Source organism: Vollenhovia emeryi, unplaced genomic scaffold (assembly GCF_000949405.1).
Source record: "Vollenhovia emeryi isolate VEMERY1.0 unplaced genomic scaffold, V.emery_V1.0 DF939159.1, whole genome shotgun sequence".
Taxonomy (NCBI): domain Eukaryota; kingdom Metazoa; phylum Arthropoda; class Insecta; order Hymenoptera; family Formicidae; genus Vollenhovia; species Vollenhovia emeryi.
The window spans coordinates 200,576-270,113 of NW_011967207.1; the positions used below are offsets into that span (position 1 = coordinate 200,576).

At 37.1% G+C, this 69,538-nt stretch overlaps 8 protein-coding genes across 28 annotated transcripts in view; all 8 read left to right on the top strand.

Annotated features, from left to right (window-relative positions):
* Positions 1–13,155, top strand: part of LOC105564785 (glutaminase kidney isoform, mitochondrial) — a 14,137-nt gene extending 982 nt beyond the window's left edge. Inside the window, exons 2-12 of one of the 5 annotated variants that reach the window (XM_012017443.1) lie at positions 2,681–2,772; positions 4,740–4,775; positions 5,461–5,560; positions 5,657–5,802; positions 6,357–6,730; positions 6,908–7,188; positions 7,524–7,700; positions 8,344–8,504; positions 9,472–9,597; positions 9,785–9,925; positions 10,335–13,155. In XM_012017443.1, coding sequence (XP_011872833.1) covers positions 2,681–2,772; positions 4,740–4,775; positions 5,461–5,560; positions 5,657–5,802; positions 6,357–6,730; positions 6,908–7,188; positions 7,524–7,700; positions 8,344–8,504; positions 9,472–9,597; positions 9,785–9,925; positions 10,335–10,512 — 1,812 coding nt within the window. In that variant the 3' untranslated portion in view covers positions 10,513–13,155. Of the gene's footprint in view, positions 1–2,680; positions 2,773–3,337; positions 3,423–4,086; positions 4,673–4,739; positions 4,776–5,460; positions 5,561–5,656; positions 5,803–6,356; positions 6,731–6,907; positions 7,189–7,523; positions 7,701–8,343; positions 8,505–9,471; positions 9,598–9,784; positions 9,926–10,334 lie in introns of those variants that run through there. The other 4 variants (XM_012017446.1, XM_012017447.1, XM_012017444.1 and 1 more) reach the window with 4 other exon arrangements.
* A 5,386-nt stretch (positions 13,156–18,541) lies between these two features.
* LOC105564786 (spidroin-2-like) lies at positions 18,542–27,322 on the top strand. 3 transcript variants are annotated; one of them, XM_012017449.1, is made up of 6 exons: positions 18,567–18,775; positions 19,123–19,419; positions 21,093–21,689; positions 22,429–22,743; positions 22,828–23,898; positions 25,277–27,322. In XM_012017449.1, the coding sequence occupies exons 1-6, from the start codon at positions 18,703–18,705 to the stop codon at positions 25,501–25,503; spliced, it is 2,580 nt and encodes an 859-aa protein (XP_011872839.1). In that variant the 5' UTR covers positions 18,567–18,702; the 3' UTR covers positions 25,504–27,322. The 3 variants fall into 3 exon arrangements, with proteins under 3 accessions (XP_011872840.1, XP_011872839.1, XP_011872838.1); XM_012017450.1 differs by lacking the exon at positions 25,277–27,322 and adding an exon at positions 25,185–25,270 and having other exon boundaries at positions 18,542–18,775; positions 22,429–23,898; XM_012017448.1 differs by having other exon boundaries at positions 18,568–18,775; positions 22,429–23,898.
* Positions 27,323–30,193: 2,871 nt separating this feature from the next.
* Positions 30,194–33,017, top strand: LOC105564787 (keratin, type I cytoskeletal 9-like). 2 transcript variants are annotated; one of them, XM_012017451.1, is made up of 5 exons: positions 30,194–30,388; positions 30,471–30,637; positions 31,127–31,316; positions 32,585–32,798; positions 32,917–33,017. In XM_012017451.1, exons 2-4 carry the CDS (start codon positions 30,505–30,507, stop codon positions 32,784–32,786), a joined length of 525 nt encoding a protein of 174 aa, XP_011872841.1. In that variant the 5' UTR covers positions 30,194–30,388; positions 30,471–30,504; the 3' UTR covers positions 32,787–32,798; positions 32,917–33,017. The 2 variants fall into 2 exon arrangements, 1 of the variants encoding a protein (XP_011872841.1); XR_001009152.1 differs by lacking the exons at positions 30,194–30,388; positions 30,471–30,637; positions 32,917–33,017 and having other exon boundaries at positions 31,234–31,310; positions 32,585–32,656.
* A 4,841-nt stretch (positions 33,018–37,858) lies between these two features.
* Positions 37,859–40,793, top strand: LOC105564788. Of its 8 annotated transcripts, none has more exons than XM_012017457.1 (4): positions 37,859–38,040; positions 39,403–39,533; positions 39,835–40,063; positions 40,613–40,793. In XM_012017457.1, the coding sequence occupies exons 2-4, from the start codon at positions 39,452–39,454 to the stop codon at positions 40,662–40,664; spliced, it is 363 nt and encodes a 120-aa protein (XP_011872847.1). In that variant the 5' UTR covers positions 37,859–38,040; positions 39,403–39,451; the 3' UTR covers positions 40,665–40,793. The 8 variants fall into 8 exon arrangements, with proteins under 8 accessions (XP_011872847.1, XP_011872843.1, XP_011872848.1 ...); XM_012017453.1 differs by having other exon boundaries at positions 37,860–38,031; XM_012017458.1 differs by lacking the exon at positions 37,859–38,040 and adding an exon at positions 38,047–38,111.
* A 13,454-nt stretch (positions 40,794–54,247) lies between these two features.
* Positions 54,248–56,352, top strand: LOC105564790 (SKI family transcriptional corepressor 2). Its single transcript, XM_012017460.1, has 4 exons — positions 54,248–54,332; positions 54,618–55,036; positions 55,672–56,084; positions 56,319–56,352. The coding sequence occupies exons 1-4, from the start codon at positions 54,248–54,250 to the stop codon at positions 56,350–56,352; spliced, it is 951 nt and encodes a 316-aa protein (XP_011872850.1).
* Positions 56,353–62,003: 5,651 nt separating this feature from the next.
* LOC105564791 (glycine-rich cell wall structural protein-like) lies at positions 62,004–64,173 on the top strand. Its single transcript, XM_012017461.1, has 3 exons — positions 62,004–62,165; positions 63,449–63,830; positions 64,032–64,173. The coding sequence occupies exons 1-3, from the start codon at positions 62,081–62,083 to the stop codon at positions 64,045–64,047; spliced, it is 483 nt and encodes a 160-aa protein (XP_011872851.1). The 5' UTR covers positions 62,004–62,080; the 3' UTR covers positions 64,048–64,173.
* Positions 64,174–64,910: 737 nt separating this feature from the next.
* On the top strand, positions 64,911–66,836 carry LOC105564792. 6 transcript variants are annotated; one of them, XM_012017464.1, is made up of 6 exons: positions 64,911–65,106; positions 65,449–65,591; positions 65,904–65,963; positions 66,015–66,132; positions 66,273–66,393; positions 66,470–66,836. In XM_012017464.1, exons 1-6 carry the CDS (start codon positions 64,926–64,928, stop codon positions 66,558–66,560), a joined length of 714 nt encoding a protein of 237 aa, XP_011872854.1. In that variant the 5' UTR covers positions 64,911–64,925; the 3' UTR covers positions 66,561–66,836. The 6 variants fall into 6 exon arrangements, with proteins under 6 accessions (XP_011872854.1, XP_011872855.1, XP_011872852.1 ...); XM_012017465.1 differs by having other exon boundaries at positions 65,449–65,576; XM_012017467.1 differs by adding an exon at positions 65,294–65,336 and having other exon boundaries at positions 64,976–65,106; positions 65,904–66,132.
* Positions 66,837–69,414: 2,578 nt separating this feature from the next.
* LOC105564794 (EF-hand calcium-binding domain-containing protein 1) overlaps positions 69,415–69,538 on the top strand; it is a 1,862-nt gene continuing 1,738 nt past the window's right edge. For both annotated transcript variants that reach the window (XM_012017470.1, XM_012017471.1), the window contains exon 1: positions 69,415–69,538. This exon is cut by the window's right edge and continues 403 nt beyond it. The gene's annotated coding sequence lies outside the window, so the exon portion shown is untranslated.

Genomic DNA, 69,538 nt, shown 5'->3' on the forward strand with positions numbered 1-69,538 from the left:
TGATACTCGTCGAGTGCAACCACGTGGGCGGCGGCAATGGCCTATATCGGAGACAAAAATACTTTGACACGTAGCTCGTACGCGTATATGTTATGTTATGCCAACGAGATGCTCAAATTAGACCATTACAGTTAATAGCCTGTGCTCGACAACTTGCCGATAATTAAGGAGAGAAAAATAATTGGTTCTATAATTATTAACTAACCGTTTTATCATATTTTTAATTATTAGCATATTACGGTTATACATGCCATATACTAGGATTCTTCATTCAAATTGTGTTTAAAAAAGTCAATTGAATTATGTTTTGAAAATTATGAAAATCCTATTTATTCATTTATTTGCTGGGATCGTCGAGGGGTATTTGAATTTCATTATTAACATTTTCATCATCACGAACAAGAGATGTGGAGCTTACGGTTGAGTATCGATTACATAACAAACGGCAAGATTAATATCTCAGAGAGGAATCCCGCTCTTTAATCTAGTCGGGCTTTCAGTTTACATTATCTCTATGTGCGTACGTGCAATCCGACTGATCCGAATTAAAGTACACGTGGCAGGCTTCCGCTTACTATGATGTTGATTCATCGAAGGATCAATACAGAGCTACCTAGCAACCAGCGCGATCCCTCTGCGCAACCATCTCGAAATGCTTAATGCCAAGAAACTCCAAATAAGCCAGTCTTTTTAATCACAAAGAAATTATTATAGTTTCTCAGAGAAATAAATACATTGTACTATACGAAGGTTTTATTTTAGGGTCCAGATTTGATAAAGAAAAATACACAGCTATTGAATAAAATGCACAACTTTCTTCATTGTAATTGTTTTATCAACGTATAAACACATTTAGAAGTGTTCAATTAATACTTTTAATTGCAAGAGCATCTTGTAGCAGTCGTTGATATTTATTATAAAAGGTTAATGTAATTCCTGGTTGCTTCATAAGTCATATTATTAAAATATAAGTAAAAAATGCTTTTTGACATTTTGGAATTTTTCGAAAACAAACGAAGAAAACTGGAAAAATTGTTTTCGCAAAAACGAAGCTTCCTCTATGAGTGAGCAAAATGCATGTGTTTTCTGTCAATATTAAAGTTTTTTTAGAGTTAATATATACAGTAATGATAGACAAAATCAAATACATTTGAGAATCGATTTTGGTACTCGAATACTTAAAAAAATCGCATAACTGTCTGAGAACAGAGAACCGAACCGAGAACTATACGTAGAATCGTATATAATATGAACGTTCATTCTCGTTCTTGATCGGAATGTCAAAGTTCCGAGCAGTTGCTACTATTGTAACTGCATAGTATTATATTCAAGTTATTTGTATGAAAAATAATTCAATATAGAATATAGAGAAAAGCCTTCTATTATGAGATAAGCTCGTGATATGAGATAGCAGGGTTTTTGCTATTAAATTAATAGGCATCATCTGTTGGTCCCATCGTTAATTTATTGCCCTTGGAGTGAAATCTGTTTAGTGGAAAATTCATTGTTAGATCGTGCAATCGGTGTGAATAAAGATTTGTGATTAAATTTTTATGTTGACAACCTGCCATCTCATATTAGAAGCCGATCTCACAAAAGAGGACTTTCCTCTATCGAATAATTATTAATAGAAAATTATTATATACAGATAAAGTGGCGAAAATAACAAACATATTTTAAAGTAAAGACCTAGCACTTCTAGTAGCGTTTTGTTGCTCTCGTTTTCGAAATTCGAATCGAGTGGATCTATTGATTCAAATCTTAAATCATTTCATTGAAAGTCTAACGATTAATTTTAACAGTGATAACAGGGATCTACAACGCTTGCTTTAAACAAAATAAAAATGTGGTCTGAAATGAAACAAAATTTAGAAAAAAATCTCAGTTCACCCAAGAACCGAGTCTGAGAAATACATCACTTGTTCTCGAGAATAACGAGAACACACGTTGAGAAATCGAATATTATCGATTCTTCGTACTCGAATACTTCACTCACTACTTATGTATGTATGTACATACACATACACTTATGTGCAAGATTTAAAACTTTCAAATCGAATTTTTACTTATCTCTCGAGTAACAAGTCTACGGCTACACGTCCCAGAGAAAAAGTTTGTTTGTTTGAAATCAAACAAATTTTCTTTGAATTTTGACCATACTAGACTTTTATTTAATTTCAAAGAAATGATTTCTTTACCTTACCCAAAATTTTATTTGATTGAGACTGGAATTTCTAAGAAAAGTCGTATCTATTTCTTCAAATCCAGCAAAGGGTTTTAATAAAATTAAATATAAATTCAATAGATACCAGGAAATATGTGATTTTTACGTATCTCATTTGTTTAACCTAACTACATCTTCTTTCTGGGTGCATAATGCAGAATGAATTAGCGGTTCGTTTAAAGACATTCGGAAAGGCTGTGCTATTATTAATATTGTAACGTTTTAAAATAAAATTTTATTGTACAAATACATTTTTATTTCTCAACAACGACAAAAATGTATTTTTATCTATTTTTTAATAATTACTAACTGTATGATTGTATGTTTCCACATTTTGCTGGACAATATCTCAATTGTGGATAGTGTTTGAGCAAATCGCTGTTTAATTTTATGCAAATAAAAGCAATTACGAGATTGTCTTTCCTAATTTTTAACGGAACATCCACAATTTTACAGAAACGTGCTGCTATACCTGCGTCCACGAGATTCGGAAAAGCAAAGTATGCCTCTACTGGAGCTGCAGTGAAATTAGAATATTCTCAAACACGGTAGGAAATACCCTTACGTTGTCAGCTTAATTTGTTCAGGTAGACCTGAACGAAAATACATGGAAAAGTCTCATCGAATCGACTATATAGTTTTACGAACTATTTTTGCAATAATAATATTCTCTTCATACGAATGTAACGCGAGTATTTCTTTTCGAGTTCCGTGCACCCCGCGCGGCCGCCAGTGGAAACATAAACGTAACGTAATACTGAAACGCGTAATTTGAACGCGGACGTTACGCGTAATCGTGCATAACTGGCAAACGATACCGATGTATATCAAGGAATTGTTTTCTGCAGGAGGCATAGTGATCGTCGTGCAATAAGTTTCTCGACGCGATATCACGCACCGCAATCTATTGGCCCGGCGCAATTGATTAGATCGAGCGTTATTGTCTACCATTTAAGCGCGTTCAGTAACACGCGATTTCTTAAATCGTGATTTATTCCGTCGCTAAACTGAAGCAGAGGGATCTCTCGAGACTGCGAGACATGTCGTGAATTGTGAAATGTTCTCAAAATGGGATACTAATTTGTGTTTGTTTTTCACTCGCCATTATTAAAGTCAGAACGATGGACGATTTCGAATTCAGCGGTCATTACATCGACACGATTGGTGATTTCAAAGACCTGCCATTAAGAGCGTTTCGGTAAGATCATTTTCAAGAGTCTCTAATTATTATCGTTGTCCGATATTTACCGGATTGTTAAACTGAAATTAGCAATTAAAAGGTTGAAGCTTTACTACATGAAACACCCTATTCAATATAAATTAAATTGAAAGTTATCTGGAAGAAATAGATTGGAGAGCGATAGAAGGTAATACAAAAAATGTATTACTCAAGTAATCCCAGGTTTTGTAGAAGAATATAAATTCCTGACTTCATAAAATCTGGCTACGAGTTAAATATTTCCAATAGATTTTTCTATCGATCTGTTCTTAATGTGATTTCATTATCATTTTTTAACATTGTACGTTGCTTAATTTTTTTTATTATACAGTTTCATTCAAGCCTGTGCACTCATAATGAATCCTAAACGTAAATGCTCTTTTCGTCGATCAGCTGATTCTTAGCACCACGATCCTTTCCTCACGCAGAGCTTTCTGCTCATGGTCTAATAAACTCTAATATACTAAGCAATTATTTGTTGCCGGTTTCTGTTTGTTACAATTGTTCATCATCGTATGCAAATTGCATGTAACTTCTCGCTCCCAAGATGTCACCTGCACCAATCTGACGCACATGACGATACTATTTTAAGGCTTATCTTTTCATCTTCGTGACGGGTAGACGAAGGTCAAAAACTAATTTTTTCTCTTCTCGGGTATTATAAGAACCTCGGTAGTATCTAAGACGGAGTAATCTCTTCGAGCCAGTGAGCGAAACGTTCAGATTTTGCACACGTAGACGATCACGTTTTGCCAACTCTTTTCAATCGTGTTATGTGAAGAAAAACGAAAGATCTAGTCGTGTTTTGTGGTGCACTGCAACTCGAAATAATTGGCGATATCTTATTAGATTAAATTTGACTTAACTAAAAGAACGTTTGTTTAAATCTGTTGAACATACAGGAGGAATAAATGAATGAAAACCTTGAATTAAATAATTGTAATTTAACGCTGCGCAAAAAATTGTAACTGATATATCTGCAAGACTTGAGAACATTGTGTTTGTTGGTTTTTAAAAATAAGGAAACAGTTTAAAAAGTTAAAATAATTTTGAAGTACGACAATCACTATGCCGTACATCGAGTCGATCGATTGCGATTCCAAAGCGAACTCTGATCTCCAGTTGGCTAAGCTTTCCGAAGATTACGCGATTAAATCGAAAATCGCGTGTTCGATCTGGGTCGAGAAGAAAAATGATCAATCCACCCGGACGTTGGCACGCTTTCTTAGGTAACAGTCGCATTAACAATTATTATTATTACTAATGCAGAATTGTTTGTCTTGCTTCTCGTTACAGCGAATACAGCTTCATTCATGACAGCCATTATATGTAGTGAGTACTATGCGCCAATAATGCATGATACGAAAATGACGTGATATGAATAGCTTTTTACTAGCACAGCATGTGATATTCTGTCCTTTTTCGCCGACAATAATAACTAAAGACGATAAACGAAACATGAAATGGTCTTATTTAATGTTAGACATAATTTCACACATGCCTAACTTTTTACTTATAATAGCACAGGATTTAATATTCTGTCCCATTTCGTCGACAATAATTTCACTAAAGACAAATATCACACATAAAACGGTCTTATTTAATGTTAGACATAATTTCACACATGCCTAACTTTTTACTTATAATAGCACAGGATTTAATATTCTGTCCCATTTCGTCGATAATAATTTCGCTAAAGACAAACGAAATACACAATTTTATCATTTTGCTTATAATTTCAATGCATGCTTTCATACTAATGTTTATGAATGTATAATGATTTAGTCAAATGGAGAATGTAGAATGCGTTTATTTTATAATTATTTTATAATTATTAAGCAATAGCTGTAGAATGATTTAAGTAATTAAAATGTGATAGTCATTCTATATGTATATGATTTTGTTATTTATAATTAAAAATATAGAAAAATAGTTGTGAAAAAATATCTGTGTTAGTACACCGTTTACAAATGCGTTATTCTCTATCATTTAATAATTATATTTCAATGTTTTCCAGCACTCGAGATCAAGATCAAGCAACGAACGCCGAAGATGCTTTATTTGATATGTTCAAGAAAGAAGAGACCGGTCTCGTATCAGTGGGGGAGTTTCTAGCTGTATGTAAGACAGAATAACACATTTTAACAGAGAGATAAATTCGTGAAATGTTGTAATTCAATGCGAGTTGATATCTGTGTGTTGATATATTTAAGGCTTTAAGAATAACCGGCTTACGAAAGAATGACCCACGACTTCAGGAGTTTACTGACAATCTGAAGAAAGAGCACGCCACGAATAACGGTCGCACTAAAGCTATATCGCACGAGGCGCAGAAGCTCGATAGGGAACAATTTAGACGGTGAGTCCTATGGTCTCAAGAAGTAGGGGAGCGTGAAGGAGCCACGTTTCGAAAGAGCTATTTCTTGTTACAACTGACCGAGTAAACAAATTTTTAATATTTTTCAACATCATGGCGTTGAAAGAGCAGAATTCCTTTTTTTTATAACTTTGATTGTCAACTGTTTAACGACTGAAATAAATTTGTTTGTCAAATCGGTCTCATAAAATAAATAAGTGGCTTTAACTTGCAATGTATTTTTGTTTTATTAACACTCTAGATTAAATATGTACTTTGATTTTCATGCTTAGGAAAATATTCTCTCATGCCCGCTCTCTCCTACGTGTATTTTACGTGAATGCGAAATATTATGTTAGTTTAATAGTTCTAGATATTCTTCATATAACGTAAACTTTTATACAAATTTTATAAGTACGAGTGTTTAAGTATTGGCAAATTTCAATGTCAAATATATTCTTCTCTGAATTATACTGTTTTAATGTTAAGAAAGAAGCTTAGTGTAAATATTTATTGTGCAATAGAAAGTGTCTTTTATGCGCTCTTTCCTCTTTCAGGATTGTCAATCCCAATATCGTATTGATCTCGCGAGCGTTTAAACATCAGTTCATAATTCCCGACTGGTTGGGCTTCACGAAGCACATCGAAGATTTTTATTGGAAATGCAAGACGAACACCGAAGGCAAAGTTGCCTCCTATATACCGCAGCTAGCCAGAATGAATCCGGAATATTGGGGCGTATCCGTGTGCACCATCGACGGTCAGCGATTCAGCATTGGCGATACCTCAATACCGTTCACCCTTCAGAGTTGCAGCAAACCTTTGACCTATGCGATAGCCCTGGACAGGCTGGGTCAGGAAATGGTGCATCAATATGTTGGTCAAGAGCCGTCCGGTAGAAATTTCAACGAGCTCGTACTCGATTACAATAGTAAGTGTTACTCGACCAATTAATGCAACCTGAATAATTGTAAACGATAATTAACGAATGTGGCAACTAAATTAATTTCGGCTCAATTTAAAATCAGAGGAGAAGTGAAGTAAAATGCTTATTTTTTTTTAATACTCTTATACGATTAATTTCTGACACAGACGTGCATCTTTACAGAAAAGCCGCACAATCCTATGATTAACGCCGGCGCGATATTGATCTGTTCACTTCTGAAAACGTTAGTCAAGCCGGACATGGGCTTGGCAGAGAAATTCGACTTCACGATGAATTGTTTCAAGAGATTGGCCGGCGGTGAGAATCTCGGATTTAACAACGCTGTCTTTCTATCGGAGCGAGAGGCGGCCGATCGAAATTATGCTTTAGGATTTTACATGAGGGAGCACAAATGTTATCCGGAAAAGACGAATTTGCAGGAAGTTATGGATTTCTATTTTCAGGTAAATATTGCCTGTTCGGGCGATTTAAATGAAACATTGCAAACTCTTTTTAAATTATTAGAAGCAACAGTTATGATTTCAAAAGTATTTATGAAGATTAAATATTGTTAAAAATTTTCTGAATACAAATACTGTTTTCGATACTTTGTACAGAATAAAACGAGTCTCTTTAAAAAATTTTAACGCAACATTGTAGTGTACCTTAATATAATTCGCGGTCATCTTTCAATTTGGTTAATTTACGATACTGAGGAATTAGAGCGATAGCCTTTATTTCTATTTCGGCGACAACTCATACGTATGTTCTGACGATAAATTTTATTTTCATTGGCAAGTGCTGCGCTATGGAAGCAAATTGCGAGACGATGGCGATAATGGCTGCCACCCTCGCGAACGGCGGCATTTGTCCAATTACCGAGGAGAAAGTCCTAAAACCGGATAGCGTCCGTGATGTCCTGAGTCTTATGCACAGCTGCGGGATGTACGACTATAGTGGACAATTCGCGTTTAAAGTGAGTCAAAGACGATAAGAAAGCGCCGTGTAATATCTCCGGAAATGTATAAGATAACAAATAGTTCAAAGGGCACTGAAATTGAAAAGTTTCACAGACTTTTCAGAAACGTCACTGGCACAATCTTAACTGAATGTTTATTATAATTTAGAATGATAAACTTGTCTACAGCGTTGTTTTACCGCATAAATATATTAGTTAACAATGATAAAAATTTATCCTGAAAATCATGGGACAACGTGGCATTTTGAAGAACTTTGAGAGTTTTTGAACTTTTACCATACATTCTACTAGCCGAAAGAACTATCCTAAAAGTTTTTTGAAATGCCACGCTGTCCCCTACGGGAAGAAAACACTCAAGTTTTGAATGTTAACACTCGATTGTCCGAATTTACTCTCAAACTCGGATGTAAATATTTAAATCTGGGTGTTTACGCCCAACTTTGAGAGTAAATTCGAACAATCGAGTGTTAATGCTCCAAACTTGAGTGTTTCTTCCGTAAGGGGTTCTACGATCACATAATTTTCAGAGTAAATATTGAAAGAAAATTCTCTCCACGTGGCTAATTTATTTATTGTACGTACGAAGTCAACGTTAAGCTTCGATGAAAAGTCGATGCTACATCGCTAAATTTTATTCTAGGTCGGCATACCGGCGAAATCCGGCGTGTCGGGGTGCCTTCTGGTGGTAATTCCAAATGTTATGGGAATTTGCACGTGGTCTCCGCCCTTGGATCCGCTCGGCAATTCCTGCCGCGGCGTGCAGTTCTGCGAGGAGCTCGTGCGCGAATTTAACTTCCACAGGTAACGACATAATTTATCGATAATCGAATCGTTTCTCCAGAAGAAAACTGACCGGCGATTATAAGCAATTATTTCATATCTTTAAACCGTTCTTTCTCTCTTAAGGTAGTTATTTCGTAAAATCATTTATGTGAGAATTGTTTCAAATTTTTACAGTTTATTCTTTATATTAATACGTGCAAAATAAGACTAACTCAATTAAAATTGACCGCCTCAAAGTTCTAAAAAAAAAAAGTTAAAGTTTGCCATGTTACACAACATATTACGTGTAAAACACGTTAAAAATATTATCACACGCAACAATACAATTCGTTGTAATATTATTACACGTGAAATATTTACACATATTATTACGTGTTAAAATATTAATATTTGCATTTGCAGATGCAAATGATGGCACATTTTTTTGAGCTTAACGTTGAGTGAGATTCGTATGAGAAACAAATATGTTATGAAGTAAAATACAATAGAACGAATAACTAGAAAACGATCAAAATTATTGGCCGTCCCGTTTCAACAATATAAGCAGTTAAAACTGAAAAATTGGAAGAATTATGTAGTAGACCCGAGTGTAGTGTAAAAGATGTGGCAACTGCGCCTCAAACTATAATCTTTCGAATCGATTTTATATTATGTATTAATCGTAAGTGTATTTTTTAGAACAATATTGCATCAAGATATATCATTGTAACAATTGAGTGCCGGTCCCTGCCTGGAATAAACTTTTGAGCATTACTGTCGCGAAATAACTACCTTAACTAAATATTCGACATAGCTTTAGTTTTAATATACTAGGCGATACAATTATTTGGCGTTTTTTTAATATTATGTAAATTCTCTATGCCCTGTAATCTACGTCATCGATCGTCATGGAGACTTAATGGAATCCAATCCTTTTTTTCTTCGTTTCGCCTTCCTCATGTCGTTATCAGGTCAACTCATTTTACTATGACTACTATGGTTACAGGTACGATAATCTGAAGCACGCGACGAACAAGAGGGATCCTAGACGGCATAAATATGAAACGAAAGGCCTCTCGATTGTCAATCTTCTGTTCAGCGCCGCTAGTGGTGATGTCACGGCGATGAGAAGGTGAGGTACTCTTTTAAGAAACTGTTTAATAAAGATGAATCTGTGTTGCGTTTTTTTTTTTTAAATCATCTCTGTATTTGGCCAAGTTCGTGCGAATCAGCGACGAAGTTTAAGCGGGGCGAGGCGCAGCGTTGGTAGATGACAGTCGTATTAGTTTCGATTATTATCAGACACTCGATAATTTCAGACACCGACTGAGTGGGATGGACATGACACTGTCGGATTACGACGGCAGAACCGCGTTGCACTTGGCCGCCAGCGAAGGTCACCTGGATTGTGTCGAGTTTCTGATCGAGCATTGCGGGGTCCCGCACGATCCCAAGGACAGGTACAACCTGAGTGGTTCTACAAGATTACGTTGCAATGGTTCTTTTAGCAATTTAGTCTTGCGACAACGAATTATTACACATAATTAATTTAATACATTTCAAAGAATCATACATACGTGCCCCTTTTTAATCTTTATTTATAAATTATTCAATAAGTTAATACATTCAAATAGACGTTTCCTTAAATGAAATTTAATTTCTTCCTTACAACTTTCGAAATAATGGATATTATTTTCGTTCGTGCTAGAATTAACCGTTTTCACGTACTTGTTTATTTCTATTTTTCATTTTAATTTGCATTTGACTTTTTTATTTTTAAATTATCGATCCAGTGTAAAAGTGACAATTGCACGTAATTGCTTTAACAAGCTCTCAACTTTTACAATTAAAAATATATCGTATTTTTAGGTGGGGTAAACGACCAATCGACGAAGCCGAGACTTTCGGACACATGCAGGTGGTGGAATATTTGAACAACTACGCTCTCGTCCACAAGACCGAATTAGAGAACAAACAGAACGAGAGTATCGATGACGACAACGATTCGTGTCGTAAACCGCCGGAAACGGCGGTGCACTCGCCGTGAGCAGTAAGCGATGACGGATTTACGCAAAACTGGTGTGAGTCGAGGGTGAGGGTGGGAACAAGGACTTATGTGAAAGCTGTTAGGAGGAAGAAGCGAGACATATCGATCGTAGCAGCGGAACGAGGTCGCGAAGAAATACGTTTCTATTCCATGTGACCAGAGTATTTTTTAATATTGTACTACTTGAATGATATATAATTATTCCATAATTATTCGTACAATAATTAGTCGTAATTAATATGTTTTGGAACATATTTTTCATTCATCAGTTTTAACGCGAGTGAATTTACATAAGCCTTAAACGGACAATAACGGGGAATAATTATTTCATCATTTTTCGAACTCGTGACCTCGTTCTGCTTACGCGCGATGGAGTTATCTCAGCATTGAGCGGTACACTCAGATTACGAATAGCTGTGATTAATATTACGTATACGTCTTTTTTCCATGATTTAGTTTAGCATTAGAAGCCCGTGAAAAGCTCGTTTCATAATTTCATTAATTTATACTTTACCTCTCTCTATCCCTCACTGTCGATCATACAGTCGCCCTTTGAGGATACACTCCGATATTTTTTCACGTTTTCGACGCGAAAGAAAATTCTAATTTACATATCAGATCACTAAAAGTACAAACCAAGTGCTGTCCGATTCTTAAGTTAGAGATATTTGGTCTTCACGTTTGCCAGAACGTTCTGTATTCTTTATTTAACGGAGATAACATATTTTACAGCGCAATTTTGAGTAAATTGAGCTATTATAAAAAAACGTTTTGATTGAATTATTTATTATATGCGACAAGGCATAAGCTCTCTTGTCTTTTGACACAAGAGTGTTTTAAAAACGGGGGAAAAAATGGCTATTTATTTATAAAGTTTCAGATTCCCTAGTGATGTACTTTGCGCGTTGCAACAGCGTAATGCGTTAACGTAAAAAAGGAAATTACGTATGTTTTGAAATTAGAATCAATTTAATACAGGAAAAAATTTTAATGACGTATGGACTAGTTGGTGCATGTAAATTCAGTTTGTGCAAAACATTCTTTTCAATATTTTTTAATCTCTTTTTCGCACACTTAAATTATTTAAATAATACGAAAACAATAATTTCTTTTATTAAAGATATCGACAATTTACAATATATCGTTTCGACACAGTGGCGCTTATTATTCCTCTATTTAATTGTGGAAATAGTAAGTTTTTTTTAACGATGGCCCATAAAAACATTCTTTTCAATATATTCTAATTTCTTTTTTTCACGTTTAAATTGTTTAAATAATACGAAAATAATAATTTCTTTTATTAAAGGTATCGACAAATTATACCTTTTCGACACAGTGGCGCTTATTATTCTTCCATTTAATTGTGGAAATGATAATTTATTTTTCTACGATGGCGCATAAATACGTGGATAACAAGTCAATCGGGAAATACAGATGTTATCTTTTCTTCATAACGAATCGCGCGTGAATTGTATGTTAAATTCATATCTTTCTGAATATGCTTTCCGCGATGTTTTAGAGATTCCTCGAAGATACGGAATGTATATCCGTTTGTTAGTAAGGAATATTTAATATTTCGCAAGCACGTCCACTGTGTAAGAGAAACTTTCGGAAAATATTACTTCATATAATGTATATCTTACAAGGGGAAGCTCAGGTAACTCACCCTGGGATTTCGATGCCAATTTTTTTTGGTTATTCTGGAGGTGAAAAAGTTTATGCATATGTTAAAAGTCGATTGTCCTTTGCGACTGGTTTTATCTATCGTCTGGAAAAGGGTCTGTGCAGATAATTTTATGTCGTCGACAATGAAATAATTAGACACTGACGTGAGAGACAGTTTGCTGCTATAATCTATCTCTTCCGTCTATAATATCATCTACTATGATACATAGAATAATATGTACGTTGTTTCCATAGATAAGTAGTTAAACAAATAACGCCAATTCCGAGTGCAATTACATAATTATTTCTCAGAGTGTGAGCGACTATTCAGTTTCGCCATACTGTTGTTATTACGCTATATAAATGTGCCGACAGATGCAAAAAGGCTGGAAAAGTCAATTTATTGAGAACTAACGCGTTATAACTAACGATTACGCTAACGTAGCGATCATGTGTATAGTCTATATGTACGTTAAACGACTATTTTCGAAGAAATTAGGTAGGATCGCTTTGCGTAGAGAACCTGATGTTATATATTTTCAAATGGGCAAAAGATGACAATAACATTATTATCGTGTGAGAAACGTAATTCTCGTGCGAGAGGTGGATTCCGTAATTTTCTGTCACTAAAATGACAGAGCTTATGTGGCATAAATTATTTATAATGCACTTTAAGAAACGCATAATTTTTTTACCTCGTCTATTCGCGAGAATTAGTTACAGTATTAGTAGACGTGCGATAAGTTTTGTGACGAAAAACCTTTACATATTTTTCTATGACTGCTCTAGCAACATTGCGATGTTTCCAATAGGACAGTTATTCAGAGACTCGACAATCTCAGAACTCCTATTTCTAGAAAAGATTTTAGTTATACTTGGTAAGCTGTTTGTGTAATTTTCCAGATCAAGTATTGCGTCCACCTCTGTACTTGTTCTGTCTATGAAATAAAGTAATATTAATAAAGTAATGAAAACATTTTCCTTATTTCATTTATTATAATCATAATTGTTGTTTACATTTATGTGTCTAATATTAATAATATTATTAAATTAATAATAATGACAACTGTTAAACTTAATTTATCAATGTTAAACATCTCGCTGTCTAATATAATTATTTATTGCGTAAATAATTTACAATACGTAGTGCATTAATTTAAAATTGACTGTAATTATATATTCAATTTTATTCAATTTACATTATTATAAGAACACTGAAAATATAGAATTTTGCGAATAATTGGATGCAATAAAAAGAATGTTAATTGCTCATTATTTATATTTAAGACGTTAAATTCTAATTTTAGAGGTGTTTATTAATTAATTACATACTTATTGATCAGACGATCGTGAAATACGCAGAAAGCATGTAAATTCGCGATAATAATGGAGAGATAACGGGTCGTCAAATAAACATTAAACAAGCTGCGTACTTTCGTGACGTAATATCGTCATGAAGAACATGAAACGAAGACTAAGAAGAAGCAATAAATAAGAGTATTGAAAAATGGAGATTGGCTTCGACCTCGACATTGTAATATCAGTAATTTGATGTGCTAACCAAACGCGCGCTAATCGGCGCGAAGCAAGCGCGAATAATTGATGCAATTTAGACAAGTCGTAACAAAACGTTATTATGTGATGGCTGACACGGTAAGACAAGCTGCGAAAGATCCATTCACTCGTGCGATAAATGTTCAACAGGACATACCACAGCTAGCGTTAATAATTGAAAAAACATGAAATTAATATTTCGATCGCCTATTGTTAAGTGCGATCATTATTCGAAAGTACGCACTTATTTCGTATGACTGAATGCATGTATTTACAATCCATATATTTATAATTGATTTAGAATTCGTGTATTCACAATTTGTGTAACAATTTCAGTAATTTTATACAATACTATAATTTTAATTAAATTGTATGTACAATATTTCTGTAAATGTGTATCGATGACATTAACAATTCTAAACAATGGATGATTAATAATCCACTGCCCACGGGAATACGAGAATTACGTCATTGTTTTCGACGTGTGTCCTCAAGTACGGTGAATACCGTAGTAGTAGATAGCACGTAAGCGAAACGATTGGGTTTTCCTGACCAAATTTTGTCTCTCGGATGAGCTGTACCGTAACAGGTGAGTCATTAGAAATACTTGACGGCTTCCCATTGGGCTTTGCATTCACTATGCGGCTTTATTCCGTAATACTGAAGTTTTATTTCGATTCATTCATTGTGTGGCGTCGCGCGAATAATTGCCTTTTCGCGTCACATATCTTTCTCAGCAGCAAGCTACTAATTGAATTACTAACTAAGAAGTTTATTGGAAACAAATTTGTGAAAAATTGTTCGACCTTTGTCTAAACTTTAATAAAAACAATTGCCATCGTATGATTCCTGGCGAAAATGCTTGTTTTTAAAAAGTTAATGTTTTGCAAATAATAATTTACGATACTTAATGCGTCAAATTTGAATTGATCGACATGTTTAGGTTTTGATATTTGATAATTAAATGTGGAATTGTATGACACCGCGTACAAACTAAGTGCGCGCGACATTTTTATAAATTTTTGATAAATACAATACGCAACTTACCCATACAGCACTTAAATGTTGAATCAACGTCTCAGAAACGTCTCATTACAACATTGCAATATTGCATCAATGTTATAAAATGTAGATTCAACGTCGAAAAGATATTGCAAAAACGTGTAATGTCCGCTGAACTGTAACGTCTTGTAAACGTTACAATTCAACATTCAGAAAATTGTTAAATATATTGAGTTAACATTGGTCGCGCTTAGCAGAATATTTTTACAACTGTTGAAAGTGCTAACATTGAATTATTCCACTAAAATAATAATCCAATCTTAGCTCAGAAAATTTCTGACCGCTGTAAAAATATTATACATATACATTTCATAATTATACATTTTTAAGTATCTATTTGAGTGTTAAAAAATAACAATTTGTTCAAGATTGTTTTAACGTTACAGCAATATAAAGAATTAATATACAAACATTAACCTAGATGCAACGTAGAAAAGACATTTATACTTCAACATTCAACATTGCAACGTTTCAGCAACATTATTTTAACTTTCTGTGCTGTATGGGTTGTATCCATTTGTGTGCGCGTACAAAATATATAGAAACAGTTTCTAACAGCATTAACAGGTCGAATAAATGAATTTGATTGTTAGATGAAAATGTACATTTTATGACACGAGTTTGCCTGGCTCCACATCACAGGAATTCCCCGATTGTTGACATGCACGATGGATCCCTCATGGACCAATTGACATGGATTTACAATTTGAATTAAAGATTAGAAAATCATCGGCTGAAGATAGACTTACTTGAGAATCAAGCAGTTCGTTCACGTTCATCATCCGTCATTACGATGACGTAGATGGAAATAACGAGCTATACTATCGCAAAACAGCGATGTAGACGAATGTCTGTCCGCGTTTATGATTAGCGCCGAGGCCGGTCGTATTATCATCGCAGATAATTGTATATTTTCCGTGCGCTTACGAATATGCTTGAAACAAAATCGAGCTTTATTCGATTATTTACCTGATTTCTGAGTAACACAGTTATAAATTCCCGATCAACGGATTCCCCGTTTCCAACAGGGAATCTGCGGTTAATTATGTAAAAGATGTTACTTAATAACAGATTACCTATACGCTAAAGAAAATTCTTCCACGCTGATTCATTGTTTCCTTTTCCCCAGGAATTACTTCTATGTTGTAAGTGACTGCGCTTTCTATATTTTATTTAGATTTGATTCACGTAAACAAACAATAGTTGAAAAAAGGTAATATGTCTCTTAAGCTTTGCATAAAGCATTAGGTATTTAATTATAAAATCAGTTGAATTAAAGTTTAACAGATGTAAAGAATATATCTGTGTGTCTCTCACTTCAAATTTAACATTGTACAACTAATTATGAATCGGATAGCTGTTATCTGATTTTGCAAGTTGTGACTTTTACAGGTTTCACGACTTTTGGGCGTACCAGATTTTCTACAAGCAGTTGTTAATTCGTCGGTAGCCAGTCATTGAACCTGACCTTGAAGAACCGGAACGATACAGGTCTCTTAAAAGGTTCGAGGATGGAACCTATGAAATGAAGCTTCGTGTTTGTGTTGGTTAAATCGACTGTTGCTTGATACCGATTGATCGACCTCAAATAACACTACTTTATAACAATGTGCTTACTAAACTTAAATCATTTATTAGTTTCTCGAAATTACCGATGAAATATTACAAAGCACTTCTTCAAATGTGTTTCTTTAAGATTATAATAGCAACCAAGTTTCACAAATGTAAGATAGAATTTTACCTTCAGCAGATTAAATATTTTTTCTGAACGTTTAAATATCATATTTTGTTCAATGTATGTATATTTAATGCATCTTGTTCAGTTTCCTGGAAAATTTGTTTATATACAGAATCGAAACTTGTGAATGCTTTTATTATTATTTTTACGACTCTTAGTGTTTCTTCGAACCCTTTCAAACTGGAATGAAACTTATATCTTACTTAATTTAGGTATAAAAACTCGATCAAATATATTATAAAGTATACCGATGTAATTATATATCGAATTTGACTAAACTTGAACAGAATTTATATCTTTTCCATCTCACCATATTCTTTCCTTGACCTAATTTAGATCCTCATTGCCAAAGCCATCAAGATTTGTCATTGTAAAAGAGTGTGCAATTTTTATTTCCTTTGTCTCAAGACATCAGTCGCTTCCGTGTATTCAGTGGTTTTCCCCTGCATATTAATAGACGTTTTATATTCCCATCTGTTTACTATAGTTATTTAGTTATTTTAATAATATGATTATTACATTTTATTTTTTGCTAATGTTTATTGCGTAATAAGAGATTAATTGTTAATTCTGTCAATTTTCCTCGACGTACGACTACATTGCATGTGCTCAGTTTGTAATCTTTGTTTAGATGCATAGACGTGTATCTACGTTGTTTGCAATCGTTTTGGCTAATAAAAAACGAACAAAAAGCAACCGATTGTTATTTTATACTTTCGTTTTATATTAACGAGTCTAACTTTTCCCGAGTTCTTCTTTGCTGTATTTTTCTTGTAGGAAGATCAACGTAATAGGTAATAGTTTGTACAAAAGACATTGTTATACAGAATTTAAACAAAGCTCATGTCTGAAATTTCTTTAAATTAAATACATTTTATCCATGAGAGAGAGAGAGAGAGAGAGAGAGAGAGAGAGAGAGATTAAAACTATAAATAGAAACTAAATTGTAACAATAGTAATAATTAATAAATAAATTACATTTATTAGCAATGTGGTAATTCTTATAAGGGAAAAAATTCAAATGCCGTTTACTTGTTATTTCACATTCCGTTTAAGCTTGCGAAAAATATCTTCAATTCTGTGATTATTGATTGTCGTAGTCATCGATATAAAAAGCAGGCAGAATTCAGTGAAATCTTTACACACTTGTATGCGAGATATATCAGCTTGACTGCTTAAATTGCAAATGACTTTGTCGCATCGCTAAGAATGTTTGGTAGTCAATTTTTTTGTGTTCAATTTATTGCGCTTATGCAAATACCGGGAATAATGTTAATATGTCTATACTTTGTCCAAAATAATATTCCTGCTTAATGAAAAAGATTTGCAATTATTTTTTTAAGTAAGAAGTTTTGAAACAGGTTATAATAAAATTGATTACTTTATTCACTCTTTAAAAAATTAAGAAGAATCTGGTAAATTAATCTAATAACTTCTGTGCTGTATTACTGCTTTCTTCTTCTCCTTTTCTCTTTCTCTCTCTCTCTCTCTCTCTCTCTCTCTCTCTCTCTCTCTTCTTGTGTTATATTTCTCCTGTTACATTCAAAAGTTTTGTTCATTTATAGCTTCAGATATAATAGATAAATAAAGTTTAAATAAATGAAATCATAAAAACATGCCATTTTATTGGATAGTTCGTATTTACCAATTATTCTTGAATAAACGGAAAGAAATAACTCGCGATCGAAAATGTGTAAAATACTTCATTAAAATGGGACCTTGATATTCGACTTCCACAAACCACACACAAGCGGCAAAATTATTGTCGTTCGATCAGTTTTGATGAATCATTTCCTAAATCATCGATATTTAATGTAATATTTATATTTAACGCTAATATTGCGTTTATTTCCATAACGTTGTTAGCATACAAGCGTATTGCTCCCAAATTGTAATGTTTCTTGGGACCGACGTTGGTTTCTCTGAAACGAAAGAATGTAGGGAATCCTAAACGGAAACACGTATTGGAGAGCGCGACGCGAGAGAAAGAGAGGGTCAATTATTATCCGACGTAAAATCCACGCGTGTGTCGTATATAAGATGTTGTCCTCGTGCGAGAGCTTCAGTCGTTCTTGACTCTGCGGCCATCGAGATATCGGGCCCGACAGACAAAACAAGGATACTGTGTGTGACAGGCGGATAATTGTTTAATTGCGAAAGTGAAAATCGCCATGAGGTTGTACAAGTGTTTGTTGCCAGTGGTGGTGGTGCTGCTTTTGATCGAGGAATCCTTCGCGAGACCTGGTGAGTTTCAAAACTCCTTTTCCTCCACTTCGCGAACAAATTGAGAGGAACGTTATAGCCAGATTGCCTTCCAGATATTTATATAACGATGACATAATGTCTGATTGGAGGGGATTATGTCACACCGAAATGACATTTGCTTTTTGCGCGAAATTAAAACAAAAAGGTCAAATTGACCATCGATGTTTTTCTATTGGATTTTAAATATTTCGAGCCTTGCAAGGTAATAAAATTTCTAAAAGAATTAGCAGATGAAAGAGACGAAATTGCCGAGCGTACAAAAAGAAGTCGTAGATAACGTTATCATTCAATGCTCCGGATGATCTTACAGTATCTTATTTGTAAAGGCGTGTTAGGCGATTTGGTCAATGGCAACGTTGGCAGTTTGCTGGACCCGTTGGGAATCTTCAAGCCAAAGGGTAGCGATGCTCACGCTAGCAGTAATGCCCAGTCGTTGGGAGGAAATCTGAATTTTGGACCTATCGGGATTGGCGGCGGATTCTCCTCGGCCTCGGCCTCGGCCTCGGCGAACAGCGGCGGCGGCGGCTTGGCTTCTGCAAAAGCGAACGCTGAAGCCAACGGATACGGAGGATACGGCGGTTCCAGTGCGAATGCAAACGCCCAAGCATCCGCCAACGTACAAGGTAGGCTCGCGTGTTTGGTGTGCACGAATAAAGACGTGCTTCTATAGTTTTGAATTTCTTTTCAAGCGCGCGGTTAAATAGGATAGTATTCCCACACAGCATTTATGTCAGCAAGATCTCCTTAAAATATCTTTTTGATGATAACTTTTTGAGAAAACAGATATCTAACAAATAAATATATCAAGAGGGCTGTTATGAGAGGTCTAAAAGGTCTCTTGTTTGAGAGATTTCTTGTATAAGATATCTGAAAGATATATTTTGAAGGAATTCTGCCGGAAATAATTCAACAAAATTCTACAAAAAACTTAAATGTAACTGCCAGAATCTAAGAAATTCTACGTAAATTTAAAAAGTGTTATAAAGATCAACATAAAAATACTAGAATTGGAACACTTTTGTTAATTTTTGTTATATTCTACAATTAAGCAGATGTTTTAATTCTTTAAGATTTTGTTGTTTCTCAAAGTTTTAAAACTAGTAAAGTTTTGTACTAATTTTTACAAAATTGTACATTTTCAGGAAATACTACTTGCAATAACTTCTTGTTACAAAAAAAATTAATGCTTCAACGAAGATATAAAAATTTCTACAAATTTCTATTTCAAGTCAATTTTTTGTAGTTATTTGTAAAAGTTTCTTTCCGCTAGGGAAGTTTAATAAATCTCTTCAAATCGACATTAAAATGTCATCTTAAAAATGATTTCTCTAAGGGATCTTTCAAAAGAGCTTCTAAGGTATCTTATTTAGGATGTCTATTTAATGTTAATACGGGAAGTCTGTCAAAGTTCCCACTAGATGCGCGGCGTAGCACTTTCTCGTAAGAAAAAAAAACCGCACTATAAATTGAAAAACACCTGCAGGAAAGTTTTTATGTTTCCTCTGATGTTAAAATGAGTTTTTTATTATACGATCTCGTGTCTACACTCGTATGATTTTCCTTCATACTATTTCTATTCTTTACATTGTCAAAAATTGCTTTTGAACTGTTTGTTAAAACCCAGGTAGCCAGTTGACGTAATTTGTCATTTTGACGTTAAAATGACAACAAATGACGTCAGCTGACTATCTGGGAAATTTCTCACCAAAGGCCTTGCGTTTTAAATATCTCAGAATACATGTCTTATAGACATCATAAACATTTCTTAAAGATGTCTAGTTTGAGATCCAATATTGATATGTATTACAGGATATCTCAAAAAGTTATCTTTCCGATGACTTTTGAAAGAAGTCTTTCATTTCTCCATAAGTGGCGTATAAGAGCTCCTTCTGACTTCACTATGCTGTCTTTCTGAAGATATTTTTGTACGTCCAAATTTTAGATGAGATAACATTAAGAGAACTTTTTGTTATCATCTTGCTGTGTGGGTTCCGACTGACAATGGAGAAGTGACTTGCGCCAAGCCTGTGGGAAATTCTAAACTAACATTCTGAATGTTTCAAATATGTTCACATTATGTTAAAGTACTTTTTATTTATATATTGGAGATTATAAAAATATTATCTGAATATCCCACGCCCCTACACATGAAATATCATGGGGGATATTATGACTTTTCAGCAAAGTGTCTCGACAGAAGACTTAACGACACGCAACCTTGTTCAGATTTGTGTGTTTAAACTTTTATTTTTATCATTATCGACACGCGTTAATGAACGATGCGCTTTTAACGTAGGTTCTTCGGGGATTCCCGGGGGGTATTTCGGCAATAACGGCGGGCACAGCGGTTATTATCCCGGCCCTCCTCACCAAGTCAATCAACCGAATTACGGAAGTTACGGTGGCTCTCAGTCCGGCGCTAGCGCTAACGCGAACGCGAATGCCAATGCCGTCACCATCGGCAACGGCGGAGTACGTCCGATCGGTCCCTCTTATTACCCGTCCGGATCCCAGGCCACCGGCAACGCCAACGCTAATGCTAACGCGAACGCGGGTGTGAATATCGTAGCTGGTGGTGGCACAAACGTCATTCCCGGCAGGTATCCCGGCGGAGGGATAGATAAGATAGAAGTTATTCCCGTTAACACGCTGCCGCTCTCTCGACCAACCCCGTCTGTAATCTACCCGATACCCAACCGGCCACCTGGACCCGGTAAGGAAGACGTGATTGTCGTTGTCGAGGAAACCCCGCAATACCCTCCGTATTATCGCCCGAGTCCTCCCCGCCACCATCACCATCGCCACCAGCACCGTCGACCGAATTACGGCGGTAAATCGAAGCAACAGCCCGTCGAGATCATCATCATCGAGGAGTCGGCGGGGCCTAATCCAGGTGATACTTCATGATCGAGCGCGCTCGAAAGTCATCGCGCGATCATCGACTTGGACTCTAATGCACTAACTGGAGGCAGCTATATGACTTTCCTGCTCTATTCTTACGCAATTCTTCATGGAAGCTATGTCTTAAATAATCGTCTTGCTGTGTTACTCTTTGTACATGTATTTGTATGTGTATATGTCATGTCGCACGGGTGTGCAATGTTGGTAATTAATTGGTAATATAGTTCGGACAAGGGCCACTCAAGATACTTGTATATTCTTCGTGTACATGCAGCTAATTTATGTAATTTGCGCACAAACCGTTTCATTGTACTTCTCGCTTCGCCGACTGAAACACCCTGCACTCTATATCGGACGGAAGTCGGGAATGTGTAAACCGAAAGAGACATTTTCTGCGTCTGCGTCACAGTCAAGTCGAGGATTAAAAATCCCGGTTCGTAATCTGTTATTTAACAGAACATTCCTGTAACGACGACGAGAAACAAGGACGCAGCTGTTAATGCACTTTCACTGTTTTCCTCATCATGACATGCACTCTAAATGGAAGAGATACAGAACGAAGAGTCTGACGTTAAGCGTGACTGAGACTGAGAGCATAAACTACGCGGCTTTTGTTTGACGTGATAATCTTCACATGTGTACACAGCATGTCCTCATGTATCGCGTCATATAATGTTATTGGTCACACAAAAGGAAAAAACCTAATATATCTTCGAAATATTTCTTTACAGCTGATGGCTACGGAAATGGCGGCATTCAAGGAAACAATCCCAAGTACAACAGGAATCCGTTCTTCTCTAGCTCCGCCAGTGCCAACGCTAATGCTGAAGCCGGCGGCGGCCAGGGAACTGTCCCCGGGTCTGGGGGTCACGGGGGATACGGTGGAGGCCCCCTCGGTGGTCACGGTAGCGGCGGGTGTGTACAATGCGGTTCCTCCGGGAGTGCTAATGCTAATGCCAACGCCAAGGCTAACGCTCAGGCTGGCCCGGGTGGACACGGTGGAGGTATCCCTGGAGGAAATGGTGGTTACGGCGGATATCATCAAGGTGGGGGTGCTTCAAATTACCCAGCGGAACCAGGACACCACGGCCAGGAACCAATCGGCGCTAATAACCCCTTCTTCAATTCAGGCGCAAATTCCAATGGCAATGCTGGTGCCAGCGCCAGCGCCAATGCCAACGCCAACGCCAATGCCAACGCCAACGCCAACGCCAATGCAAATGCGGGAGGTGGTGTTAGGAAAAATCCGTTTTTCAATGACGGTGCATCCCACAATGTCGGGGGAGGCGCGAACTATCAACCGGGAAGTTCAGATATTTTGAGCGAGAAACCCAAAGGCATTCCTACGACTTATCCGGGACAAGCTGGAGTGGGATTCCCAGGTTCGTTCGGGGGTAATGCTGGCGCGAAAGCGGACGCCAACGCTGGAGCCGGTGGTATTGGAGGAGGATACGGACCGACCAAACAAAGTCCAATAATTGGACCCGGTGGGCACGTAGGCGGATCCGCGGGAGGCCCAGGTGGCCACGGGTCTGGCGTCAGTTTTGGTGGATATGAAGGACAGGCCGGTGGCTCGTCCGGTGTGAATCCAAATGCTAACGCCGGAGCCACCGGTGGTAATTTCGGAGAATCCGGCGGACAGGGACTCGTCCTTGGAGGATCTGGAGGTCACGGTGGATACGGCGGAGGCTCCTTCGGCCAAGGTGACGGTGGATTTGGAAACGGCGGTGCAAACATTCACGCCGGAGGTGCTTCCGGCGCTAACGCTGGCGCCAATGCCAACGCTAATGCCGGAGCCGCCGGCGGTCACGGAACTGTCCCCGGTGGGTCTGGGGGTCACGGGGGATACGACGGAGGCTCTTTCGGCCAAGGCAACGGTGGATTTGGAAACGGCGGTGCAAACATTCACGGCGGACACGTTGGAGGTGCTTCCGGTGCCAACGCAGGCGCCAATGCGAACGCTAATGCTGGAGCCGCCGGCGGTCACGGAACTGTCCTCGGTGGGTCTGGAGGTCACGGGGGATACGACGGAGGTTCCCTCGGTGGATATGGCGGAGGTTCTTCCAGCGCCAATAGTAACGCTGATGCCCACGCTGGAGGTGCCGGTGGTGTTCTTGGTGGATATGGAGACAGCATTCGAGGAACAGGACATGCTGGAGGGCCACACGATGGTCAAAGTGGACTCGGAGGATTCGGAGGAGGTACTTATGTGTTTTACATATAAATCTGTGTTGTGAGTCCTGTAGGATAAGCACTTTTAAAAAAGAAAACATTTAAGCGGATCCTAAAGCTGCTGGCGAACTCGATCAGTATCGATAAAATAGGAGACGGAATTAAAAACGTCAATTAACAACATGTTTAATTCCAAATTCAAAGTTTTTTAATTCGGTCCGAGAAATTTATAGCCAATCAATTTGCAACTTTTACGAAAAGGCAGCCATTTTCTTAGCTACACATCCCTCAGACCGAGATTTTGGATCGAATTCTAGCGTCGTCAACACTATGACTTTACTAACAATCTGACAGATGTTTGGCAGTAAACTCTCTCGAAAAAACCTGCAACTATTTCTACACGCCATACTGCTCTTTTTCTCTTTTTCTAGAGATGTATTTCTGGACTTACATTTATTAAAAGTAATCTTTTTTTAGGCTATTAATCTTAGTCCTAATTGCACGATATTGTTCTTATATGTTGTCCCTAGAGTATGCTGGTCTCATTTTGTATTTATCGTAGAATTCTTGTATCAAGCAAATATTGTCGTTAAGTGTACCAAAAATTAGTAAAATTTTTAATTTTTTTTTGTTTTTGATATAAAGTCGACCAGCACAGTCCAGATTTTGCTGCGTACTTTAATTCCGTAAAAGAGTTTTGCATTTCTATAAAGCCAAATAAAAGATTACTTCTAATAAAGAATGTCGATAAAACAGACGGCTTTAGGATCCCCTTAACGCATGCATCTCAAAATTCGGGAAATTGGCGGCAGCAGCACGTAGTTTTGAAAATTGGCAGCGAAAATTGTTACCACTTTACTAGGAATAAGCGCGACTTCCTTGAATTATCATTATGCAATATCTTGATGGCGTTTATCTTTGATACGTAATGTCCTATGTAAATATCTATCGTTCGGGTGATCATCGAACGATGCGCATTTCCTAACGACCTCTTACTCATAATTTATTCTGCGCATTATACAAGAGATAAAAAATTATTCATCCTATATCACTGTCGACTAATGATCGAACTCACGAAAACCAGTCGTTCAACCAGTCATCGCAAATCAATCCCCAAGTCGCGGAATACCAGCCGCCACATAATCGCGCACGTTCCCAGTATCTCGATGCATGGATTACGAAGGCCATTGGCTGGAATAACGATAAAAGACACCCGGCATCCTCGGATGGAAAATCCGTTGAGAAGCTCCACATCCATATCCGTGTTTGTCCATCGAACGAGTTCCACTCACCGATCGTGTTCGCTTTTCCACAGACCTAAGCCCCGAGGCCAAGGCGTCAGCGATGTCCATGGCGGAGGCTGTGGCATCGGGACTGATCGTAATTAAATGATTCGCTATCCCGCAGGCTCAAACGCCAACGCACAGGCGTCCTCCAACGCGATCGCGTCCGGTGGCGGATCGGCATCGGCGAACAGCAAATCGTCGGCCTTCACTAACGGATCAGGATCCGCGAAAGCCGACGCGTCCAGCGATGCGTCTTCAGGATCTTATGGTGAAATAGGATCGAAAAGCTCGGCGTCGAGCCACGCGTCGGCCTCCGCCGATACCAGAGACATGCTGATCTTCAGTTAAACATTGTGATACGACGAAGCGAACGACATAATACTCCAATTTATATTTTCATGTTCCACATGACCAGTAACGATATTGCCCAACCTTACAACAAGGATTAGAAAGTAATTATTGGAAGTTAGAAAAATGTATGCCACGAGACTGCCGATGAGTACGTTTAAGTGTATAATCACGAGTTATAAACTTGAACGTATTCTTACGATTGTTAGAAATTAAAGCCTCCCTCGGAATTAAAATTACTTGAGAAAGAATAGAGTATTGCGCATTTATTAAAAAACCGTGTAAGGGCATGTATTTATTTGTATTTGTACTGTAAATCGTGTTGGAGGCAGATCGAACATTGTTTCGCTCAATGTGATGAAAGTGCATAAGATACAAATGACGTAATTTAAGACAAAAGTGTTTCGACGCAATATGGAAATACGGAGACAGACCCCGTCTTCATCTGGTTAATAATGACATATCTGCCTCAGATTGCATCACTTTATACTCATCCGAGACGTTCGGCGATCGGAGTGATTTTAATATGCAGTATAATCTCGTTAATCCGGCCTATTAACAACCAGATAGTATCGGATTAATGAATTTGCCGGATAACTGGAGATCCGAATACGATATAATATGTGAGGCCGTCGTAGCATATAATTAAACTTGTTATATTAAATAAAAATGATGCATATAATTATGCTAATATTCGGCACAAAGCAATTGATTGTTTCGAAAAATAGTTTATATCGACTGGATATTTGTCTTTTTTAAGAAAATGACCAATTGCAATCGATTATTCGCCTCACATTCGACTGTGATTGATCAATTTCTGAAATCTTACGTCTTAGGCCTGGTTCCGCCAACGTCGCTTAACCTTAAGCTTAGCTTAATTAATTCTTCGTCTCTTTCTAACTGTTACTTTAGAAAGAGACTAGCGTAAATTAAACTAAAATTAAAGTTAAACCGGGCACTAAAATCTCATTGTATGTCGCGTAGCGAAACGCGGAAGCTCGCGATAGCGCTGGATTAGGGTACACATTTATCGTAGGACAGACTTTTTAAGCATGTTATTTATAAGCTAGAAATTTCTAGATACTCGAGAACTTATCTATGCAGCCAATTAACACACTTGAAAAATTTGTCGTACGACACATTTTTTCAAGAACGTTGATTGACTGCTAGGATAGAAAGAAAATTTCTAGATACTCGAGAACTTTGCCATCCTGGAAACAATCAACATGCTTGACAAATTTTTCGTACGAGCTAGAAAATGTTTAGATACTCGAGAACTTTTCCATTTTGCAGCCAATCAACATACTTGAAAAATTTGTTGTACGACACATTTTTTTAAGAACGTTGATTGGCTGCTAGGATAGAAAGAAAATTTCTATAAGATATTTGAGAACTTTGCTATTCTGGAATCAATCAACATGCTTGAAAAATTGATCGTACGACACATTTTTCGAGTGTAAAATTTTCGAGCATCTAGAAGTTTTATATCTAGCAGTCAGTCGACACGATTGAAAAATTTGTCGTACAACAAATAATACCAGTCTTAATGGACGTGTCAGATGATCGAAGGGCCGGATTAGCGAGATTATACTGCACATAGTACGATATACGTAGACACCTAAAAGATTTTTAATACTTCCTTTATATTTATAAGCGTACTTAAATTATATATAATTAGCTGCGTGTAGATCGCCTCCTTTGAACTCTGGATCTGTGATTTACATAAAACGTGCCAATGAGATATATAACAATAAAGATACTGTAAAAACTTGTATCGCAAAGGCGTTTGAGTGCAATAAAAAGACCCCGATTAAAATAATTCTATGCTGTTTCCTTATTTATTTCTAATCTTTTTCCCCCTTACTCAATGTCACCCTGTTTTACGTAATACCGAATTTGGCCCGAGAAAACTCGTGTTAATTGTCGCCTCGGAGATCCCGAGGGACAAACGCGATCTCAACTGTACCACTCGTAAGGGTTAATACTCGATGATCAAACCGGGTGTGCTTAAGCCCTCGAGTATTTTTACGAAATCGGAGAATAACAACGTCCGCGATTGGCACCAGCAACATCTCCTCTCTTTGCCTTTATTCTCACGATGGCAGGCGTCTCTGGAGTGTCGGAAACAACAGGGATAAAAACTCGTCGGACTTGTTCTGTACGAGAGTATGAACGAGGAAAACGGAAGAAAGAATCTCGAAGATGGAGAGGGAGAGAGAGAGGGAGAAGGGGAGGGTAGAGCCACAAAGAAAGGAAGTTAAAGAGAGAGAGAGAGAGAGAGAGACTCAATCGTCTTTGTACATGTTGTTTGTCCGAATATGAGAATTCTTGCGCGATTGTCGCAATTAATATGTAATTATTGATAATCGTTTTTTACGTTGCGTGTGTCATTTGTTTAACAGTTTCTTAGAATTGCCGTTTATTATCACGTTATCGTTACACGTATATATGTATGCGTTTAATGGACTTGATGTGTTTTTTTGCAGCCTTTTACACATACTTATGTAATACATAGTTGCGCGACTTGTGAGCACGTGAGAATTTAATAAAATTTGTGTTCTCGTCGATTCTCATGCTGCGTTTTAATCGTCGCAATCAACACATTAGTACATTTCATATCCACTTTTCTCGCATCGACAATGTTAATAATCTTACGCATTAATTAAACATAATCTATAGCTTGATAAACGGTAGTTGACAAAGAGATGTATACTTAAAGTAAAAAAAATGTAACAGAAATGTATAATTTTGTCGCGGAATGCAATTAAAATGTATCTATGAAAATCGTCATTTTATCAAGCTTGAAATGACAAGATAAGACACTCTTTGTTCCCAAGCAGATCTCACTTGGGCATCTTGAATCATCATCGTTGAAACAGGAATAATTAAACTATTATTATCACACACGTTTTTCCCCACGTTGCAGAGTAGACTTCCCGAAGTAATTTTGTCTTTCCTAGTTCTTGAATATGCACCTACTAATAATCCCAGCACGCATATCTAAAAGACATCTTGAAAGCGTCTTTATATAATATCTTTTAGACATGCGTACACTCTGGGTTATTAATCTCGCGAATATACGCACTTTCCTATTGAATTGTAAAATCTTTCGAGTATTAATAACATTGATATAATCAAGGATGTAACACTTTACTATTATTAATATTTTATGAGGCGATATTTTAAGTAAAAAAAGATTATTTTCATCTTTCTTGAAGATTATAAGAAAGAGAAGATACAAGCCCATACAGCACACAAATGTTGAATCAACATCTCAGAAACTTTCCATTACAACATTGCAATATTACATCAATGTTACGAAATGTAGATTCAACGTTGAAAAGATATTGCAAAAACGTCTAATGTCCGCCGAATTGTAATGTCTTGCAAACGTTACAATTCAATATTCAGAAAACATTGTTAAATTATATTGAGTTAACATTGGTCGCGTTTAGCAGAATATTTTTTGCAACTGTTGGAAGTGCTACAATTGAATTATTCCACCAAAATAACAATTCAATCTTAGCTCAGATAATTCCTGACCGTGTAAAACTATTATATATATATATATATATATATATATATAGGGTGTCTTATTTTAAATGATATATGTTACAATACACAAAAATTTTCCATAATTGGAGCACTATTGCAGCAGCATATCCCGAGATAAAATCAAGTAAAAAAAGTCCTGTACTACTTTTCTCTCCGACAAACAGTTATCGGGATATCATAAGCTAAACATTGAAAAAGTTATCAATTTTCTCTTGAATATCTCAAAAAGTATTAGATAAATAAAAAATGTTTTAGACAAAAGTTATTCATATTAATTAGTAGAATAAAATAGTATAATAAACAATGTGGGTTTCCATTGAAGATTTTAAAGTTACCCCTCCCCCCTCAGGGGGTGGGAGTGGGGGGTCAATTTTGGTTCAAATGGATAGGCCCCTTCGAGACAAACAACTTTTACACCGACCATTTTTTTTATCCGACGCATAGTTTTCGAGATATTTCCATGTTCACACTTAAATTGACCACCCTGTATATAAGTATATGTATATATTTATATTTCATAATTATACATTTTTTAAGTATCTATTTGAATGTCAAAAAATAATAATTTGTTCAAGATCGTTTTAACATTGCAGCAATATAAAGAACTAATGTAGAAACATTATCCTAGATTCAACGTGGAAAAGATATTTATACTTCAACATTCAACATTGCAACGTTTCAGCAACATTAGTTTAACTTTCTGTGCTGCATGGGAAGTTCACATAGACGTGTAAAAATATTTTCGGACGTGTGATGAAAAAATGATGACACTCTAAGACCCTTTGCTGTAGGAATTTTCACCTTTGCACATGTGCTGGTCTTCGGTCATCTTCCTCATGTCCCTGAACGGCGAAAGGTCGACCACTCGATATATTTATATACGTATATATGCACATATACACCCTGTATATAAATAAAAATACATTTTCTCCATTTTTCTATCACATGTTACATGACGCTTGTTATATGACATTATGGCGACAAAGTGCAATACTTATCGCTATTGTTTGCCAAATGTGAAAACTTACAATGTTGCATTACAGTAGAGATTAATAATATCAAAATTTTTAAGCAACAACGTTAAAAAAATTTCTCTTTTCAAGATTACAAGAAGCGTGGATGAGGACAAGTTTGAGTGAACGTGCAGGAACTTTCGAATGTGCGGTCCAAGTCAAACTTGTGTCAATATCTATCGACCGCGGCGCGTGGATTCCGATTACTCATGTTAGTCTTCGGCCTACTTCCGGTCGTCCCTGGAACGGAAGGTCGTCCACTTTACGAAGACCAATGACCGTGTCTCAATACTCGGAGGTGCATTGCGAAATTGTGAGTGAGTTCCTTGAATTTCGATGGTGAAGGGATTTCCTATAAAAGCACGTGATACAAGAGTTCAGCTTTGAATCGTTTTTCAGACGTTCAGCAAGTAACAGTGATTTCCGTTCTACAATGAAGAGCTTGCTTTTAATGTTCGTACTCGGCGCGATCTTTTTGAGGAAGTCACTTGGCAAACCGACGGAAATGATAGCGAATTCTGATTTGCTAGATCCCGTTGCCTCGGCTGTGAACGGCTCCGAAATTGGTTAGTGATCAAAATAATATTAACTGATCAAAATTTATAACAAAGTGCCTTTAGAAAATATTTTATTTAAAAAGCTATTTGAATTATAAAATATCGTGCAAAAAGTTGTGTATTTTTCTGTATGTGTACGATATTTAATATAACGTTTTCTTATTTTTTTTAGAGAGAACTGTGTAGTATTAGTGATCTAAGAATTCAAGTATTAATACAAAAAGTCCTCTATTATGAGATAGCAGGTTTTCAACGCCAAAATTCAATCACACATCTTTTTTCGCAACGATTACACAAACCAACAATGAGTTTTTTACGAAACACAAATTTCGCCCCAAGGGCAATGAATTCATGGTGGACTCAACAGACGATGCCTATTAATTTAACAGAAACCCTGCTATCTCACATTAAGAGCCCATCTCGTAATATGGGGCTTTCCTCTACGTAAATAAGATTTTAAATATTAATGTATAACAAAGTGAACACGTGTTATTTCAGAGACCACGAGAGAACAAAGATCGCCGCAATTCGGTTTAATAGGCGGTTACGGCGATTATTATGACTATAATGACGACACACGATATTTCCGTTACGGCAACAGGCGAAAATATTACTATAAACACCATAGGCCACATGGTCTGGTCGGAGGACATGGATGTCGTGGTTATGGCTGTGGTGGAGGGTATGCGTGAAATATTACTTAATTAAAAAGCAAGACAAGAATGGCTATTTTCTTTATAAACGTAACAATTAAAATTATTTGATAAACTAGACCGTTTTTATATAAACGATATAAGTAACGGACGATCGGGACTTTACAACTTTTGCCAAGTGATATTTGCGTAGACCTAGGGGAGAGTTGCCGTACTAGTCACCTCACATCGACATTTCACTATTTAATTTAATCAACATTTAATAATAACAATATGAAATCAATGAGAAGTAAGTAAATATAGACAAAAAATTAACATGACATGACGTCTTATTTTGTGTATGCTAACGACATTTTAAAAATTCGAGTATAACCGATGTTAATTTTTGATCAATTTATATAGCTGATTATAACGTAACTGTGCCACTTTATTATAAATTTTTATTTCTTCATAAAAGATAGTTTATTGTAGAATATTTTACATTTATTGCATATACACATTTACAATTATTATAAGGATTAAATAAATATTTTTATAAAATCCATCAAGTTTTTAAAATTGTACCATCACAAGGTTATCCATCTTACACCGGTGTGATTTTATAAGCAATAAACAATCTATGTAAAAGTGATACAATTAATATAAGTATAAATGTAAATTGCAAAAATAACTTTAAGCTAATTGTATTCTAACGTTCTGTCCATTATTGTTAATTATTATTTTTAAATTATTAAATATTTGACCTTTTTAGCTATATTATTAATCAATTACATATAGTTGTAAAGGTTTTTTGGCAACCCTCCCTGGAATAAAAGCGCCTTGTAGCCCTGAGGGGAACAATAAACAGACCATATTAATCAATTAAATATTAATTTCAATACTTTCTTATATCAGTCTTATATACTATTTACTCGACTTGTTATTATTTTTACTCATAAATTCGACTATTTCAAGGAGGTACGATTTAGGCAGCCGGTTTCCTAAATCGTACTTTTTGCAACATGTTACAAAAAGACTTTTAACAAATTAATTTGTTATTAGGGAAACGTTAAACATGTAATAATTGATCCCCGAAACATCAAACTACAATTTCCAACGGTTGTTTGCGTAAAAATCAAATGGCAACTCTCCCCTACATCGTTTTCCCAACGTAGCAAAACTCAAATTATTCGATGACTTATACATATTTGTAATAAGATTTGTGATAAAGACTTAATAAATAGCTATGATTGGTTGTTTGTAAATATCTGTCAACTAAAATGTGCGAGACCACCGTTTGCATTTCACTTTCTAATTTACGCAGATGGCAACCGGAGTACGGCGGCTATCACCATACCGGGCAAGGAGCGTCTTTTGCCTCAGCATCAGCAGGATCTATAGGTGGAGGTGGTCCTTATGGCGGAGGACATGGCCAGGCCAACGCACAGAGCGCGAGCTTCAACATCGGGCCTTTCTCAGCCTCGTTCAGCGCCGCTCAGTCCTCGTCAGGACAAAATGGATTCTGAATTCTACAGACGGTAAGCACCCAAGCGGAACAAGAAGTCATGATAAAGTCGAAATGATATCTCAATGACTATCAAAAATCATATTTTTGTCGTGACAGAAAATTCATGAAATTACGATTTCCAAGTTTAGAAAGCAAGTTTAGCAGCCTACCAAAAATGAAGTCAAACCAAATGCTCAAGGTAACCAGAAGGAATTGGATAAAACAGGCTTTTAAGCCTAATACACGAGGAGGAAGAAGAAGAAGAAGAAATGATGTCTGATGGCCCGCAATAATTTGAATTTTGATTGTTTCCGATTCTTGTGACTGTATATTAAAGGACTTACATATGATAATAATGCATATAAAATGTTCTCTCTCACAAAAACGATACTATTGTGATAAGATTATAATTTGTATGATAAAATGCAGTGGTATTCAATACTTTGTACGACTTGTACATTCTTGTGCTTGTCTTCTATCTTGTGAAGAGAAACTCAAGTTGCAAATATTTCAGATTCGTAAAGTACAACAATATTTGTGAGATTATTTTACATGCACGAGTGATTCGATACGAGTCATCGAAAAGTCAAAATGTAGTCATACGAAAGTCAAATTATGTTTCAGTATAGAAAGTATTAAACGATATCATTTTGGCTTTCTAGAAATAATTTCTTCTTGTTATCAACTCGGCTGTTGAATGACTTTTTGTTCTGCTTTGGCATTTTATGCTAGATATCGCACGGAAAGCATTCTCTTTTAAAATTCATCCCGAAAATCATGTAATCGTGGGGCAACACGTCATTTCGAAAATTTTAGCAGAGTTTCAGAAAACTCTGATAAAGTTCTTGAAAATGCCATGTTGTCCCACAATCACATGATTTTCAAGATAAATTGTAAGAGAAAATTCTGTCCGTGCATCTAATACATAATAGGTTCGTTCGTTTATTTAATTAAATATCCAAACTAAGCCCCGCTATGCCGATGTACATATAATCAATTATTAATTTCTATTGTTACCACGAACGTAAATGGATCACATCTTGCTGATTTTGAAGGACCAAAAGTGACAATTTCACGCAAGGTCTAGTTATTCTACTACGAATACTTTTGCAAAGATAATATTTTAATCAAAGTCGAAAAATAATTACATACTTTTTATTCTAAACGATGTCATTTATTATCATCACTATTTCATACTAGTATTCCGCAAAATTTCCATCGTAGATGAAAGAGCGAGAAATACCATGTCGTGTCTCTCGTATATCAAGAAGGGTTAAAGCCCGAGGATGCTGCGGCATAGTACGCTACGGGCCGCCCACGAAATTGCGCCGGGCTCGTCTCGGGCACAGGTCAACGAACCCGAGGGGGCCCGGAGGTCGGGCCCGGGAATCCGCGATTCGCATTATATTACCGCGATCTCGTTTGTGCCCCTCTGACACCCCGCGCCGCGCTGACCCAACGCACACGGACGAAACGGGCCTGAAACATCTGTCCGGCGCGGCGGGCCTAACGGCGGGCCCTGAAGACGCAACAACAATCTTTTCGCCGGGGAAATACGGACGTATTTCACTTTCGCCGGCTCGTACTGTGCGAGAGAGCCGGCGATTATGGGTACTGTGCAAACGTGTGCGTTCACGTACACGTTTGCGCGCCTGCGGCTTAGTATGAGTGCGCGTCTGTGTGCGTATGTTTGTGGGACCTGTCCGGAAAGGCCCCGCGAATGTGAGCTGGCGCGGCGTTCGCGCATTGTGCCATTGAGGTGCACGGCCCTTTTCGGGGTACGTGTGAAAAAGAATGAACAAAGGGGAAATGAATCTTCTTGGTTCTCAGGCGATCGGCAGACGGCCAGACAGACGGATTAACTCGTTTTAAAGGGCCGGCTAGACGCCATATTGTTGTTTTGGGCACCGTAGTTTAGGCGCACGACGGCTCCTCGCTCTCTCTCCCGGCGCGACGAACCGGTCCGCTTTTCGTCTCCCGGGAGATGCACCTACACGCGAATCGGAGTGTCGATTATGCATACAACTTGCGACGCTCGAGCGTGCAGTAAATGGCCATTGTTCGTCCGAAGGGAGTCAGAGAGCTCGGGGACCGAGCGAGCGAGTTTAAATCGGATCGTTTCGGATCTGCTAACGTAGGAAACAAGCGTGGCAAGATTGCATGCCGATTTTTTTTTACTCCGAACTCGTAATCACGCGACGCGCATCGTTAGGCTCGACCTGCGCCTCGTCCAAGTGGCCTCGTTTCGCGTCTTTGGGGACCGATTTTTGCAAAATCGATCCCGCAGCTTCGCGCGATTAATATCTCCTCTCGACCTATGAAGTTACGCTTGCAAGCCTTCGACGTTCTTTCTTGCACAACTCCGCGAACGTTTCATTACGCCGCACCGTAATCGGGAGACAATGATGCCTTAGTCATTGCCATAATGCGATTTCAAACATGTGTAATCCCGCGTCGACACAATCGTTAACTGTATAGTTAGGAGATTGCCAGAGGCTTACTCTGCCTCATTAAAGGTGACTCAGCCGAACATGTAAAAAATAAAATCTTATTCTTTTACACGACGCGTATTCTTCTTTAAACAAAAAATATATTTATTTGTCGCTGTCTCATCATTTTGAGGTCAAAATCAGCGAGCATTTAGAAATTCTCAATTTTAAACTTCAGAAGGTTACTTGACCATGTCTCGTCAGACAAGTTTTTAATTACTTCTGGGGACTTATAAGATTTCCTCCAGTCATTTTCAATTTTATTTCACTATTTCGAAACAATTATATTTTCGCAGCTGATTTAATAATCATATTAATTGAACGTAATACGCGCAATTCTGAATGTTAAATGCTTCCTAATTCTTCGCGGATCAAGGAACAGCTACGCGGCCCCGAATCGCCCCTAATTTATTTCAGCATCATCGTCTCGCCGCCATCATTGTGGGCCCATTGTTTACAAACATTCTACGTCACTCGCTAGGAGCAAGTAAATAAGCCTAACCGCGTGCGCGAGCCACCCTCTTGCCTCCTGCGAGAGGATTTCCTGAGCGAGCGAGTTCCCTTTGTCCGCATGCCAGCCACCAGATGTTCCCGAAAATAAAACTGGCAAGATATCGCGACGTAGCGCCGCGATTTGCGCATGAACGAGAGAGAGAGAGAGAGAGAGCGGTGCGCGAATCCGACGCGAGATGAGCAAGGACGGAGGCGGCCCAAGGAGCAACGAGGTGGGGAGAGGACGCCGCGAGACGGAGGGTCCGCTGGATAAACGGCACAAAGGGATAGGAAGCACGAAGGGAGGAGGGCCCTGTTAAGACCGAGGGCCCCCTGAAATCGAGATCCGAAAAGCCCCGTGCAATGACCGCACACGCCTTCACCGGCGCAGCATCCTCCGCTGCGAAATACTCTCTTCGCTCTCCTCTTCACGGCCGGCCGGGAGGAGCGAAGCCCTCGAGGACGGACGCGTAAGATGCGCTCGTCAAAGAACATTGTGGTTCCCCGGCGAGCACTTTATTTGTTATCTAGCGAAAAATACCAATCTTGTAATAGTGATCGATTTTGTAATAGTGATCGATAAAGGGATCCTAAAGCCGTCTGTTTTATCGACATTCTTTGTTAAAAGTAATCTTTTAATTGGCTTTAGAGAAATACAAAACTCTTTTACGGAATTAAAGTACACAGCAAAATCTAGACTATGCTGGTCGTTTTTGTATCAAAAACAAAAAAATTTTATTTTACTAAGTTTTAGTACACTTGATGACAATATTTGCTTGATACAAGAATTCTACGATAAATATATACAAAATGAGACCAGCATACTCTAGGGACAACATATAAGAACAATATCGTGCAATTAGGACTAAGGTTAATAGCCTAAAAAAAGATTACTTCTAATAAATGCAAGTCCAGAATAGGAAAAGAGAAAAAGAACAGCATGGCGTGTAGGAATAGTTGCGGCTTTTTCAAAAGAGGTCGCCGCCAAACATCTGTCAGATTGTCAGTAAAGCCATGCCGTTGACGATGCTAGAATTCGATCCAAAATCTCGGTCTGAGTGTAGCTAATAAAATTGCTGCTTTTTCGTAAAAGTTGCAAATTGATTGGCTACAAATTTCTCGGACCGAATTAAAAAGCTGCGTACTTGGACTTAAAAATGTCGATAATTGACGTTTTTAATTCCATCTCCTATTTTATGGACACTGATCGAGTTCGCCGGCGGCTTTAGGATTCCCTTAAGAAGTAAAATGAAAGGAACAAAAATAAAAATACAGAAACTCATGGAAAAGGAAAGACTACCCTTTTTAAATTCCTCTTCTTGGAGTCACTTGCAAAAAAAAAAGATAATGCAACAGTTTTATGAAGTAACAATTAAACAGTCGCAATTTGCGCTAGCGGAAATTTATATTTGCGTTTGTTAATTCTCGCTTCTGTACTTTTTCATAACCGTAACGAAAATATTCGCGTATGACGGGGCTGGAAACAGGAGAATGAAGAGTGTTGAAGAAATTACGCTCGTCTGCTAAAGATTCGCTGCAATTAGCGTGGTTCATTGCGGGCACCCTGTTATTTTGTAGAACTACAGAAGACCATTAAATGTGCTATTTTTCACGCCCCGGAATGGCGTAGCTTCTCGCACGAGAAGCTAGAATCCCGCTCCAACTCTTCCCATGTCGACGATCTGATTACTAATCCGAGTAACTTGTCATCGACCTCTTAAAGTGAAATCCTCGGTTGAAGCCAACGAACTTTCATTCTCTTGCCTCGCGGAAGGGAAAAATTCTGATAGGATCCTCGTATCCTCGAGGACGGTATTTCTAGCGACGTCCATTCCGAAGGAATGACATTCGTGACACCCGAGATGCGTCAAAGAGGCTCGTTAAAGGTCCTGTCCTGTCGTTAACCATTGTTTAGCCGCTCCTGGGCACCTACGGCCCTGCCAGCCGGTAAACCAGTCCCTCCGTCTGTGAGTAAAAAGGGAGAGGGACAGAGTACGAGTCGTCCAGATAAACAGAAGGAGAGATCGAACGGGTGAGACAGAGGGAGGAGGGGGGGGGGGGGAATCGGAGAAAAAAATGAAATAGAAAGTGGTCCGGCCGGTGCAATAGACTACAGTATACGACGCCTTTAAAGCACCTCCTCTCGCTGGTACCCGTGGGTCTGTTCCTGTGCTTCACGCACTATAGCAAACCCGCGATGCTTTCTTGAAGGCTCCCGCGTCATTGTGCTCGCATTTCTCGTGCGGTTGTCGACTCGGAAAGTATATCCTCAACTTATCGCCGGTAAGTCGAGTACGTACTGCTAGCTATTAAGCCCGAGATCCATTACGAATAAGTGAGACCATATACCGACCCACATGGAGGTTTGTTTTGTCGTTTCGCAAGGTTGAGGGCGAGGATGACGCGCGGAGTGATAAGAGTTAACAGTAGTGTTGAACATACGACTGATTTTTTTTCGACGCGCGACGCTCCGTACACTGAGAACAATGTCCATTGGATAAATCGATTGAGTAGTGTTTCCGATGGAAAAGTAGCCATCGGTTTCTTTTTGTCAAGTTTTCCGACAAAATTACGGATACGTTCAATGAAATTGCAATTACCGAGGAAATTTAATCGAAAACCCGATCGTATCCTTCGTCGGATATACAGTTTAATTCGTTTGTTAATATGTAAATGAATTATCCGATTAGACCGGGATAGTTTTCTCAGTGTATGCTTCTTTGTAGTCTCCTCTTGCGATTCGTGTCGCGTCTAAATGTGTTCATTAAATTGGGAACGATATGAACGCGGTTAATCGTTACAATGAAAAATAAGTATATTTTTTAAGAGAAAGCTTTGATCGAGGAGAAAATCGATCGATCGTTTTAAAGGAATACATTCGAGGGACCGTGTCCTCTGTTTCAGTGCATTTATTATCTTCAATAAATCTATTCCAGGTCCTTTCTAGAGTGGAATATTTCTTTCAGCTCGGTTAGAAAAATAATCCAACCGGATTTCTTACGACGCATTACTAACTTTCTTCGGAGAATATTCATTTCTAATGCTTGATTATAAGCGAAGAGTTTTATGCTGTAGAGAGTGATCGTTCGGTTCCGATAACGTTATTGACTTGCGCAATCCGTTGCTCTTACGTAAGAATCCGCCAATGCTGACTGCTCTGAAAAGTGACTCAATTGGTAATTCTTCGAACTTGCGTTCTCTTACGAATGGTGGTTACAAAATCGTCGAAGGCCTTTTAACGATTCTACTTGAAGTTAACGGGTGTTCAGAATTCTTGAGTACTCAGGCGTGACGCGGGAGTAAAGGTGATCGGATAGTATGCTTTTTTGTGCCATCGAAATCAAACAATCGGCAGTTTTTGCCGTCTGGCATGTAAATGTCTGCAAATGGAAGAATAAAGGTTGCTTTTCTTTACTCGTGAACGCTAATTGTGTCGACGCTAATCGCGCTCGGATAATTTTAGGTGCTGTTCAGACAATTATACTAGTAATAATAGTTTAATTGTATTGTTACAAACCGTTGATGATAATAATCTAACCATATGTGGAGAATTCAATGATGTAATGTCGGAATAGATTGCGCCGAAAAATGTCAGCGCAAATTTTGTTTCTCACCCAATTTGTTGCTTAGTATTTCTGTTTGCTTACTTTGCAGGGTAACAAAAATTTTCGATCTTTGGACATATAAAAATTCCCGTTACAAGATGATAAAAATTTTGGCCCTTTTGCTATTCACTTCAGTCTGTGTCATAATCAATGCTCAAGAGACGGCATCTAACGAAAAACGTAAGTAAAACGGTAGATTGCATATTGGTTTTAGAATGTTTAAAGATTCTTTTAACTTTTAAAAATTGCTTTCGCGAATGTGAACATGAATTGTGTAAAACAAAACTAAGACATGAATTATACGTGGTAAGACATTTCAAATTCCTTCTTTGGCTCGTTGAATTTAATTACAAGATAAAACACTTCATTTTCGTCCACGTTTTTATTTGTTCCAAAATTTTATGCAAATTAAGATTTATTAAATTCGATTTTATCTCTACAGAAAATCGTTAAACAATTTATTTTCCCTTTAATTGTGTAGCATTTTTCGGCCAGACTTTCGATGAAATTGTCGTGTCGTCGGACTTAAATGTCAGAAGGAAATCAAAAGAAAATCGTCAGGGTAAAAGATTATTGTCGAACGTGCCGTCAGCAACTACTGGTCCACCGGAAAGACCGACTGCAATTGCGTCCAGACTCGTTTTCGCCGATGGAAGCCGTATAACGCCGGAAAAAAGGGAGAAACGTGGCATCGTTACAACGGGAAGGAGGTAAATTTACAAAGAATCTACCTTTCTTGTTTATCGAGTCATCAGTTCCGATTTCAATTAATTATGTCTATTGTAAAAATACCGAAATAATCGCAATGTAAATTATTTTGGACGCTTACGCACACACGTTTGGATTTTCTTTCAAACAGCTAAGAAATTTTATAATCAGACAATATCAGCTGCCGATAATATTCCGCTATTTTACTAAATCCTCGATGGATTCGCTCAATTGCTGTTTACCGATGGCAGAACTGCGGAGTAAGGAGTAAACGATTAATTCTCCGAGGGATTCTCATTCGACAATACAAACTGAAACGAAATAATACACTGAACGCAAAATTCTCCGGATAGAATCTACTTGTAAATTGCATTAGAAATTAGAAAAACAGATTTTATGTATTTAATTTTAAGAGCTAAGCTCAGTTAAAAGAAAAAAACGAATTTATATTTGAGATATAATAGGATTTGAATCGGAGAGCGTTGCTTTTATATTATGATCAATGTTTAATTGTATATGTGAAAAGACATACATGACTTTGGCACTTTCAGGTATTTAGATCTGGGCGTCGCGGGATACTTGCTGAAATCTCGGAAACGGTGAAAATTCTACACTCCGAGGACAACCGCACGACCCTCTACACCCTCATCTGTGATCACACTTCTTTCGATGAACTTTTAGGCCACGGTTCATGTAACAAAAAGGATAATAAAATTCTTCTGTGTCATAACACTCCCAGCTTTATTACTGCGCGCTCGCAAAATTACGCTTCTCTCTTCACTTTCTCAAAATTTTAAATTTAATTAAGACAAGATGCACACGTCGCACCCAACCCGTGCAATCTTTAACCAACATTGAGAAATAACGTCGGAAATAATTTAATAAAATCTTTCATTACTACGCTGTTATTAAGATGGTCGATTATAAAAAGTTAATTATTTTTTATCACTGGTGACTTAAAGCATATCCCTCTATTATTTATTTTTACTGTAAATTTAACTTAAATTTTAACATTTATATCTTTGCGCATTATTATCGTTAACAAAGCTCAGATTTCTCTTTCTCGAGTTCTTAAGAGGAATGACATGGTAAATTTTCTCAAGACACTGACAAACGTAATTTGAATACGGTTTCTTTACGAGTAGATCCTTATTGACGACGGTATATCACGGTCTTACAGTACGACCGCCGGTCGATTGTTAGGCATTCCGCGTTTGTGTGCGAGCCGAAAAAAAAGATCGGTCGGTTGAAATATGGCAGCTCGCATTCAAAAGACAGCCGCTGGAACGATCGCCATGCGGCGGTCGCCGTGCATCGTGTTGCTGCACCGCGCCACGCGATGCTCCCACGGCGCGTGACACGCACGTCCAAAACATGTCGTTTACCCAAGCAGAACAAGAAGTCGTATAGAGACAAAATAACATCAAAATAATATGGGCCTGGTTTTTCATTTTCTGATTAATTGTTAATCAGAGGCCAGTCGATTCTCTGTCTCTTCTAAGGCCCGGTCGTTCATTCTCTGGTTAACTGTTTCCTTGGGAAAATGTACCTTAAAAAATCTTGAAATTTCACTTTAGAAAAATAATAAATTTTAAACTTTTATTTAAGATAAACTCAATAAGATAACTTAATAAATAAGAAACTTTGAACTTTTATTTAAGATAAACTTAAAACTTATTTTAAGAATTTAAAAGAAAAGTTTAAGAATTGTGAAAAGTATGTGATGCAATTTATAATACCGCGTGCGGTTTTCTTCCTACGAGAAGGTGCTATGCCGCTTGGCTATCCACAAATTACTTTAAGTGTCCCAAATTACTCTACAATTTTTTACGTAAACTTTTAACTTCATTAAGTAAACTTTTAAATTTGAAACATTACTTTGAAAACTTTGAAATTCATTTAAAGTAAATTTTCCCAAGGGTTAATCAGAGGTTAGTCGATTCTCCATCTTTCTCTATATTATTATTTAATGCCCGGTTTTTCATTTTCCCCTCTTAGATAGTAATATAGAAAAAAGATGGGGATCCTAAGGCCGTCTGTATTATCGACATTCTTTGTTAGAAGTAAACTTTTAATTGGCTTTAGAGAAATGCAAAACTCTTTTACGGAATTAAGATACGCAGCAAAATCTAGATTATGCTGGTCGACTTTATATCAAAAACAAAAAAGAATTTAAAATTTTACTAATTTTTGGTACACTTGATGACAATATTTGCTTGATACTAGCTTGATACTAGTGAGATTTTTGTCAATTTGCTTGTACGATCGATTCGCGTTCTTTCGACGAAAGTCGTCGAAAAGTGACAAGACGGTCATTCAAATAGATATATCGTTTTATCTTTTTAATGTCGTCATTGATATCATAATTTTTAAACGACTTTTTGTTTTGCTTGAGCATTTGCCCATGCTTTTCATTTCCAAGCTTAGCCGATCGTAATATCTCCCTCGTTTCTTCACTTGATTTTCGATCGAAATTAATAATGCAGTTACTAACTGTCAGCTCCAACGTCGATAATTGAAGACAAAAGAGGTGAACGGTACAACGAGATTATTTGTTATTATAGAATAGACCCTATGATTTCTCCATTCTTCTCTTAACTCCTCGTGTAATATACAGAGAGAATTTTCTCTTAAAATTTACTCTGAAAATCATGTAAGTATGGGACAACATGGCATTTTGAAGAACTTCATGAGAGTTTCTTGAAATTTGACCATACATTCTACTAGTAAAATGTATACAAGAAAGTCTTCTATTATGAGATAGGCTCCTACTATGAGACAATGGGTTTTCAACATTCACTTTTACAAATCTTTTTTCGCAACCATTACACGCACGATCTAACAATGAAATTTCCATTAAACGCAATAAATTCATGGCGGAATCAACAGATGATGCCTATTAATTTAGCAGAAACTCCGTTATTTCATATTAGGAGCCTACTATATCTCATAATAGACGACTCTCCTCTACTAATTGTACAATAAGTATAATTACTAGCACAATGTGTGGTAAAATTTCAGAAAACTCTTATAAAATTCTTCGAAATGTCACGTTGTTCCACGATTACATGACTTTTAGGATAAATTTTAAGAAGAAAATTTTCTCCATGTATCCTCATGGTAATCAAAATATGCAGCTCCGTTCCTGCGCAATCAGTTGTTACGTCAAACCTTCCGCAGTTTTCTAATTTCGCGGAATTGTTTTTATTCCCTGTAATTTTTTTGCTTAACGTTTTCTTCGCGTCACATGCGTTTCGCTACTCCGCTCACAAATTCGTCACAGACGCACGCATTGCGATGTCTCCATTTCATTAGTTACAATTACAACGAATCACCTTTAATAAGCATGAGCAATAATGACGCGAAATGAGTTGCAGTCTTCAACTTCCCCGTCTTCAACGAATGATATTGCATTACGCGTGTGTTGTTTTCCTGCACTCACAGAAAAAATTTCCGGATCCAATGCTATTACACTTGAATGTATCATAAAATAGGATCGATATAGCGCCAATCATATTTATTATAGAGAAAGGAATATTTTAATCTTAAATAAACAATTCTAAACTTCTAGAAAAAATATTATAGTATGTATCGTTTTTTGTCGAATATCGTGGTGCCAACTTCATGCGTTGTAAGATGGAGGAAAAATTTATTCTAAATGCAAGAATATATAAGCTTATTACATTTATATAAGTTACTCTTGTCTCAAAACATTATATTAAGTCAATCTTTTTTAATTCGATAGAGGGGAATAAGAATTATTGATTTTATTTTGATATTGTCTTATTTTTATACTAAGTGAGGTTGTGAGAAATATAAATGCGTCAAGAATATTTTTATCCCGGTAACAGAAATTCTTCCTGAGAGGGTGCGCATATGTAACGCGAGATAAAAATTGCGACTATTCCTCGAATCAATCGGACGCCGGAAGACCCTTGGATTTTGATTTACGGCTAGGCATGTAACGTTGCAAACAGTCGATCGTTCGCTTGGCGCATAAGGAACAGGAAAATCTCGTATTCTGAACATTAAGCGAGCTCGACTGAAGTCATATATCATTTCATAGCGATATCGTAGCTGGACTCTTCGCCGAAGAGTCTTCGGCACGCTGACACCCATACAGCACAGATGGTTGCAGTTACATTGCAGATTGCAGTGTAATCTTGCAGAGACATTGCAGGGATATAAAATTGCAAACTTTCGATAGCAATATTGCAGCAATGTTTCAGAAATAATGAAAATACTATATTTTCTATTTAAAAAATTTTTCTAATTACGAGAATTTTATAATGTTATTTTTGTTGATACCAATAATGGGCGAATTATTAAGTACTTGATCAGTGCGATGTTGCTCGCAATCTCCATCTATTGCGAAGCGATATAACCTCGTTAGGTTGCTTCGCAATAGCTTACTATTATGCATTGAAAAAGGCCCGGATGTATATGTAATTAGTAAATTCTCTGCTTGTGTACAACAACAAATTATTCCAAAAATATTGCACTGCAACATTGCTATAATGTTGCAATCTCTCTCTGAGGGCGGACATTTCAACGTTGCTGCAATCCTCCAGAAACGTTGCAGCAATGTTGCGCAACGTTGCTGCAATATTGCAATCTTGCAATGTAACATTTCTGCAATCTTCCTGCAATCTTTCTGTGCTGTGTGGGCAATGAGTCGTTCGTTCATCAACTTTGATCGAGGACACGCTACACCGAGAAAAATTCACATCGGCTAAACTAATTAAATAGCGTTTCCGGAAAAAAAATTTTTTCGATTAAAATATGAACGCATCCGATAAAATTTGACTGAAAAAACCTATGACATTTTTCATCGAATATACAATTTAATCGGATATCCGTTTGTTATTATGTAATTGGATTATCCGATTATATTTAATTGATTATGTTTAATTAATCGAAATAATCGTTGATTTACGATCGCAGAATTAATACGCGCATCCTTCGCGCTTTTGCGAAAGTAAAATATCAATAATGGAATTTAAGAGAGCCACCAGGTGATAGCGCAAAGCGCTCGTCGCCAGACTGCAGCGCGTATAATTTTTGCGTTAAGGTCGAGGTGATCTCTCGATCTCACGCGTCGATCCAGGCCGGAAGTAGCGTCCCGCGACGTGAATACAAATCCGACCGATCAATTTCCCCGGGCAGTGAGGAGAATGGACCGGTGCAGGTGTTTCGTCTTCGACCCGATCTCGCATTTGCATCAGACCTCTATCGCGATGCAAAATCCGTAGCTCCCGTACGTGTATACCGCTTGCGTATATACGCGCGGGCGTTTATGTGACGGTTGACGGTGCACCTGCGACTATTTTATGTCTTCCCTGGAAAAGCTGGACACTAAATCTCAAACGCGGTTATCCGTCGTCGACCCGCTGACTGCTGATCACGGACGTCAGTGGCGCAGCTAAAAGATTGGGCTGACTGTAAGAATGAACGTCGCTTTATCCTGAACTTATGGGAATCTCGAGAATCAGCAATATTTATTACATTTATATTATTTGAAGAATGGCACATTTTTCAGTTTAACAACGATTGTTTGAGCAATTTAGAAAATTAATACCGAGTCGAAATTTTGGCCTTATGTTGAACTCTACAAAATTTACTCCTACTTTAAAACTGATAGTATTGGAAATTTTTTTAAGTAGTTCTTTTAAGTAAAAGATAAAGTAAATTTTTAGAAGTAAATATTCAAGGGAGGAGTAAAAAATATGATGTCATCAAAGTAGGTTATTGCTGGTCTATGTCGGTGTATGGATCAGCTAAGTAGGTGTAAATGATCCTTAAAAGTGTCAAAATAGTACCAAAATTTCGACGCGGGAATCTTTTCTAAGGCTGATCCAACGTTGTTTGTTCAGAACTTTAGTAACTATATATTTAAATAATTATCTGTCTGCAAAGAACTTTTCTCTCCAATTCTTGATTGGAGTGAAATAATCTTTTTATCTTTATTATGGTGTATGGTGGACTCACTGGATCTTATACATTGAGAAAAATTTCCACCGGATAAACCAATTAAATAATGTTTCCAATGGTTAATTTTTCCGATGGTTAACTTTTCCGATTACGTTTTCCGATTAAATTATGGATAGGTATATTCGATGAAATTTATCCGATGAAATGCAGTTATCGATAACATTTGATGAAAAAACCGATCATATTTTTCCCCGGATATACAATTTAATTGGATATATCCGTTTGTTGTTATGTAACTGGATTATCCGATTATATAATATTTATTCGGACATTTTTCTCAGTGTAGATTTCCCGTGATTCGATCATTTGATTCTGACTACGCCACTGAATAGAATGTGCGTTTAAGGCAACACGTACTACACTGCGAACCGATACAGCACGAATCTGTCGTCCGTTTTATTTAGAAAATTTGCAAAATGAACGCAATCCACACACACAGGCGAGATGTTACGCGGTCTTTCAACCCGCCGTGCTTACTGGACTTACCGGACTTACCGGACTCTTCGTGATTCGTTTCCAAATAAGATAGTGGCTATCTACACGTGTACTGAGATAATGTGCCTCGCGATGATGTTTTGTGGAAGCTGAGGTGTAAGTTTCCAATGCCTTACAATAGACGCTTCAGTCAGCCCTTGGGAAAATTTACTTTAAATGAAATTCAAGTTTTCATAAGTAATCTTTCAAATCTAAGAGTTTACTTGAAGAAGTTAAAAGTTTACTTGACAAATTTTAGAGTAATTTTTAAATAGCCAAGCCTCTCGCAGTTCCCGCTAGAGGGCCGCGCGGACAGCACTTTCTCGTAAGAAGGAAACGCACGTCGTATTATAAATTGTATCACACACTTTTCGCAATTCTTAGTTTTCTTTTAAATTCTGAAAGTAAGTTCTAAAATCTTCAATAAAAGTTTACAGTGTCCAAATTTCATATACTCCTTATTTTTCGAAAGTAAAATTTTAAGGTATATTTTCCCAAAGGAGCTGCCATTTAAAATATTTTATCGTAGGGATGACAGTAGCTGTGTGCTAACACGAGTGGTTAGCAATGGTACGGTCCTCAGTTCGATCCCGGCCCTTGTTCTGCATATTTTTCCGTGGAGGAAAATTTTAAAAATTCCGTGTTTGAAGGAGTTCAAGCGCTGTAGTGTTGGATTCAGTGTTTAACCGAGACTATGCACGTGAATCTCGAGGAAATTTGTAGAAAACGTTACGCTGATATAACCTGACGGTTGAAAGGCAAAATCTCTTAAAAAGGTAAACTTAAAATAATATATTTTCCTAGGTTTGTATTCTGAAACCCCTTTTATCGCTAAAAGTGCTACTAAAATTGGTTTTGAAGGATTCTTGTTGGCTGCAGGGATGGGCGCTTTTATCGATAAAAGAGAATCCAGAATACGGGCCATAGAGTTTACATACACGCGAAGGAAGTAAACGCTTAAATGGGGAAAAATTAAAGCACCGCGATGTGTCAATTGAATTGAAGACATTAATTCCAGGCTTTCTTGTTAATGACGATTGCATCTGGCTTAATCCTTTCACCTCGGAATTGATATGCGAACGACGGCCGACAGATATCGTCGATTTGACGAGCGTCACGAATTAATCGGCGTCGATCTGCCAGCCGGTCGGTCAACAAGATTTCGAGTTAGGCGAGGCTACCAGAGTAGTACGATCTGTACGTCTCACGTCTTCGATGTCCTGTCGCGCGTGAGCCGATCGGTGTACGCCGTTGCACAGCACGTGTAATTCCACATCGGCTAATCTTAATTCAGCTTGCGCGATGGCACCAAATGAGATTCCGTCGGCAAAACCTCGCAGACATTCGCGAAAGCCGGGATTCAAGTGTATCGCTGAAATCCTGGGAATTCTGGGCTTTCTGCTTTTAATTCCGCGTCGTAGAGACCTGGCTCCGTACACGAGATATGAATTTATTGTTCGGCGAATACGCAAACAGTTGCACGGGGTATAACTTGCAAAACTCGGCGCAAAAAGCACCGTGATTCACTCTGAGAATATAACAATGAAATGATAATAAACTAAAATTGTTTAACTGCCATGTCAGTATATCAATAATACGCGGTATATTAATAGAAAAAAAACATCAATATATTTTTAAAACTATCCTATCGTATCGGATGGATTAGTGATATGGTATCACTGCATTGAGAAAAATTTCCATCGGATAAACCAATTAAGTAGTGTCTCCGATGGTTAATTTTTCCGATTACGTTTTCCAATTAAATTATGTATGCATCCGATGAAATTTATCCGACGAGATATTTGATTGAAAAACGGGTGTACAATTTAATCGGATATATCCGTTTGTTATTATGTAACTGGGATTATCCGATTATGTTTAATCGAACATTTTTCTCAGTGCGAGAACTTAGATCTGCATTATTTAAAATATAAAAAGGAATGACTGTGCCTCAGAGGATCCAATTGTGGATTGAACCCTTGACAGCCAACGTGTTGAATTATATCGTTTAAATCATTCAGTTCTCAATGCATTTCTCAAATAAATGTATCTAGACAAAACGCGTTTATAAAAATAACATGCGATCCTCGTTCTGCGTCAAAATAACTACACGGAGATAATTTTTCCTTAAAATTGATCCTGAAACTCGTATAATCGTGCACTGAGAAAAATGTCCGACTAAATATAATCTAATTATATAATAAAAAAACAAACGAATATATCCAATTGAATTGTATATCCGATGAAAAATATGATCGGTTTGGTAATCAAATTTCATCGGAACCGCAGTTTATCGGATAAATTTCATCGGATGTGTCCATAATTTAATCGGGAAACGTAATAGGAAAAATTAACCATCGGAAACACTATTTAATCGGTTTATTCGATGGAAATTTTTCTTAGTGTGGGACAACACGGCATTTCGGAGAATTTTATGAGAGTTTCGAAATTTTACCATACATTGTACTAGTAAGTGTACGGAGAGATTTTTCTCTTAAAATTTATCCTGAAAATTGTGTAATCGTGGTACAACATGGCATTTTGAAAAACTTTATGAGAGTTTTCTGAAACTTCACCATACATTTTACTAGTAATCCGTACATTTTACTAATAAAGAATTTCAAAACTCTCGTAAAATTCTTTGAAATGTCGTGTTGTTCCACGATTACGTGATTTTCAGGATAAATTTCAAGTGAAGAGCAATAATACCGTAAAGAAGAAGAATGCGCGAATTAATGGCATTGAAAGTGTGTTTTTTACGCAACTAAATCCGCACCTTTTGCAAGCTCTATGTGCAATATCTGGTCGCTTCGCGAATTTTAAAGAAGACTCAGAATAATTGTCATTCAACGGTACTAGACGCACCTGCTTTCCGTTCTCGTCTACAAAAACGTCTTATTCGCAAATCGGTTTCCGACGTACGTACCGTATGGTCACTGAACTCGTCCTGTATTATCTCCAACCCAGCTATGTGCCACTTTAAAGCAGACGATTATTTATACAGTACATTTTAACTTATCGTTGGTACATACAGATGAGAGAAAAGAGGCATTTCTCTTATATACGCTTTTCTTGAACCACAATTTTTCTCCATGCTCGACAGAGTCTCTGCACTTACGTTACACGATTAACTCACCGTCTGCTGAAAATCCAGTCGTCGACTGCAGCGATAAAACAATGTTAATTTGTTAACAATTTAGAGGCAGGAATCGCGAATAAATTTTCGTACGCTATAACGATACGCGAAACTTATCACGGCTCAGTTGGCGCGTTGGTAGTTGGAGAATTCTTATGGAACCACAAATCCCCAAAGAGTTAACTGCGGATAATATTTGTTATCACATTCATCAGTTTATCAGCTAAGCGGTTTATTGATCGCCGCGTTCGTATTCCGGTATCGCAGATGTTATATCGCGCGGGTCCGCGTTCGTTTCATGAATCAACCCCGAATCGCACCGCTTTCCAAGTCACGCATATCGTATTTCCGAGCGTGACCAGGCGGATCAAGAAGCAGCCTGTGTCTGACAGAGGACAGGCGTATCGCGGTTGGTATCGCAAAATTCGTACGTCATTCCCCCGGAACATTTTTATGCACCGCTGCCTCTTCCTTCTCGGAGAGCATCGAAATCAATCTCCGCAGCACATTTTCTTGAGGGAAGGAGTGGACTCAGATTACGAGACGTTCTTACCGCGGACTCTGGAATCGTAATCGTAAGGATTTATGCGAAGGTGCCCGGATCCATCCACGAATAATGTGACGCGAGTTTGACGTAACTCCCTACTCTACGCGACGCGCCGCACGTGCGACTTCTTAATATTAATATTATGTCAGTTATACTCGCCCGAACAGGTATGGCTGGTCAGAGGTGACAATAATTCTTCGGGGATGATCAAGGAGTCCAATGGTGGTGGCTGTCGCGTCTGGAATAGTAAAACACGTTCATAGTTCCGTCTTGATGGAGACTGACAAGTCTCCGTTCAACTACGTCTGTCTGGCGTGTCCCTGCTTTTATTCACATTTTATGTTTGTGACGAATGCGACGGCGCATCCCTCAGTCGTAACTTCCCGAAGCGCTAAGCCGACTTTCACGTAACTGCATTCGCTTGTCGACACCATCGTTTTATTCACGTGGTTGTTATTCCGGTTTAAATTTGTACTTTTGACCCTATACTCCGTATCGTCTTCAAGTTTTTTAACCGTTACCAGTCGTAATTTTTGCAACAATATTTACCGGGCTTCCCATTTTATTAGTAGTCGTGAAAATCTTCTCAGAAGGAGCATCAAGTCTGATGATACACACTATTGGTCCGCTCACGTTCCACTCACAGTCCGCTCGCAATCCGATCCACATATTCTATCATTGTTCATAATGTAAGTATTCGCACTGTACCCTAGTAGCACAGTGCATTGACTAAACATTAATTCAATGTTGGTTATATTAGAAATGCATTGGCCAATACCCTGCCGGAAATAATTCTACAAAACTATAAAATATATCTGCCAGAATCTAAGAAATTCCACGTAAATTTAAAAAGTGTTATAAAACTCAACACGAAAATGCAAGAATTGGAACACTTTTGTTAATTTTTATAATATTCTACAAGTAAGCATACGTTTTAATTCTTTAAGATTTTGTTGTTTCTCAAAATTTTACAAACTAATACAGTTTTGCACTAAGTTTTACAAAATTGTACATGAAATACTACAATACTTACAATAATTTCTTGATTTGAGAACATTATAATTTGTGGTACTACTTCGTAGATATTTTTACAAAAAAAATTAATGTTTCAACAAAGATATACAAACTATTTCAAGTAAATTTTTGTAGTTATTTATAGAATTTTTTTCCGCTAGGGTATTGTCCAACGTAAAGCCAATATTGGCCAAGAAATAAATGTAAATATTGCACGATAATATAATAATTATATAATATTAGATTTATATTGAAAGTGCACTGGCCAATATTTAACAATATCAAGAATTATTTGACGCCAGTACATGACTAATAATAATTAAATTAATTTGTAATCGACCATAACTGGCAACGTGTCTTTAACACAGAAAATTTATTGCGAAAAATAATGCTTAAAAATCGCGTTTCGATAGTCCTAGCTGTGTACAGCCGACAATCCGTATCGGTGCGAAGTTCACAAAAGTCGAAACTATACGCGTAGACAACATCTTTATACTGTTATTGCGACAAATATTATCATTAGCCTCGGTGGTCGAATTGGTGAGACGCCCGCCTAGAGAGAGGGTGGTCCAGGTTCATACCCTGGCTGAGGTAATATTGTTCGCAATAAATTTTCTGTGTTAAAGACACGTTGCCAGTTATGGTCGATTACAAGCTTAATTAATATTTAACAATGTAATAAGAATATTGACATAATATTGATACAATATTGAACCGATATTGTTAAATAGACATATTAGCTAAATAAGAGAAGGCGTCCATCTTACAATATTGGACCAATATTGGGAATACGAGATTTGCATTATTTCCCAATTTTGCGTCAATATGTTGTGCTACTAGATTAAGCAACGCTCCAGTAGTGACTGAAGGGAAAGAGAGAAAGAGACACGAAAAGAACGGAGCGTGAGCGCACCGATAGCGTGTATCGATGGCCTTATCGGGGAGGAAAATGGCCAGTGAACAAAATCCTTCGATTCTCAGATCGCGTGTATTTTTAGAACGATTGAAAATGCATGAAGCTGCCCGCGAGTCTGTTTGTCTGGAACGCTAGATTCCTCTATCGCGTCTCGATCGGGGTGACTCAGTAACTCACGTCGCGAGAGGGAAAGTGAGGAGGCCAATGGACCTTCGCGACATTCGTCAACCATCGTCCATTCACATTCCCGCCGTTTCCCAAGCGAATTCATTATAAGCACATTGTTTCAGTCACGAGCCAAAAACCTCGAGTCAGCCCGATTCTTTCTGCGATTCAGGATTTATTCAGGCGCCCAATGTTCCCTTCCGTCAACGACTACGTCATTAAAATAAAGCCACTTCCGTCATTAAAATAAAGTAGTGGAAGAATTAAATTAGAAATCTTCAACAACGTAACGTTTTATTCGATGTGTCAAAAAATTCTGACTTTATACATACATACGAATAATTACCGGTCTTACCGAGCTTCGCTCGGGTCCCTTTTCTCTCGAATCACCTTTTTTTTTAATATCATTCTTGTTCAATATCTTTTTTTTAGTTACTCTTTGTATATATCCCAATTTTATTTAAATTTATTTTCCAGCTTCTCTCGGGTAATATACAAAATTTCACAATACCGATTTCAAAGAGTTTTTCCTTTTTTCCTGTCCTTTTTTCCCAAAAAATACAGGCACCTGAATCCAAAATAATTGTTTTATGTATACCGAAGTAATATTAATTTATTATATTAGCCTATTTTTTCGCAGAATTTTTCGCAGAATAAAACAACATTGTCAAACTTGGTTAAGATCTTTCCATGGGTTTAGATATTAAATTTTATTAATTTCTGGGTTTGAGATTTGACTTTCCAACTCTAATGATTTCAGGAGGCAAAAGTTGGCGGTCTAGATTAAAGAGCTTATTATACTTTTCGCAGAATCCTATCTCAATGTTCTATTTCAAGTAATTTTTCCAGCTTCTTTCGGTATATTGTATTGTCGCGACTTTGCCATGGTTTTACGGCTCGGTCCTCGTTGCGTCGGATTTTCATAATATAACAAAATTAGTTAACAAAAATACTTAGTTTTCATTTTAATTTTTGAAAATAAAACTTACGACCCCTCGGTCATTATAAAGATTTTAATGTAGCTATCTTAATAAAAAAAAGTTGGCGATCATTCTCTTCTAGAGATATAGACCGTTTTATAGTAATAATTGCATTACAAAATAGTCTATTTTTATAAAAATTATTATCCCTTGCTTTACGTTTTTTTTTTACAATACTTGTGTTCACCCGCATAAATTAAATAAAACATTTTGATAGAAAAAAAAGATAATTAAAGAAAAATCTATGACCATACCGTACGAAGTCAAAATTTCCTAAACTTATAATCTTTTCCCCCTAATTTAGAAAGTTTTCAAATATCATCAACGTCAGTACGCTTGTCAAGACAATTCGGCGCAAAACGCCAGACATGTGTGTTATGAGATACTGTCTCTTCGCACATGACGATTATTTAGAACTTTCCTTTTAGAAGACACACGTACGCGTAACCGCCGATAATTCCATGCCATTTACATGCGTAGAAGAGTTCGATCAACGGATTATCATGGCCGTTCCCCATATCGGTCCGATCTCGCGAATCCAGATTGTCATCGGCGCGGATCACAATTAATTCACGTATCTCATCGGTCATGACGATCACGTAGCTCTCGACGACGCGCGCGTTTGCTTTACCGCGATCCTGACGAAGGCTGGTGGGGCATCCGCTCGTATCCCCCGTGCATCCACCAATGGGTCCGACTCGTTCCATACCCCCGTATCAAAGTACCCACCCATCCCATCGTCCTGCATGTGCTTTGCGGTATAAAAGCTATTGCGCCGGTAAGGACAACCAGCCTCGTACAAAAAGTTGGTGCCTCGAGATCGGTGGAAGTGAGCCGCTTAACTATCGGGATTTCCCGTTAAAGACTGCTCAAGCGCGAGAAGGCCGGTAGATCTCTGGTCAAACGTGTGACGGGGGTAAAGAAGAGATCGTTACGAAAGATCGGATTAAAATCAGAGCCAGAATGGCTGGCTGCATTAGCTTTGCTCTGATTGCGATCGCGTCGACGGTCGCGATGGCGGAGTCGAGGGTGATTCCGGCCGAGCCTCGTAAGCGTTGGAAATTAATGTTCTTTTAACTTTAAAGATTAAACAAAGAACATTCTGTATAGTACGGAGATCTCCAAATTTCTCGGATGTAATGTTAATTAATGGTGAAAAAGTAGAACGATAAATGTGTCGAGCAATAGATACCGACATTTCAAATATAAGTGACAATAATTATTCAAGTTCTATCAATAGGCCCAAAGGCATAAGATTATTTTCTCAAGAACAAAGCTGAAAATTGATAAACTGTATGATACTTTGATTATAATCACCCTTTTAACTTTACAGTTTCCATCACGTTGGATGCTTACGGCAACCCTGTAATGTTCCTGAGGGAGAAGAGGGCGGCCCTACGCCCTTATCCGCACAGGACTATGATGTTCGCCGGTTACTACAGACCGATACGTCGCACGAGTAACGGCGGCCAGGCGACGGGCGTGTTCGCGCAAGGAAACGCGGTGAGCGGCGAGGCCTTCTTCGGCGACGTGCACGCGCCGCATTTCAAGGACGGCCCGGAACCGATCGAGGAGCCGGAAGTGTCCAGCGCCGAGGCGCAGGCGGCGCCCGAAGAAGAGCAGGAACACGAGTATCATCGCCATCATCACGAGGAGGAGCAGCACCACCACCACGACGAGGAGGAACAGCTCCATCGCGACGAGCCGCATTATCATCATCATCATCATCATCAGGATTCTCTGGTCCCTCAGGTACGATGATCTCGCGAGGTTTACATTCGATTGTACATGCAAAAATTAATTTTAAATACAATAATAAACGTATGACGACCGGAATCCTAAAACCCAGATAGCACACGTAGTTGTATGAATATGCTCCTGGAGAGCAGATATTCTTAATTTCAGAATATTCCACAAGCGAATATTCTGTCAATATATATATAAATTAATACAATTAAAAATATATACTTATAAAAATAATATTCCTGACTATAATTATTTTATTATGCAATTATAGTTTCAAATACTACATAATTTTCTATCAGTGTGGAATATTCCAAATATTCTTGAAGAATATTCTGAAAATGTTCATAGGGGTGTCTTATGCTATCTGGGAATAAGAGTATACCCGGCGAGAAATGACTCGTCAATCGATGTCGAAACGATGTTGAATCGACATCGACGCCGTCAAATTGACGTCGAATCGACGGTGTTTCGACGAATTATTTCTCACTGGGTGGTGGGTGCCTATAATCTATTGCAAAGTCTACTTCAGATGCCTGATTAAAATTACGAGATTAGTCCATGCTCCTACTTTTCACATGTTGACGAAAAATTTGATAAATGTTTCTCTATGGAGTGCACAGATTTTTGTAATACCCATACAGGGACACCATGAATCGGATCAGATTCCGCTGACCACAGAGATTGCGCAACCGACAGAAAAGCCGATCACGGCCACGGTGGTGTCTGCAGTCCGACCGAAGGTGCATCATAGCAAGAAAACGCATAAGACGCCCATAACTGTCGACGCCGACGACGATGACGAGGACGATGCGGACGAGGAAGACGATGAACCGGCCGTGCCGTTCGTACCTTTTAAGGGCAACAGACGTCGTCAGGGTTATCCCCATCTAAACAACTTCTTTCCCATGGTCTTCAGCTTCCCGAGACTGGCTACTCGCGCCGGGTCCTCTGGATCTCTTCCTGGTGCCATCACCGCCATTGCGAATAGTTACTCCACAGGAAAAGGCGGAGTCGCTAGCTCGGTAGCAACTGCCTACGGCGGGTCTCCAACCGGGTAAGTTATCTTTCACTTTCCATTGATTATCTCCATGAAGAAACACGTTGAAAGATAAATTACTGTAATTAATTGATTGTGTTGGAAGATTCTGTTAAATTGTCGAGAGCATTTTGGATGCATTGAATTACTTGTAGCATTTGCAGGGAGCAACTACCTCTGTTCAAGCAATCGTTATAAACAGTAAGAACAAATATGTAAGCAAATTTATAAAAATTCATATATTTTTGTTAGGAAGAAACGACGCCCGCAGCCATACAAGGAATAATTCCTAAAACGATGGATGTTAGTGACGAGTTGAACAGCTGAGTCCGCCTGGGTGTTTTTAAGATGAAGATACAATCTTTGGATTTCTTGCACGTTCTCTTGGAACAAATTTACTATGAACGAAATTAAAGATTTTTTAAGTAATCTTTCAAATCTAAGAGTTTACTTAAAGAAGTTAAAAGTTTCATTAGGAAATTTTGGGGTAATTTTGGACACTTAGAGTAATTTTTAGATAGCCAAGCGTGTCGAAGTTCCCGCTAGAGGGCCGCGCGGCATAGCACTTTCTCGTAAGAAGACAACCACACGCGGTATTATAAATTGTATACTTTTCAACATTTTTAAAGTTTTCTTTTATATTCTTAAAGTGCGTTTTAAGTTTACCTTAAATAAAAGTTTAAAGTGTCCAAGGTTACTTTTCATATTTTTTATTTTTCTAAAGTAAAATTTTGAGATTTTCTAAAGTATATTTTCCCAAAGGTTATTCATGTAATCGTCACGTCTTTTTACATGTTTTGTTAAATATTTGTCACATCTCAGACATCTAAAGAGAAATTAATATCAAGTTAGACGCGGAAGTATTTTCGAGAAACTAGTTTAGAAAGACGCTGGGCTTGTCCGACATTATGCAATTTATTACGTAAAATACTTTGTTAATGTTAAGTAGACCTACGCAAATTTGCAATCTTTCAATATTTAGACTACACCGAGTTTTAAATTATTGCTGTGCTGCTTTGTATTAAACTTCAGACAGATTGTAATTGTTCGATTTAGCGAATCTTAGGTAATTTGTTTCAATTTACATCCAAAGTAATACGTACGGTTACTTTTTAAATAATTCAATATATTTTAGCCTCTTCTTCGTGGCATACATTACAACCGTAATTTATAATAACATACAAAGAATTCACACTAGCATAATCCACAATTATATTTATCTGTATCACAACTTATATTTTTATCTTATATTTTTATGTAGACAAGGAACACTGTAATTAAACGTCCACACGATAGTCGCCTGAAATCTAAAGCTCGTAAAAACTTAACGAGCTCGTGAAGAATCCGGAATCTCATGAAATTGATTTATGTATAATGAATTTGCCAATTAAAATAAATATACCTGATATATTCTCTATACTCATTAGTTTACTGAAGAAATAATATTGAATATTTTATAGTAAATATTTTTATAGAATTAAAAGTATTAAAATAAAAGCAGTATTAAATTATTTACGCCTTCTGGATTTCTAAATTGTATATTATACTATTATTTTACGACACATAAGTGTGTAATATGCTCATTTGTTATTCGTATAAAACTCACAGCAATGACAAATACAAACTTTAATGTACGAGAGTCATTTGAAAAGTTGTTAGAATGAAGTAGATCAGCTTCCTTTATCTTTTTATAATTATTTTTAGTTTTCAACATAATTTCGTTTTATACAGGGTGTCCCGGTAGAAGCTGGCAATCTCTCGTAAACATGTAGAGTACGCGAAGAGAATTTTCTCTTAAAATTTACCCTGAAAATTGTGTAATCGTGAGAGAACATGGCACTCCGAAGAACTTTATGAGTTTTCTGAAAATTTACCATACATTTTACTAGTAAAATATATACTAATTGTAAGTATAATTGCTAAATAAAAACTCTCATAAAATTCTTCGAAATGCCGTGTTGTCCCGCGAATACACGATTTTCAGGATAAATTTTAAAGGGAAAATTCTCTCCATGTAAATAAGATGCACCGGTTTAAAAGTGTTGGATTAGAAAGGACAAAAGTGGCTCTTTTTCTGGCTCTCGACATGGTATCAAAAAATTGATTCCTTCTGAGAATTTTTTAAATGATCCACGTATGATTCAAGGAGAATTCAAAATCTCACAATGAAATTCATTTTTATATAAACTTTTCGATAAAAAATAAACACTGTTTTGTACAATCAACAATCTACGCAACTTTTTCATTGTAAGTGGTAATTTAGTACCTAGATACAATAAGATGTATGAAGATACTAAGGATAAAAGACTTCTTTCTGCCCTCTGAATTTCTAAATATAGATAATTTATACTGTATTATGACGGTTGTAGAATTTGTGCATGTTATTTATGTAAAGCTTGTAAAATATACACTTGGATGCATGATGTAACATCGAACGTAAATATAAGCACATAATCCGCGGTTGAGACACATTTATTATCAACGTGCATTCTAAAAACCACCCGTGACTAATTACGCGCTGCATTTTAAATTTTATGCAAAGTAGCGTGTATTATTAATGCTCAGTAATAAATTAATAATAAAAAAACAATTGTATATGTATAACGAATAATGACAAATGTCATGAAGAAGCATGTGAAGTCAAACCCTGACATTTTATCCTTATTAAATTTAACCGTATGTGTATAGCTCATAAAAACTCGGTCTACACCATAGAGATATAAGAATAGAGTGCGCGAGTGAACTAAAAAAGCGATATAGTAATAGTAAGAGAAAGTTACAAAAAGGCCCCTTCTGTCTTTATCTTTGCCAGTCTTTGCGCGCAGCTGGTTACGCCATAGCCTATGACTCGCGCATTCTATTCTTATATCTCTATGGTCTAAACAGAGATCTACAACTTCAAAGCATCAGTAATTTCCTGAATAAATTTGCACAAGGTAATTTTTTATTGGGACATTTGCTTTATAACGATACAGATGAATCGTTTAAGAAATTTTAGTAACAAAGAAATGGCGTCAAGTTTATTTCGAGATGTTTTCCCCATTGATTTTCAAGGAAAGAAAAATGATCATCAGTTAATTAAATGCTCTGATAAATATAAATTTATAAAATGGACTGTTGCGAAAGCAGAAAGATGCTACGCCTCGCGAATAATTTAAAGGCGCGAATTGTTCACGCCTATTGGACAAATAGTGTCTCGAGTGGATTGAGGTAGAAGTCTGGAAATTTGTGGGGTCACCTTGCACTTCTTGTGCAAGATTGTAATCGTTCGTCTTTGGAAGGAATAATGTATGAATGTTGCGCATATAATACAGTTCCACCGTCGGAAGTTCCAAATTTAAGGGTGATGTAACTTTTAAAACGACTTTGTTTGGACACGATGCAAAAACGACGCGAATTGTGCGAGTATATCTTTATCTTCCTAACCCGAACGAATCAAAATACTTCTGCGATTCCTATGGAACATAAATGGCGAAATACACATAACACGAATGAGAGTTTGTACTTTAAGGTAGTTATTTCGTAAAATATATATAATCATTTATATGAGAATTGTGTCAAATTTTTACAGTTTATTATTTACATTAATACGTGCAAAATAATACTAATTAAATTAAAATTGACCGTCTTAAAGTTCTAAAAAAAATGTTAAAGTTTGCTATGTTACACGAAATATTACGTGTAAAACACATTAAAAATGTTATTACACGTAACAATATAATTCGTTGTAATATTATTATATTACACATGAAATATTATTTACACATATTATGTGTTAAAATATCAATATTTGCGTTTGCAAATACAAATAATGGTACATTTTACTTTTTTAAGCTTAACGGTGAGATTCGTGTGTATGAGAAACAAATATGTTATAAAGTAAAATAGAACAAATAACTGAAAAAAACTGAAAAATTATAAGAATTATGTAGTAGACATGAGCGTAGTGTAAGAGATGTGGCAACAGCACCTCAATATTGTATCAAGATATATCATTGTAATAATTGAATGCTGGTTCCTGTCTGGAAGCAACTTTTGAGCATTACTGTCGCGAAACAACTATCTTAATTATGTTAATAATTTCGTTCCACATTAGAATAGAATAGCAATGGGAATTCCCATCTGTGAGTGGAGCTTCGAAGTATTTGCTAATTGGAGAAATGTCTGAAGCAAATTTGTACACGATTTACATACGTCATCGGAATATTTTCTAATTTTACCTATGTGATAATATACCTTGGTATTCATGTCTCCGACTTTACTTACAATATCTTCAAGGTTGCAGCCCACAATGCATGTTTAAAATCCCGAATATAAGTCTTCGAAACGTCTTTTGTAGCACACTGTATCCAAAAAGCCATCTAAATATTTCAAAAACCGTTCTAAATCATTAAAAAAAACAATTTTATAAGAATGAAGAAATATGAGAACTAAAAATAAAAATATTATTTTAAAGCATTTTCAAATAACCTGTTAACAAAGCTCTACTTTAAAGTCAATCGATAATTTAGAGTATAAAGATTCAAAACCCAAAAGAAAACGTGCTTAAATAGATTCTCGAACATAAAAAAAAACTGAGTTGTCAGTAATAGTGGGTTAACTGAGTACTTAGTCGGGAATCCCGAAGTGTATTCGTTCATCGACCTAAGACTGTGAAGTCCCGAGAAAAATCAAGGTCATTACTTGATCGCTGATGTATCTCCTAATAGGCAAGCAAGATTTCACGGTTCTTTAAGCCGTCCATTCCGGTACCCGTGTGTAATTAACGTTGGACAATAAATGTCATCTAAAGGCGATTATATACGTACGACGACAGTTTGAGAAATGGTGTTTTGAATATTTAGTTATGCAACTGCGTATTGTAAGAAGATGGAAAGGGTCAGAAACGAGTTTTCACCTTCGTATCCCGGATGCTGGATTTTGTAATATCAACTTCTCTCGTTGCTCTTCCTAAAGATGGAATCCATCTGGTACATAGCAATTTTACATGAATGTCTTGTTTCTACAATTTTCATCGCGCGATTCTATCAAAATAACGAGGGTATCAAGAATGTCGTATTCTGACGAGGATAAAATATTCCAAAATAATGCGGACAGTGTGTCGGGCATTAATTACGCGCCAAAATTGGTACTCGCGTCTTCCTTCGTAGAAATCTTTATTGTTGTAGCCACGCCAATCGTTGAACTCTCTTCAATATGTCCACGATTTTTTGTCTGCCTTTTAAAAAACATCAGACAGAAACTTCACCTGTTTATACTCTTCAACTTGGACCATTAATTCTAACACAACTGTGTGTTTTTTTGGACTCCACTATTAAAACAAATTGACACGATTACCTTTGTCAGCGGTTGCCAAATGTTTTTAGCTTTATTATATTTTAAGAAGGCATTATCTTAATATTACATTCCTGTAAGAGGTTTTGAATTATTTAAGTACAAATTATTAATTTATAAAAATTCGAATTACTTTCGCTTAACTATTTAACAATTAGCTTAGAAGTTTAGCTGCCGTCAAGTCGATGTACAATAATTACCGTAAGCTAAGTAATCATTAATTGAAAATTGTAAATCAATATTAATAAATTAATTAATCGCTGTTGGTAAAAAGACTTTTATTGGTAATGGACCTGCATGTCTTCGCGCTATTTTCTCTTAACAGTTTGGGAACCAATGACGAAGGCGATCCATCAAGCGATACTGCTGGATCGGATCATCCGTTGGGACTTGTCGCAAAACGACGTTCCATCGAGTGAGCAGGAAGTCGTCCCAGGGACACAGCGCCAGCGGGCGCATAATCGGTCCCACAACGACAAAGAAAAGGCTCGTTTTGTTTGTGCTAATGATATACGGCTGATTCGACGCGGCCGAAACTCCGTTTCGTATCTGTGCGTAAACGCGCGGCGTCGGGATATCCCGGAACACGGACGGGACCCTGTATATAAAGACTGCTTGGCCGATTTTCTCATCGTCATTTGGCACTGAATATCCTCGGCAGCGCGTGCAGTATCGGCAGAATGTCAAGGATCGCGATCCTCTTGCTCGTTGCGCTGCTCGTTGCAGTTGCAGTAGCACTTCCGGCGCACGCACCACAATCTCAAGGTAAAGACGAAAAATCGGCTGTCGCTCGCGAAAGTGTTGTGGGAAATGTAGGTTATTATGTTATCAATTTTTCACCCGGCTCGTATCCAGATTGTAAGATCATCGGAAATGCTAATGTCTTCAAAAGTGTTTCGTGTCATCCTGTAGATTCGACGGTTCTTGGAGACGGCCAGAGATTTCTTTCCAAAACGCAGCGTTGCATGCGTTAATTTGTCATGCGGTTTCGATTCGTCCGAGCTTCTAATTGAACAGGTTGACTTTAACGAACGAGGCACATTGTACGTTGATTGACAGAAAATCAGTTTATCTGCTTTTTATGGTGACATTGACATTATGAATATCTCGTGATTCATTTACGTGATTACATGCTCCGCTCGTTGGCAAAATTGTTGTGGTTGAAATTTCTGGTAGAATCTGATATATTGAATTATACATTAATAAACAAATTGCAATTAGTAGAGGAAAGTTTCCTATTATGAGATAGGCCTCTAATATGAGATAGCAGGTTTTCAATATCAAAATTTCCTGACGAATCTTTGTTAACAACGACTGCACGATTTAACAATGAATTTTCCACTAAACAGATTTTATTCCTGGTAGAATCAACAGATGATGTCTATTATTTTAGCAAAAACCCTGCTATCTCATATTAGAAGCTTATCTTATAATAAGGGACTTTCCTATCTTATTTAATTATTTTTTAAATGAACTGAACCAGATAGTCTAAATTCTTTTTTTTATTTGTCCGTTCGAGCGTTATTTCCGGTTGTCATGCGCAAATCCCATTTGACAAACCCTGTATAATAAAAAGCGGGGAATATTACTTCCAATGTAAATACGATTATTACATATAGTTATTCGAAATTTTACTTGTGGGTGTTATTGCAATATTTATATATAGTACACGTTACCAAATTAAAAGCTCGTTTTGGTTTATGACAACCATATCATAAGTTGCATGGACCAACATTGTGTCTATGAGAACTATAATAACTATAATAACTATAATAACTAAATAACTATAAGTAATACATTGTTAGGTCAGTCATAACTTACGTAGTTGGAAGAATTATAAATATGCGGTTGTACCTCCTAAAATGGCTATAAATTATAGTGAGATTGTGGTAACTGCAACCATTTTTTTCCTGTCAGTGTATAGAGCTCACTGACAGCGGCAGATTTTATTGCTGCCTTACCATTTGTATGTACTTCCTATATCCTTGCATTTTAATATCCTGTAGCTCTAAATACACGTAATAAATACCTTGTTAAAATTTCTTCAGATCTGCTAAGGGTAAACGGAGCAGCAGCACCGGAGCCCGCTCGTCTTAAACGCGCCTATGGCGGATACGGCGGCGGATACGGCGGCGGATTCGGCGGCGGATTCGGTGGTTATCACGGTCATCGTGGAGGATCACATTATCCCGGGGGATCGCATTATCCCGGAGGATCACATTATCCCGGAGGATCACATTATCCCGGAGGATCACATTATCCCGGAGGATTCGGGCACCGAGGACACGGTGGTTTCGGCGGAGGCGGATGCAGGGGAGGATGCGGGGGAGGATCTCACTATCCCGGCTTCGCTAACAGCGGGGCCAATGCCGGTTCAATAAGCACGCCGTTTGGCAGTGGCTCCTTCGCGCACTCGTTTGCCAATTCTGGGTAAATATCGCGAACCGATTAATTGTGTCGAAGGACCTTCAATGTATCGACGTCATTGGAAAGATCTTACGAATAATTGTAAGATGTAGAAAAAAAGTCTTTGATATAATCTCGTAATATCTGATACATTGATCTCAAGACATTTCTGTCATAGTGTGATAAAATTGTTTATTGACACGTAACAATGCGGTTTGATTACAGTGGATATGGACGATGAGGAACATAAAGAACCGACTATCATTGAGAATGGACTTACGTTACGATAAATTGTTTTGTGCTCTTATTGTATGGATAAACGCTCGTACTTTAACGCGGAATAAATTTATTTAAACAAAATGTAAAATCCGCCTGTCTGATTTGTCCCAATCAATTAATCACGTAAATTGCAGCTAATGTAGTAATTTGTCATTACGTTTTGCACAGTTTCAATTTAATTATTAGATGTTCTACTTTGTTTCGCTTTATCGAGTTTTGATTAATAAATAATTCAGATTCACCGATCGCAGCCTTTACCGCTCAATTTAATCAGTCGTCGAATATCCACGATCGCGAATCGCGTTTATGGTAGTTTTAAGCGTAGAAATGTGACAGCCATTGAAAGGGATTGTCATTCTGTGCAAATTCGAGAGCAGCTCGTCAGACGTCACTGGCAATTCTCCTGTTCATAATCAAATTAAGTATATTCTACTTGGAAAATATTGGAGGAAAATCTCCTATTATGAGATAGGCTCCTGATATGAGACAGCGGGGTTTCTACTAAATTAATAGGCATCGTCTGTTGATTCCACCATGAATCGGTTGCTCTTGGAGCGAAACCTGTTTAGTGGAAAATTTATTTTTGAATTGTGTATTTGTTGCGAAAAGAGATTTGTGATTGAATTTGGGTATTGAAAACCTGCTATCTCATATTAGAAGCCTATCTCATAATACGAAACTTTCCTCTAATATTCTATACGTAACCGATATTTAAACGACAGAAAAGGTACTGTTGCTCTCAGTAATACGAAATGCAATTGTATCTAATTCCACAGCATAATCGCGCGCATCTATGCACGGCGATATGTTCGTTTATTCCTCGCCGGATGTTTCCGTCAAATGTTTTGGCAAACGTTGCACACGCAAGTGCCTTTGTTCATGCACGACTATAAAACGACCTCGTCTATTAGACGGTCTCACAACAGTAGAGTTTCCCTTAGCGAATCAAGAAAGTTCCACGTGCAAGCGAAACATAAAGATGAAGTCTTTCGCAATTATATTTGCCGCCTTTGCGGTCGGAGTAAGTTTCTGAAGTTGAAGTTTACTGAAAATGTGTCCTCGATTTGTCATCCGAAAATTTAGGTCTTACTTGTATTATATGCGTGTAATTTCGTTACAATATGTTACACTTTGGTTACTAAAAAAATTTTTAGTATATACACGTATACACGTGTGTAAATATGCTGGAATAAAAATTTCGCTTTCAGGCACAGTGCCGCACGGTCTCGCTCTCGAACGCAAGAGACACAGGTAGGACTTGCATGTTTCGCATTTGCGTTTCACATTAGAGACTAAATACTCACGTACGACAATCATTATCGAGCCGGTTAGAGAGTGTTGTGTGACTGTTTGAATTTAACAGACGAGGAAATTCCCGTAAACACGCCGGAGCAACTAAAAGAGCTGGTTGCATTGTATGAGGAGAACTTCGAGAAGCTCGTGAACTTCGCCATAAAAATGGGCAAAAACGAGGATGACAATAAGCAAAAGGTCCGACAATACGCTGTAACGTAACTCCAACGATACAAATTGTTTGCACATTGTTAATTAATGAGCGATCTGTCATTAGGGAAAAGTCTGCTAGTATGAGATAACCTTCTAATATGAGATAGCAGGTTTTCAACATCCAAATTCAATTGTACACGATCTAACAATAAATTCTCCACTAAACAGATCTCACTCCAATGGCAATAAATTCATGGTGGGACCAACAGACGACGCCTGTTAATTTAGTAGAACCCCGTTGTCTCATATTAGGAGTCTGCCTCATAACAGATGACTTTCCTCTATCGACTACATTTAAATGTTGCATTTTAGATACAATTTCTAAATCAGCTTAGCTCGCTTATCGAACAACTCGTCCAAGGACAATCGAGGGTGAGAAATGTGCATACTAAGCTTGACAACGATACAGATTCTCTCTTACAGGCATCAATGAGGAACGTAAATAATAATGTAGATAACGTAAAAGAGCTAATCAATATGATGAAGAAGATTGATATTGTCTCTCAAGACGGGGAGATTACTGATGAGCATATTCGCATCAGTAAGTAATTGCAGATCTTGGTCGAGATACGCCTCGACCGTCAAGTTTGTTAATATTGAGAAGTCTGAATATTTAAAAGAAATATAAAGTTATATGCCGAAAAAGGGAAGAGACGGTTCATGTTTTAAAATGAATTGCAGAACGGGCCGCCGAAGGATACGAAGCCGCGTCTTTCGCAACGGAAGAACGGATGACTAATGAGTTAATTGATATTCAACGTCAGGTGGCGCAAATTCGAAAATATTTAGACAAGTTATGCAAGTAAGAGAGTAAATATAATTATAAGAAATGCGTCACTCTAACGTCACCAGCTAATTCATTAATTTCGACATTTCAGAAAACATCCGACGTCGACAGCCATTTTTGAAGTGAATTCCGATGACGACATTTCTTCCATTGAACAGTTAAATAAAGTAGCGATTATGTGAAATAGACGCTCTAAAACAGAGCCTAATACACATTAATATATTAAAGTTCCGATGTAATGTACGAATGCAAATGATTAAATTTTAATGATTTAAAATATATTCCTTCTACAATGTCGAAAGTTGTGAAAGATCTAATGGTATTTTAATAAATACGCTAAAGTCTCTTTGAGCAATTATCAATGTATTACTTTGTATTTAGGCTATAATTAATTAAAACGCGAATAAATGATGTGAACGAAACGAGTAAACAATTATAATAAAATTCTAAACGACGTATATGTATGTTGTCAATATTATTTAATATAAAATTTTATTACAATGTTTCTCGTCTTGTTATTACGCATAAAATATACACCTGCGATATACCGATCTGTTGCTAGATATTGTGTTGAAATGTTTTTCAGCTTCGTCATTTGATACGTTTGGTCGATAAAACGTAGTCGCTGTTGACGACGAAACCCTCGTCGCGACGAAGCAGCTCTTTTGTCATTAATTGGTAAGTTTTTCGTGATTTAAAATCGAACCTGCTGATCGTATTATACGCGTATGAAACGAACAGGAGGCAATGAATTTCGTTTAACATCTCAAACCATTCTTGCACGATGGAATAAATATCGATGATAAAAATTCGCTCTCAAGACCTCCGTATATTCTATTGCACAGTGCACTTCGTCGATCTCTAATTCTTTCAGTGATTTTTTTAAATAATAAAGTGTGCGATTGCTATTTCAATTATTTATCACTATTGCTGTGCTTGTAATTGAGGACTATATTTTTCGGGCCTAATTGGCGTAATTGTGAGAAAGTTACGAATCATCAGTATTTATTTTTATTTATTTAATATCTATATTTCAGAGATAACAAAATCGAAGAAACGGCGATACAACACTTTCTCAGATAAATTAAAATATTAAAATCTTAAAAAATCCTGTAAAATCTGAGAAATCAATTATGTCGATAATTACTAGTTGGCTTGTTTCAATCAATACATTCAGATTTAAAGCGAGACTCATATGCATGCAACGTCAATCACAAGTTAGAAATTAGAGAAGTTAAATTGAGATTCTCCGTAGGCAAGGAAACACACGTGTCGATCATTATCGTAGCATGATCTAATTTAAGGTACTATCGTAGTTCCGATTTTGCCAATTCGAATCATTGTGAAATTGCATTCAAGTGCTATTAAATTCATGCAGAATAAAAACGGGCCAAAATTAGATGTGGAATTTTTCATCGTGACGATCTTCGACAAAAGACTTTCATGTAAAAGTGAAAGACGCGTAAGACTGATGAGACGAATAATATGATGAAATAGAAGAAGTTTCATCTGAGATTCTATCATTTTCCGCATTGCAATTTTGCGAATGAATGTCCTCTTGTGTTTACGGGGGTAATTTTCGAGGCACGTTAAGAACGATTGCGTTATACATATAAAATAATAGTCCCTCACTTAAAGACATGCAAACGTTGAAGTCATGTTGCTCCTTAATTAAACAGAGATACACAATTACGAGTTTTAGTCAAAATAATTGAGCAATTAAAAGTGTGTGCTTGAAAGTTTTCTCGATTTTCCGCACTGTACGTAGCACTGCGTTTCAGCTCATACAACTCCTAAATAAAGCACGAGTTGGCTTGTTTTAGATATAATTTATAATGCGAGTTGTAATAAAGTGAGCTCGTTGTCTAATGGGAAAAGTTTCTACATTTCATCTCGCAAAACGACTATGAAACGTGACCTTTTTATTGTCTCAACCTACAGTAGCAGGTAATACAATAGTAAATGTAACGTGTAATGCATTTGAAGTCTTTGCACTATTTATAACGTGAAATTGTAAGCTATTGCCAGCTCGTCATTGCGCGCTTTGTATCGTAAATCTCAGTTATTTTTCTTTCCATGCAAATTGAATTCTCTTTCTCTATACACGCGGCCCAAGTTACGCGCACATAAATCTACGATTTAGATTCATTGGAATATTACTCGTGCCACGAAAATGCTGATGGAGACGACGGATCAACAAATGTTACAAGGAAATTACGCAAATGCGATCGTAAATAAGAATAACTCGGTTGCACGAGAGAGAAGCGATCTTTTACAAGCAATAATTGACCGTTTACAATTTTCGGCTATAAAATAAAGATTACTGCATCCCCGCACCGTGAATTATTTCTTGTCGATCAATTGACTCGAATCACCTGCATCGGTTCGTGGTAACAGTCTTTCCTAGTTTCATTTCTTTTTCTAAATGGTTAAGCAAACGGAGAGAATTTTTTTTAATTTAGCTTGAAAATCATGTAAGCGTGGGACAACACGCAAAGAAAAAAGTGTCAGATCAACTCTCTTATATCAAATTAACGCGTTTGTTGTTTTGTATATACGCAATAATCTGCAATCTTCTTAGAAGCATTTAATAATCTTACATTCAAACAATATTACAGTCTTATTAAAATACTATAAATTGTCACTTCAAGAATACATATAATAATTTTGACAATAAAATCATTTTAATCATTATAACCATCGATTTGAAAATACACGTAACTTTTTATCCAATATTGTTTCCTTTCCATTCAAGAAAATTATTCTTAGATGATGAGCATACAAAAAAGCGGGGATATTACTTACAATATAAATACAATTATTACTATTATATGTATATAGTTATTCGAAATTTTACTTCTGGTTGTTAGTGCAATATTTATGGTACACCTTACCAAATTAAAAACTTGTTTTGGTTTATGACAACCATATCGTAAGTTGCATGGACCAATATTGTATCTATGAGAACTATAATACATTGTTAGGTCAATCATAACTTACGTAGTTGGAAGAATGATAAAAATGTGGTTGGCTTCTAAAATGACTATAAATTGTAGTGAGATTGTGGTAACTGCAACCATTTTTTCTGTCAGTGTACTATACTTATATAATTTGTTCTCTTTTCTACGTTCTCAAATATTATATATATTTTTATATATCT

Excerpts from the sequence above, each read along its gene's own strand:
- LOC105564786 (XM_012017448.1), top strand. The coding sequence starts at position 18,703 with ATGAGGTTGTACAAGTGTTTGTTGCCAGTGGTGGTGGTGCTGCTTTTG. Across the intron at positions 18,776-19,122 it reads GGAATCCTTCGCGAGACCTG|GCGTGTTAGGCGATTTGGTC; the intron begins GTGAGTTTCAAA and ends TTATTTGTAAAG. Across the intron at positions 21,690-22,428 it reads GTCGGCGGGGCCTAATCCAG|CTGATGGCTACGGAAATGGC; the intron begins GTGATACTTCAT and ends ATTTCTTTACAG.
- LOC105564791 (XM_012017461.1), top strand. The coding sequence starts at position 62,081 with ATGTCAAGGATCGCGATCCTCTTGCTCGTTGCGCTGCTCGTTGCAGTT. Across the intron at positions 62,166-63,448 it reads GCACGCACCACAATCTCAAG|ATCTGCTAAGGGTAAACGGA; the intron begins GTAAAGACGAAA and ends AAATTTCTTCAG.
- LOC105564792 (XM_012017462.1), top strand. The coding sequence starts at position 64,926 with ATGTTTTGGCAAACGTTGCACACGCAAGTGCCTTTGTTCATGCACGAC. Across the intron at positions 65,592-65,903 it reads AAAAGGTCCGACAATACGCT|ATACAATTTCTAAATCAGCT; the intron begins GTAACGTAACTC and ends GTTGCATTTTAG. Across the intron at positions 66,133-66,272 it reads TGATGAGCATATTCGCATCA|AACGGGCCGCCGAAGGATAC; the intron begins GTAAGTAATTGC and ends AATGAATTGCAG.
- LOC105564788 (XM_012017452.1), top strand. Across the intron at positions 39,534-39,834 it reads GACGGCATCTAACGAAAAAC|CATTTTTCGGCCAGACTTTC; the intron begins GTAAGTAAAACG and ends TTAATTGTGTAG. Across the intron at positions 40,064-40,612 it reads ATCGTTACAACGGGAAGGAG|GTATTTAGATCTGGGCGTCG; the intron begins GTAAATTTACAA and ends TGGCACTTTCAG.
- LOC105564787 (XM_012017451.1), top strand. The coding sequence starts at position 30,505 with ATGAAGAGCTTGCTTTTAATGTTCGTACTCGGCGCGATCTTTTTGAGG. Across the intron at positions 30,638-31,126 it reads TGTGAACGGCTCCGAAATTG|AGACCACGAGAGAACAAAGA; the intron begins GTTAGTGATCAA and ends GTGTTATTTCAG. Across the intron at positions 31,317-32,584 it reads GGCTGTGGTGGAGGGTATGC|ATGGCAACCGGAGTACGGCG; the intron begins GTGAAATATTAC and ends TAATTTACGCAG.
- LOC105564790 (XM_012017460.1), top strand. The coding sequence starts at position 54,248 with ATGGCTGGCTGCATTAGCTTTGCTCTGATTGCGATCGCGTCGACGGTC. Across the intron at positions 54,333-54,617 it reads GGTGATTCCGGCCGAGCCTC|TTTCCATCACGTTGGATGCT; the intron begins GTAAGCGTTGGA and ends TTAACTTTACAG. Across the intron at positions 55,037-55,671 it reads AGGATTCTCTGGTCCCTCAG|GGACACCATGAATCGGATCA; the intron begins GTACGATGATCT and ends ATACCCATACAG.